This window comes from Lampetra planeri, chromosome 75 (genome assembly GCF_965212315.1).
Source record: "Lampetra planeri chromosome 75, kcLamPlan1.2.h2, whole genome shotgun sequence".
Taxonomy (NCBI): Eukaryota; Metazoa; Chordata; class Hyperoartia; order Petromyzontiformes; family Petromyzontidae; genus Lampetra; species Lampetra planeri.
This window is the reverse complement of record NC_136180.1, coordinates 2,144,720-2,216,808: the sequence shown is the minus strand read 5'-3', so window position 1 is coordinate 2,216,808 and position 72,089 is coordinate 2,144,720. Positions and strand designations below refer to the sequence as shown.

At 48.0% G+C, this 72,089-nt stretch overlaps 1 protein-coding gene and 1 long non-coding RNA gene across 3 annotated transcripts; both read right to left on the bottom strand.

Annotated features, from left to right (window-relative positions):
* Nucleotides 1-15,811: 15,811 nt before the first annotated feature.
* Nucleotides 15,812-41,740, bottom strand: LOC144737887 (uncharacterized). The gene is made up of 3 exons (XR_013589099.1): nucleotides 38,122-41,740; nucleotides 24,982-25,189; nucleotides 15,812-19,449 (listed from the first exon to the last, which is right to left on the bottom strand). It is a non-coding gene; the product is annotated as an uncharacterized LOC144737887 (long non-coding RNA).
* A 757-nt stretch (nucleotides 41,741-42,497) lies between these two features.
* Nucleotides 42,498-68,229, bottom strand: LOC144737883 (E3 ubiquitin-protein ligase TRIM62-like). Of its 2 annotated transcripts, none has more exons than XM_078620770.1 (8): nucleotides 67,844-68,229; nucleotides 64,205-64,530; nucleotides 58,117-58,339; nucleotides 51,275-51,370; nucleotides 49,242-49,475; nucleotides 48,343-48,365; nucleotides 47,109-47,245; nucleotides 42,498-44,990 (listed from the first exon to the last, which is right to left on the bottom strand). In XM_078620770.1, exons 2-8 carry the CDS (start codon nucleotides 64,459-64,461, stop codon nucleotides 44,380-44,382), a joined length of 1,581 nt encoding a protein of 526 aa, XP_078476896.1. In that variant the 5' UTR covers nucleotides 64,462-64,530; nucleotides 67,844-68,229; the 3' UTR covers nucleotides 42,498-44,379. The 2 variants fall into 2 exon arrangements, with proteins under 2 accessions (XP_078476896.1, XP_078476894.1); XM_078620768.1 differs by having other exon boundaries at nucleotides 64,205-64,508.
* Between the last annotated feature and the right edge of the window lie 3,860 nt (nucleotides 68,230-72,089).

The following is a 72,089-nucleotide window of genomic DNA, read 5'->3' as shown; positions in this document are numbered from 1 at the left end:
ATATTCTGGGGCCCTTTCCAGTCACGCCTAGGGGTAATAAGTACCTGTTGGTGGGGGTCGAATATTTTACCCGGTGGCCTATGGCGTGGCCACTCGCCAACCAGTCGGCGGCGGCTGTGACGGACGCCTTTGTCCAGGGCTACGTCCTGGACAAGGGGGCTCCCGAACGCTTGCTGACTGACCAAGGGAAATTTTTTTCAAGTAAATTGCTGCAAGAGGTGTGCGATCTGTTGGGTACTAAGAAGGTGCGTACCCCCCCGTACCACCCGCAGACGGACGGGATGGTGGAGAGACTCCACAAGACTTCCATGCTGTGCCAGCAGGTGTGTGAGGCACATGTTGATTGGGACCTGCAGGTCCCGGGGGTCCTCGCCGCGTATAGAATGGCCCCCCATGCAGCGACGGGATTTTCCCCATTCTATCTGATGTACGGTCGGGAAGTCGACCCGCCCATGGAAACGCAGCTTGGCCTGTCCGCACCACGAACTAATTCAAAATTGGCAGAACATATTAAATTTAATATTCATAAGCTGACAGAGGCAAGGGAGGCCGCACGGCTTAATTCGCGGGCTCGCCAAATTGCTAACGAGCGGTTGCGTGCACGGAAGGTGTCCGTGCACGACTGGAAACCAGGTGACAGGGCCTGGCTGCATTGCCCTCAGGCGCCTTTGGCTACGTCGCCTAAATTGTTGAAGCCATGGCGGGGACCCGTGGAGGTCGTGCGTGTTGCACGCCCCCAGTGCATTCAGATAAAATGGGGAAAGCGACGGTGGTACGTCCACCCCTCCCGACTGAAACCGTTCTCGCCTCCATATGGCCTCCCCTTGTGTCGTGAGGGCCGAGCATGTGACGTGACCGACGACCCAAAGGGGGAAATGTCTCTGTCTGATCCTCACATGTTTCCGCCTGATCTCCTCCCAGGTGTCTCGGAACTGACAGCTGCCGACCACCGGCGGCCGGATCTTCGCGGCGGGGCCGGTCCTTTCAGGCCCGATCCGCGCCGTCTAGAGCAGCCGGAGCCACCGGACGGTCGTCAGCGTCCCGTCCCATATGACGGACCGGCCAGACGGACTCGCGCCAGGTCGCGCTACTTTTTATGACCTACCACGTGAGGAGTCGAGGAAGCTGGAGCGCCTCGTCACTGCGTTTAGTCACAGAGACGCTGGGCGCGTTCATTTTCTGGAAATCGCTTTTATTGTGTTGTTCGTCGGGCTGTACATAGCTTCTTATCGAGGTGTTGTGTGTGTTGTTGTTGACTTTTCTTGTGTTAGTTGTCAATTTGTACATAGGTTGTTGTTGCGTTACGGGGCACACTGGGGGGTGGGGTTTTTGTTGTGTTAACGTTGTGTTGTGTTGTTGGTTAGCAGCCGGGCCGGCTGCGAGCTATGTGGGAGGGGGTGATGTAGTGGTGATACGCGCTGGGGTAGGGATCGGGTGCCAGCGCGTAGTGATTGGCTGTGTGTGTGGTGACGCGCGCTGACGGTGAAGGATCAGGGGTCAGCGCGGGGTCGTGGGTTATGTGGTGCTGATTGGCTGTGTGCCAGTGACGCGCTTGAGAGGGAGTGATCGGGTGGCAGCGCGGCGTGATTGGTTGAGTAGTGGAAACACGCGCTGGGGGAAAACGGATCGTAGAAATAGCGCGTCGTGATTGGTTAACTAAGGAGCGATGCTCACGTCGAGGTCCGCATCCGCTCCGTCTCCCGTGAGCAGGGACTATATAAGGTGATGCACACAGGCGCACGGGGAGGGTGTAACCAGCGAAGACTGAAGACGGAGAGGAAGAGATAGGGCCCTGTGGTACCCAGTCCCGCTGTCCTGTGGGGACCGGGACTCTGTGTAACCCAGAGGCGGAGTGTAGGGTGAGCATGCAGTGTGAGCATGCAGTGTGTGTAGCCAGAGGCATAGGGTCTACACGAGACGAGTGATGCGTGTGTAGCCAGAGGCATAGGGTCTACACGAGACGAGTGATGCGTGTGTAGCCAGAGGCATAGGGTCTACACGAGACGAGTGATGCGTGTGTAGCCAGAGGCATAGGGTCTACACGAGACGAGTGATGCGTGTGTAGCCAGAGGCATAGAGTCTACACGAGCTAAGTGAAGTGTGCAGTCAGAGTAATAGAGGTCACACGTTGTATCGTGACAAGTAGTCAGAAGAATAGAGACCACACGTTGTATCGTGACAAGTAGTCAGAAGAATAGAGACCACACGTTGTATCGTGACAAGTCAAGATTTAATAAAAAGTGTGTTACCCGTCAAGGAGTTTCCTGCCGTCATTTCAATTACTTCACATACACAGAGGCACATATAAATACACAGAGACCCATGGAGATACACATAGACCCATACAGATACACAGATCAATACAGAGACCCATAGGGAGACCGATATAAACTCTCAGAGACCCATATAGATACTCAAAGATTCATAGAGATAAATAGAGATACATTCAGATCCATAGATATACATAAACACTCATAGAGATACATAGAGGCCCATAGAGATATATAGAGACTCTTAGAGATGAATAGAGATCCATAGAGACGCATGGAATTAATAGATATGCATAGAGTTCCTATGCGTCCTGACTTTAGGCCACCGTATATACGAACCACCCTTTATAAGTGCAAACCCACTTTCTATTAGGAAACAATGTTATGAGGGCAGGTTACATTCCTGGGGAAATTTACTATCGAATATTTTTAAAAAAATATTTGTGTACATACATTGAACCACACCCTATATATACACATTAATGAATGCGTGCAGTTGGAGTGCAGCAATGCACAGGCAGAGCTGCACCTTGTATATGAACCTGGAAATGCCACTTTAAGTGAAGCATCGCTAAGTGAAACCCACTTTCCCATAGGAAGAAATGTTAATGAAGGAGGTTACGTTCCTGGGATAATATTTTACCGCACTTAAGTACGTACAAAGACTTTCTTAACATATGCACCACCCTATATATATATATAATAGGTTTTCCCCCTATTTCTGGCAACAAAACAGGTGTTACAATATTAAAACACCAAACTGAAACCTTTTACAAGGAACCATGTCTGTGTAATGTTTTAATTACTGACGAATAAACTTCTTTATGAGGCACACACTGTTCATTGTCTTTCTTCGACACGGTCCCTAACACACATAAGGGGTATACGGTCCCCTTACCCGATACCTAGGGAGGTATGGCCTCCGAACTCGGCGGGACCTACTCACGAGTTACCCGTTAACCTAGCGTCCTCCGGCTGGGACCTAGGGGAGGTTAACTGACCCGACCGCTGGCTCGGTGGGTCCCTGGCCACTGGTCACACTGAGCCTCAGCCCTTAGAAGGGCTGCAAGGCTTGGTTCCAGGGTCCTGTCTATCCAGGACCTATTCTCCCCTGACCACAGGGTACACTGAGCCTCAGCCCTTAGAAGAGCTGCAAGGCTTGGTCCAGGGTCCTATCCTATCTTCAGCCCGGGCTTCGGTCGTCGTGTGGAGAGAACTGCCTCGAGCTCTCAGCGCTCTCCCTTTTATACAGGTTCATGGCTGGCTCCATCCAAGCCACACTCCTTCGTGGAACCTTGTGATTGGTCCTTCTCAAATGGTCGTTCTGATCCGCTTTCACCTTATCTGACCCCGGGAATTTCCCGAGCAGGAATTGGCGTTCTGATCCGCTCTCAACTCTGCTTGACCCCCGGCATTTCCCCAGAGAGGTAACGCTGCTGCACCCCGTTGACACTCAGTGGTACTGCAGGTTACTGAATGGTGAGTGGCGATGACCTCTGCATCTGCATTAACCACAATGCTTGTGGTCAGAATGGAAAAAGAAAACATACTTTGATAATATGCATTGTCCTTGAAACTGATTGGTCCACACCAGAGACAGCTTTCTTTTGAGCCTCGTCTCAAACGGTGTTTGCATTCTGACCACAAGCATTGTGGTTAATGCGACATGATTCTTTGTAAAAGGTTTCAGTTTTGGTCTTTTAACATCTTAACACTTCTTTTTTTGCCAGAAAAAAGGTGAAAAACTTATTATCATATTTTGGTACTGGCCATTGAGGTCCCATGATGTACACCCTATATATGCTTGCTTTTTCTAAACAAATGTATATATATATGAACGGATGCGTGCAGATGGCGCACAGTCATTCACGGGCAGAGCCCCGGGCTACATCTACGCCGCCAGCTACATGGGTGGCTATTTCAGCGTCGTCTGCGCCAGGGCGTCTTCACCCGGCGAGCGCCCGTCCTGGTTGACGACCTCGATAAGTCTCCTGAACATTTTGGCCGACGTCTATGCCGTAGGTTGCTCGCCCGACGAATGTTGGGCCTGCGACGTCTTATACCGTCTGTGGCATAAGCCCAACGTTGACTGCGCCAACACGACGTGGGTGAAGGCGAGCAGTACAAACTGTCCGGCTTTGCCCAAGAAAATAGAGGTGGACTCTGCGGGTGGAATCTACCTCCTCGGAATCCATGGGCTACTCTACCACAGGTTGGAGTTGTGTTGTTAAATCTATGGGTTTCAATGTTGAGTCTATGGGTCTCAGTGCTGAGTCTATGGAGCAGTGCCGAGTCTATGAGTGAGTACTAAGTCTATGATGCAGTGTTGAGTCTATGGGCAGTGCTTTTAATTCTATGGTGCAATGTTTAGTGTATGGGTTTCAGTGCTGAATCTTTGGACAGTGCTGAGTCTATGGGTATTTTTGAGTCTATGGTGCAGTGTTTAATCTATGGGCAGTGTTGAGTCTATAGGAAGCAGTGTTGGGTGGCAGTACTGAGTCTATGGTGCAGTGTTGAGAATATGGGTGGCAGTGTTGAGTCTATGGGTAGCAGTGTTGAGTCTAAAAGGGTGGCAGTGTTGAGTCTATGGGTGGCAGTGTTGAGCATATGGGTGGCAGTGTTGAAACTATGCTTGGCAGTGTTGAGTCTATGGGTGGCAATGTTGAGTGTATGGGTGTCAGTGCTGAGTGTATGGATGACTGTGTTGATTCTATGTGTGGCAGTGCTGACTCTATGGGTGGTAGTGTTGAGTATATGGGTGGCAGTGCTGGCTCTATGGGTGGCAGTGTTGAGTCTATGGGTGGCAGTGTTGATTCTGTCTGTGGCAGTGCTGACTCTATGGGTCGTAGTGTTGTGTATGGGTGGCAGTGCTGACTCTATGGGTGGCAGTGTTAAGTCTATAGGTGGCAGTGCTGAGTTTATATGTGGCAATGCTGAGTCTATGGTGCAATGCTGAGTCTATGGTGTCTCTGTTCTTTTCGCAGGGCTGTGAATGAAACGGCGTGGACTGAGCCAATGCCCAATGATTACTTCCTGTCCATCACTGTACACGAATCTAACCTTATCGTCATAGACGCCACCGGGACCATGAAGATATGCAAACTGTGACACCATTTTCTTCTTCTTTGTTCTTTCAGGTAAAGTCACGTAGAAGGGAAATGATAAAATAATAAAAATAAAACATAATTAAAAAAAATGTGACACCATTATTCGCTCACTCGACACTTAGCAACACAGAGCCTTTGCCTCTGCAAAACTCAAAAATTGGCTGGTTACGGGTGCCCCCAGAGTTTGCCACTGCAAGATTGACTTGTATGATTTCTAACTCATGTGATTAATTACCTAAGATACATTATGGCCCAACGTTCCCATCTTTGCACACTCGGTGCATCCCTGGTTCTGGCTCCACTGGCGCCTGACGGCATAACCCCTATCATACTCCCTCCCTCCGGAGATCATCCCACGATTTGTGTGGGCACAGATGTTCTTAATTGCCCCTAGGTGTGTGTGTGTGTCTCTAGCCATGCTCATTGTGAAACGGCCTTAATCTCTCTTTATGTCGACTCATCCTTAATATGAATTCCTGCTGCAGCATGCAATGACAGCCACTGGAAAGACAAAGGCGGTCGGGTGGGACGTTGGTTGTACCCCTGGAATACATATTATTCTGGTCGTGGAGAATTGACCATTCTTGTCTCTTTGCCCTGTATTTGCCCTCGGTTGGGCAGCGAGTTTATGGTGTTTTGCCATGGGTTCTCCCTTGCGCTCTCAGAAATTCCCTGGGTCACTCCTTGCCCAGGCAAAAGTTGTTCCTTCATGGCCTATCATGAACGCATCCTCCTTTGATACGTGAGTTAGGTTAATTCCTGGGAAGCAAATATACTACGGCTTCAAGGCCCTCCTCAGCTCTGGTTATTCTCTTCATGCCCATCTGATCGACGTCTCTTGTGTTCTGTTTAACCGCTTCTCATTCTAGTGCTGTTTTGGCTTCGTCCTCTGGTTTTCCCGACTTTCGGCATGCAGGGAACGCGTATTTGTCTCCAATGATCCACGACATTAAGTCGACAATATCACACTAAATATACATTTTTGAAAAAGGCATATATACAACATGTCTCTCTTCATACTCTCTGGTTCTTTCGGTAAAGTTTCGTATATAGAAAAAATAACAAAAGAGAACACGACGTTTCGGTCGAAACACAAGCGTCCGTCTTCAGGTGCGAAAATCATCTGCTGTTGTGGCTTTATATAGGCACGGGAGGGGCGAGAAAGGGGGGGAAATGAGTTTTGTCGAGTCGTGGCTGTAAAAGTTCACGGGGGAGAGGGGGGGGTATGGCGTGCAGGGACGGGTGGGGCTGGAGAAATTAGCAAGTAAAGGAGCTCGAATTAGTAATCGGACGACGACAACTGGGTGGGTGAGTGAAAATCACAGCAGTTAAAACTCGGCGCGGTTTATCACATCCTTCCAATGATTACTCAATCTGAATCCATCTGCTCGATTAAAGTTTTGTCTGTGTTTATATATCTGTTTGGCTTCATGAACAAACTACATATTCAACAACCCAGGATATTTACGCCTCACACGCCTTCACGCCATGCACCATCAGTACGGCGATCCGGGCTGTAGCCCATCCTCCCACAAAAGACTGTAATTGTTTAACCTTAGTGGTCGATATGATGAGGATAGAGGCGTTTTGTGATGATTTTCACAGGACTCTGTTACAATTGTAGTGGCATCGGTGGATGCCACTACAATTGCGAGACACGCGCCACTCACGCCGCCAACAGTGGTGCAGCAAGAGCGCAGTGTTCTGCGTGCAGTGCCAGCCTCTGAAGAGTAGGGGGCCCTGGGGCTGAGACGAGACCCCTCTAAGAAGCCCGAGAAGGGAGGCGTGGAAAGAAGCGTACGGAGCTCCATAACCGGACCCCCGAACAGGGGGGGGGGGTCTGCCGACGAGGAGAAGCCAGAAGCCGTGATGCCGAGAGAAGTCGTGCCTATAGACGAGACCCGGACCCAAGCCAGGGTCTGGTCGTGGCTAGCTACTCCTGCTGCTCGGGAGGATTAGCCCAGAGGAGTTACCTCCCGAGGGTAGACTGACAAAGGGGCAGCTATAGCCTTTTGTGTGCATTAGGGAAAGTTGTAATAAACGTGTTGCCTCCACGCCGTCTCCGAGTGTCTCTGAGCTGGACACTACACAATCATTAAGTCGAAATAGCTGTAGAAGCAGTTGTGAGCCAGACCTGATGGTCACTTCCTCTCACCATGAATAATCAGAAGATCGGAACGACACAGAAGTAAGTTATACTTATGACACAAATGCAATACCCCAAAATACATGGAAGGACTAATAATGTTGAGGTTTCATACGGCATCAGTTATGCAACTGCATCCCACAATACTGCACAATTCACAAACACCGGCACATAGATGTTTTCAGAGAATGAATGCGTGTTCATGCACATGGCAGGAAACTGAAGCACCCGGAGCAACACTCTATCCCATACAGATAGGACAGACATGTGGATACGCATTTATTTATTAATTTGTTCACTCGGATTATTGCACTGGACAGAGTGAGCACTTCGTTGTAGTGACTTCATCCAGGTTCAAATGCGCAGACAATTAAAGGCTCTGCACACACACGGGCACACGCTTCTTCTGGTGCTGCCGGTGATGGCGCTAACAGTACTGGCATTGCTGCTGCTACTGCTGCTCATACCGGTTGCAGGCGCCGGCAGTGCCAGCACCAAACTGCACTGTTGAAGGTGCAGTAGATTGGAGTTAATAAGATGTCATGGGTTGAGCAAGGCTTTTACAAGAACTTGAGAAGAAAGGCCAAGGTGGGGAGTTACAAAGATAGGCAGCTCAAGACAAAACAAGGAGAGAGATAAGCATTGGGTTGACTGCCATGGTTCATGAAATATGCTAACTACCGCACCACCTCCCCCTGCTTCCCATTTAAAATTGCTCAAATATGTCCTCCAGGTGTGGGTAGGTTCTCCTGAGATCCCACAGCGCCATACACAACTGCTTGAGCTTTGGACGTCCTTTCACCCCAACCAGCTCCAGCACCTGCTCATTCGCCTCTCGCTGCCGAACCATTGCTCGGTTTCTTTCACTTAATGCACAAACACGAGCACAAAGCTTGTCGCTTAAAACAGACTGATGTCCCAGGCATCGGAAATTATTCCGACCCACTGCTTAGACCCACTGCCAGGCTACATTGTGTGCGTTTTGGTTAAAAGGCAGTGTTATTGCAAAGGTGTGACTTGGGTTGATGCTTGTACATGTGTAGTGCCTGAAATACGCGCCACATGCAGGAGTGGGAGTACGTGCACGCAGAGTACAGTGGGAGCAAACGAGGTCGAGGTTGTTATTGTCGTTAGGTCTGAGGAGGAGGCCAGAGACGGGTAGGGGGCGATTAAGGACACAGGGCGCTGATTGGCTGAGAGGTTGTTATTGTCAAACGGGGTACCACACTGTCTGGAGAAGGTAAAAGGTGGTAGGGGGCGATTAAGGATACAGGCGCTGATTGGCCGGGAGGTTGTTATTGTCGCCAAGTGGCACCGCGTTGTCTGGAACACGTGGCGGGTGCCAGCGGGGGCTGGGGGCGAGGCGCGTCGTGGGGGATGCCACCTGATTAATTAGAGATTAATTGGCTTGAGGATAAAGAGAGGGGGTTTCAAAGCAGACGGGAGTTCGCGCCTGGGAGGAGAAGAAGAATGTTGGAGCTGAAGCAGCGGAGCCATACGCATTGGAGAAGTATAGGGTAGCAGTGGAGAAGTATAGGGTAGCAGTGGAGAAGTATAGGGTAGCAGTGGAGAAGTATAAGGTAGCAGTGGAGAAGTTTAGGGTAGCAGTGGAGAAGTATAGGGTAGCAGTGGAGAAGTATAAGGTAGCAGCGGAGAAGTATAAGGCAGCAGTGGAAAAGCCAGCAGAAAGCGGCTGGAGTGTGACGGCGAAGCCAGCAGAAAGCGGCCAGAGTGTGACGGAGAAGCCGATAGAGACACGGCTGAGTGTGATGGAGAAGCCGATAAAGAGCGACTGAACTGTGATGGAGAGAGTGGAGAGGAGAGTCGGCAGTGAGAGACGCGGAGCGAGCGAGGCCGGCAGAACGCGGCGGAGCGAGCTGAGAGCGCACTGGAGGAATGTTGATTGGTGTTAGCGGAAGGAATGTTGATCGGTATTAGCGGAATAAAGTGAGAGAGAAAAGCAAGAGGCTGTCGTGTCAAGTTCAGCACTACACATGCATAAATATATGTACAGTACTGTATAATATTAATAAAGTTAGGTATTGAACAATCAAACTATATTAAAGCAGCAACACAGTGTGACACATAATATCGAGTGAAATGTAATTCATGCTAAATTAAACAGGTGATATTTTCCAATTAAAGTTTGTTTGAATATATATGAGGTATTGGGAACAGTGTTCTCTGACAAGCTGAAAAGGCCGCAAAAAAAACGTGGAAAGATTAACGTAAAAAATCACACTGAGAGACAGACAAGAACACGTAGAGTAGAGAACACACACAGGGTAGATTCATTTCGTTTATCTCCATCCACCAGTGGATAGATCATGATTATGATTAAATTGAAAGACGTAAACACGTGGATTAGATTGTATTTGCAGGGTAGAGACACCATCCTCACGTTTATCTCCATCCAGGAGTGGATATACCATAATGATGACATGGAGAGATGCATGCGTGGGATCACACCGAGGAACACGTGGATTAGACAACTCACACAGGCAGGGCCGAAATGAAGTTACGAGGGGGCTCAGGCTGATAAGGGGGTTACAGCCTAAGTATGGATTACATACAGGAAAAAACGAAGTAGTCAAATATATGTATTTGCCGATGTTAAAATGAACACATCTATTCGACTCCAGGTAAATTCATCTCCATTTCTTCAAACAAACAAAACAAGTTGACCTCATAGCCGTAGCAAAGTCGTGCATGAGTGATGCCATCGTAACGCGAGGGCCTCACGAGCCTCTGGGCTAACCCGGCCCTGCACGCAGCTTCGACACAACATCACCATCACCACCACACTGACTGCTGAACATGAATAATCAACTTATATTGCCGTACTTTACAATGCACTAATCCACGACCAGTGCGGTGAAGTATGGCCAAACGTTAAGGCGCGGGTGGTGGCACCCGCCACGAAGACGACGCCGCCCACAGAGAGCGCCGTGGCCCCAGCTCGGCGCGGCACTCACGGCCACGACTGCCAGGGGGGGGGCCGAAACGTCGACCCCGTGAGGTGAAGAACCACGACGCGCTGCTGCCTCGCCCTCAGCAGGGCTCCTCACTCGCCAGCCGTGGACTTCACCGTCACCGAAGATGCCCCTCCCGTGCAGCCTCTAACAGACTGTTGGGGCGAGTGATGTTCGTAGCGAGCAGCTATGGAGGCCGGCACGGCATGCGACGGGGTGGGTCGCCAGCGCCACGCCCGGCCGCCTTTGTCTTCCTCGTGGCGATGTTTGTACACTGCTACACGAGGGTCTCATTTGTGGCTTAGTCGACCTAGGGGATGCTCAGATAATCGTCACTGGGTCATGGGGTTCATATCGCAGCGCGCTAACTGTTACACCACCGCTCCCCATTCATCACCAGCAGCAGCAGCCATGCTCAGTCCACTGCTGGAGGAAAGCTTCGCCAATCGTTGCCCAACGTCGATTCAGGCTCCGTCTGAGGGGCCGAGTTCATTTAAAACTTTGAGCTCTAAATCGCTCCCCAAGCAACAGAAATGTTTAATACGACGACAGAAAATCCACACGAAATGTTGTTTTCAATGAAGTCTTCCAGATGTGAAATGATAATTATATATAAACAACTTTCTCCATCTGTATATGATGAATATGATGAACGCTTGTGAGAGAGAACGAGGCCATTCGTTGTTGATTCCCAGAATCGACTTGGCCCCCACCGACACGACAATTTCCCATTCTCCCCGCATCCGCTATCACAATCAACAATTCGCAGTGACAGACGTTCCATTACGTTGGTAAGTGCACAACGTTATTAAACCAATCGAGGGGTTTAATGACAAATCAAGGAGTTATCCATTGCGTTACCGTGACTCAAGCCGCTTGATCGATGTCAACGCGAGGAGAGTCGAGGAGTCGTTTTGACGGTCGGGGCATGAGACCATCTCCCTCTTCACGCCAATCCCCCCGTCAAAACCGATACACAAGCAGACAATTGGCCTCCTTCACTCCCATACACTGCCTATCCATATATGAAAATATATATATAAGTATCTGTGTCTATTCTAGATTTGAAGTTTTCGTGACTGCAAGGATCCATACTCTTTGTTTTTTTTTGGTAAAGTCACGTAGGTAAAAAATTAAATAAATAAAAATAAAAATGAAAACAACTAAATTTAATTAGTGATTTAATTTAGTTGTTTTCATTTTGAATTTATTTTATTTTTTACCTACGTGACTTTATCTGTCTATTGTAGGGGTGTCAGGGGAAGGATTCCCACCAATAGGAGGGGGAGTGGGACGGTGACAGGAGAAGGGGGAGGAGAAAGCGAGGAGATATAAGGGAGAGAACGGGCGGAAAGAGGAAATCTTTCCTGTAACGAGATTGGGACGGCTGGGGGCAGGTGTGGATGTGTAATGCGGGCGTAAACGGCCTCGCGGATATGACGTCACGGGAGGGAGGAGTTAGGTCACGTGTGAGAGAGGGGTGAGGTCTTAAGGGAGAGATACCGGAAGAGACGGGGGAGTGTTGGAGATAGAGATAGAGTGAGGCCACGCAGGGCGGAGGTTGGAGAGTGGCGAGATCGCCACACACACAGAGTAAGACTCGGCACCGTCGGCCAGCGGTGACCGAGCACGGAGGAACGAGGAGCAGCGGTGGAGCTGCAGTGAGAGCAGCCGGAGGACTGCACAGGGGACCTGCAGCAGAGCTGCAGGAGCGAGAAGGCTACGGGAGCTAAGGCAGCTGTGGAGCTGCCAAGCGGGGAGGCTCTGAGCGAGGGCCGTGTGGGACAAGTGTAAAGAACCCAAATAAAGGACAACGGAGACAGACCCAGTGATCGAGTCCTTTATTACAGATGGGAGAAAAGGAATATAAGACGAACCCCCTGCAACCTTGTGTCGGCTCTCCTTTACACTAAGTTAGAATTGTCTGGTTATGTTTGAGGAGTCTTAGCGCGTGCACCCTTCTCACCTAAAGCCTGCGGCGTGCTGACTGCGTAGAGAGTCGCCATGCTTCAGCAGCAGCTGTAGCAGCAGCTGCAGCAGCAGCTTTGTGCCTGAGACGTTTCGCAGAGTGGCTGAGGGACCTCGCTCAGTGTGCCTGCTGGCGTCACGGGCTAAGCTACTGCGACCTCTTCCACTTTCACCCTCCGACCTGCAAAGCGCAGTGTTTAGTTGTTCATAACCGGTTTTAACCGGTTAACTCACATCTTCTATGAGGGGGGGTTTTATTCTGGAGGCCAAATTGTAAAGTTTACGTTCTGAATAAATTACTTCAGCATTTTCTTGCTGTGGTTGTCCCACCTGATGAAGATCGCTTGTGTTGCGATCGAACGTCGTGATTTGTTTTATTTTATTTCTACCTACGTGACTTCACCGAAAGAACCAAAGACTATTAAACCGGGTTCTTCGCTACAGTAAAGATTTCTTTTCTCCACAAAACTCGTGATAATTTCGTGATAATTAACGTTGGTTATTTTATTCGCAAACGTTGCCTCAGTTTAGCCCCAATGGGCAAGTTACGCGGCGAGTGTAAGCAGAGGGCGTCTTTACGGCGTCGTCTCGCAGCCTCCGAGCTCCAAGGAAGCGAGGCGCTGCTGTCTGGAGCGACAGAGCCGCGAGTGGCGGAGACGGAGCGGGGCGAAGGGGCAGCCCCGCAAGCGCTCGCTCGGCCACCGCTGGCAGAAGGAACTCCGCCGGGCCGAGAGAGCCCCTCCAGGTGGCGCTGGGGTCGACTCTGCCATGTCGGCCAGCAGGCGTTGGGAGAGGTGGATGTACCCACACTTTACCCCACCGCACGCGATCTGCCGAGTGCTGCCTCACTGTGGCGAGCCCCATTCGTAGCGCATGGTGGACAGGTTTTGCGTGAGTTGCATTGAAGACGCTCGTCTCGTTGTTTTAACTGCCACGCTGGGAGACAAAACCGTTCAGTTCACTAAACCATTGGGCTACCGATGGTCGAGTCACATTTTATGCCAACCCCCCCCCACCCACCCACTCAATGATATTTGGGACACGGTATATCCACATATATACTATATAGGGTACACACTGTGATAACAAAATAACAAGCGGGAGATTACTCAGTATGGAAATAACCTTTCGGAAGAGTCTTCTGACCAATAACACGAATGGGAGAACGGGTCCGTACCTTCCAAATGTCATTCTTAACGACAAAAGACGTCTTACACTTTTGGAATATCGTTCTGAATTAAAAAAAATAGCCATTAGACCATTCCATGTCTTCCAGAATGTATAATAACCCAAAATACATATTCTTGAATAAGCACCGTCTCCATCACGTCTCTCAGAAAAGGCACGTGGTGGCACACGCATGGATTCCAGCACTAGGGACACAGTAAGGGTTGTTGGGTCGCACAAAATGTTGTCAAACTCTCTCCGTGGCCATTAAGGAGCCATACTCAGACTTACCAGGAGATGGCAGTGCAAAACAAACGTGGACTCCACCTGTTCAGTTTGTATGGGGTAAGTCGTTTCTCCCTCGCATGTGTGATTTTATTCCGAGATGCAAACACTTATTAATTTACCTATAACACGTTAGTATATAGAAGACCACAAATATTGGGTAATTTATGGCACTGGCTCACTGCGTAGCTGCCTTCCATCTTGCCTGTGGTGCCGCCTCACGCATCCCAGTCGTTCTCTCTCTTTGAAAGCGAATGAACTCTGTTCGCATTATAGATTGAAATAATTATTCTGAAAGAAAAACCATATTCCTTCGAAGAGCATAAATCATGGCTGGGACCAAGCTCAGAGCCAAACCAATAAAAAAAAACAGTGATTGCATTGCTTGAGTGCAAAGGTCCAAGCGGAACATCGGCCAGACCATCCCCAAACACCCCTCCAACATTCACCTCCACCCTCCACTATTATCGCTCCCCCACCACCACTCCCACATCCCTCATCACCCTCCTCACTCACCCCTCGCCACCACCCCACAATGTCAAAGACAGGCTGTATTTTTATTTGCAGCTTGGCTCTGGATTAATTTTAACCCATGTCACCCCAAAGCCGGCCTTAAGGTCAGCAGCAGCAGAGCACTAATATTTTTCATATATAGGCCAGAGTGTGACTGCATTACAAGTCTCAAATCATAGATCACATAACCACTTTTTGCGTATCTGTGCGACTCGTTAACCAATCATCAAATCGCCATCACCCTATTCGCAGTTAATAATTACTTTTATGATCCACTCCTTTACATTATCAGTAAACTGCATGCATCATCCTAATTGAAATCACGAAGTGAAAGTAACATACATTTTTTCTTCAAGCTGCAAATAATTCATTATTATTCACCACTGACTTGAAAATGTTTCTTGTTTGGGACCAGAATAAACTGGACATAATCGACAAAAAAAATTACCAAGTCAGTTTCTCTTATATTCTTGCACATGCTGGCAATATTGTTCAGGGGCCTAATGTCAATGTCGAGGTCTGCTGGCCACGACGTGAGGGCTTCAGGAGAGAGTTGATGTATCTTCTTGGTTCTTTCGGTAATGTCACGTAGAAGGGAAGTAATAAAATAATAAAAATAAAACATAATAAAATAAAATAATATAATAAAATAATATAATAAAATAATATAATAATATAATAAGAGTTGATGTAATTATGCTATTCAGCCTCCTCCATTGAAGAAGCACACACTACAGTGGTTTACTATGTGGGCGATAGTTTGGGTTGCATGGCCACAATCGCCCTACTGGGGCTTGTCTTAAAATTTCCAATCAGGAAAGAGGTGTGTGCATTGACCTGCTGTTAATGTTCTAATGCAGTTTATAATTGTGACACCAGAGTCTTCGAGGAATGTTAAAGACTGGAGGTGTGATGTTTGGGTCTCGAATGAGGTGTTTAATCTGGACATCCACATTGTTACACGGTGTGTATTAGCTTTGCTGTGGATCTCCCAGTGCCTGATTCCATGGGCCACAGTAGGACACGCACAACATAGGCTCACAGTGATGACATCACGTTGATCTATTTAAGACACGGGACCGGGTCGACTTTTAAATTACGGCAAATCGCCTGATGAAGCTGTCTGTAACCACCGTTATACTCAATTGTAAATGTTGTGGATTTACTCTCCATCACACCGATGTGCTGAAGTAGTAGCTAATTTGCACGTTTTATTCACGTGACAACCCTTACTGATTGGCTGTGTCGAGTGGTGGTGGGTTCACAATACATTTGTATTTACGCAATTTAACCCAAAAATCATTATTATGAATGGCAAAATACTAAGGTTACAAATACTGTTACTGGACAGAAACTACAAATGGATTGTATGACCTATTGATATTGATTGAAACTGTTTATTTCCATAAAGTTAGAATTTTAAAGTTGTCAAGGAACAGTATTTATTACAGTATTACATGCAAATGTACATTTCTTCTCATTTATGAGTTTAATAATGCTTCCCTTTTATTGAATCGTAACATATTTATAACATTGACCGTATGCACATGTAAATACAGCACCACATTCTTGTGTCCCGACGTATGAACCGTTCGACTTACGCAAGGCTCCTCACGAATGGAACCCATTCGTAAGTTAGGGACTCCCCGTAAACAAGTGATTTAATACATTACAGATATTTGTATGATTACTAATTCATGAATTTCAAACAAGGATACACATCCCCCGAATAGCCTTAGAGACTTTTGGGGCAATTGCTGTTAACGAGCACCTAATGAAAGCACACGCGGTACACAAGGGGGTGGCTAGCACCACGTTCGGCAGCTTGTGTCTCCCGAGGTGGCGTTGTACTCGTTTTGAGGCTGAGTCGACCTAGGGAAGGCCCAGGACCGGTTCAGATTAATCGTTACAGGTATTGGCTGTGATCAGGAATCAAACCCGGGTGGCCAGGTTCATAGCGCAGCGCACTAACCACTACACTACCGCTCCCTACATACACACACAGTCCAGAGGCTATCGCTGATGACATTCGAACACCAGTGGTGGACACCTCCCAGTCTTCCACCAAACCCGGTGTTGAACAGCTTTAAAGTATGGTGCATAACAGGCCGCATGGGGGAGGAGAGCCTCCCCTGGCCAGTCTCTTGACAGACGGTAGACAGCAGATTGTCGTTCTTCTTCCTGCCGTGGTGGTTAGGAGATATTAACAAACTCACGTGGTTTACAGGAGGTCGTGGGTTCGATCTCGACACTGACGCCTGCTGTATATTTGGAGTGTGCATGTTCTCAGCGTGGTCAGATGGATTTTTCTCCGAGTCCTCTGTTCCCCCCCCCCCACATTCATAAACATGCGCTTAGTTTGGCTGCAATATATTTCCACTTAATAAGCCACTTCGTTGAGTTGTCATTTGTGGCCAGGTCGCTTCTGCAAAAGAGCTATCTATATAGTTCAGTGGGGTCTCATCTGGTAAAATAAAAGTTCAGTTTGGTGGTTAAGGCATTGTCCAACTGCTGCTGTTGTTGTTTATTCTCGTGACTCCCTTCAGTCTGGAAGTTCGTTCTCCCCACTGAATGCCGCAATGGTCACGTACACCGTGACGTCTTCTCCGAGAGGTCGGCGAGGCTGCGTGCAAGGCAGTAGATGCTCCATTTGAAGGCTTGCGTATACGATCTGTCCAAAGACAAAGATCCTCGATATCGCCTATATACAGATTGTAAGGGCAAGTACTCTTTGCAAGCAGCACCTGTGAAGGCCGGGAAGGCACACAAAAGGTGGGTAGCCAACACCACGCCCAATCGCCATTGTCTCTACAATGGCCATGTTTTGATGCACCACACCAGGTACTCATTTGAGACTGAGTCTATCTAAGGGTCAAATAATCGTGTTGGCCGTGAGCTGTAATAGACCTCGGGTCGCTGAATTCCTAGTGTAATGGGTACTGCAAGATTCGACCGTGTCTTTCCAGTGCTCGCTGAGCTGCATTGTCTTCCAGTTGCCACATAACTACATTATAAGGTCGCACTCATTACACAAACAAAGTGCTTCACACAAATGAACCACAATAGCTCGGTAATTTCCTTAAGGAGCAGACTCCGGTCATCTATGCAGTGGATTTTGGCTTACTATCGTATACAGACGTAACTGCATCGGACGCTTTCAGATATGCTTCTGCGGCCGTCTGGAATGCTCTTCCTTCCAATATTAGGCAGCCACACAACACGGAGTAATTCGGCCGAAGATGGAATCTTGCTGCTGCTTCACCGTATCTCGAGTGGTGGAGCAGCAGCAGCAGGAGCTGCCAGTTGCTACCTCACTGCTACACCCAGTATAATTCAGATGGGAGTAGCAGTCGGGGTGACCAATTATGCAGCACTCAGTGATTTACTCAAGTCACTCGCTCACTCACTCAGCCAGTCATTCGTACAGCCAGGCACTTAACAATTTCCCCATTAACTAATTCACTTTTGTACTTAATCACGCTGCATTTATTCATTCACCCAGTCACTTATTAGCTCATTCACCCACTTATTCACCCATACAATTCAGAGTAAAGCAGTAGTCTGGTTGATTCATGATCCAGCATTAGCTGATTTACTTCAATCACTCCCTCACTCAACTAGCTAGCCAGTCATTCGCACTGCCAGTCACTGAGTCAGCCATTTACTCATTCGCTCAACCACTCACACACTGACTCACCCATTCATTCACCCAGTCACTCACTCACCCACACTTATTCACCCAGTCAGCCGTTCATTTACCCGCCTCACTCATTAACAATTTAGAGTAAAGCAGCTTCTAGGTTTATTGATCATCCAGCGCTCACTGATGTATTCCAATCACTCGCTCACTCATCTCCTTATCACTTTTCCCAGCTACGAACATGGTCATAGTTGCCTCTAAGACTCACTTTGTTGATCCCCCCCCACCTATAGTCTACCAGAAACTGACTGTCTCACCCAATGTTCACCACACTGTAGGTCACTACAACTCACTCACTTACCCTCCCACTCACTCACCCAACCACTTACACACTCACTCATCTATTCATCCACCCACTCACTCACCCACTCACTGACCCACTCATTCACATAGGGCAGCAGAGGGCAGCACAGCAAACTACACGGTTCCAATGTGATGCAGGATGCTGCCGCGGTGCAGAGTTGACTCCATGGGCAGTGTTGAGTGTATGGGAATCGTTGAGTCTATGGGCAGTGTTACGTCTATGTGCAGTATTGAGTTTATGCATTTATGGGTGTTGAACGTCTTTCACACAGTGCATAGCCAACCGTGCTTATCGGAGGTGCTAGGGAAGGACAACAAACTAAATACAAAAAGCAGTTCTCAAGAAATTAGTTTTCGCGACCAATATTATCCATAATAAAACATTTGTGGGTTAGATCGATTAAATATAAATGTCATTAAAACCGCCACGACCTGACAGCCAAATATTAAGGATTGTCATGTCAACAAAACGTGCCAATTAGTTACTACCTCAGCACACCGATGTGTTGGAAAGTCAAGCCACAACATTTACAATTCAAATACCGTGATGTTTCGCTGGTGATAGCATCAACAACCAGCTTCATCAGGTGATAGCCAGAATTTGGCAGAAGAAGAAAAATTGAGTCTTCAAAAGAATGAGATCGATAGATTTCACGCACCTCACTCATCTCCATTGCATCCAAGGGACGAGTCTCTCCACCAGGGTGCTGCATCTCTCCCGAGTCTCCCTTCCTTCTACCACCACCACCACCACCACCACTATCATCAATACCATCACCACCACGGCTGAAATTACTTCTCATTTTCCTCCAACAACACCAATTCCTGCTGTGGTAGCGGTGGTGGCACCGGTAGAGAAGCACCATCAGCACCAGAAGGAAGATCAGAGCCCATGTCGTTATGGCGATAGACGCTGTGACGCGCGAAGGCGAACCCGTTGATGGCACCGTCGATGGCACCGTCGATGGCACCGGCGATGGCACCGGCGATGTCGTTGCACGCGTCGTAGCAGCGGTACCTGTTGCAGAGAAAGGGACACCGTGATTGGTGGTGGCTAGGAGATGTTAAATATACCGCCTGGTATAAAGGGGGTCGTGGGTTCGATCTCGACTGACGCCTGCTGTATATTTGGAGTTTGTGTGTCTCTCTCCCTGTGGTCGCGTGGATTTTTTTCTGGGTCCTTCGGATTTTTCCCTCTACATTTAGAATCAACATAAACGCATTTAGAGTATTTGGCGGCTATACATTTCTACGTGATGAGCCACTTTGTTGAGCTATCATTTGTAGCCAAATCGCTTCTGAAAAAAGAGCTGTATAGCTTAGTGGGCCTTCACGTCTTCACCTTGTGCCATCAGGTCGAAATCGACCTCTGGTGACATCCACGACCAGACTCCCCCATCAAAACCTGTCTGTCACTGCCTCTCGTAGCTTGGTTAGTGTAAGGCCAGTGGTGTTCTTGATGTCGTCCATCCAACTCTGAGGTCGACCTCTGACCCTGCTACCTTCTCCATTCCCAAGCAAGACTGATTCCTCTAGTCCAGAGGTCCTCATAACGTGTCCAAAGTAAATCAATTTATGCTTCATGAAAAAGGCCTCGAGTGGAAGAGCGGGACCGATCTCTCTCAGGATGGATATATGTGTGATATTTTGGCAGTCTTTAGTTTATGTAGCATTCTTCTCCAGCACCACATCTCAAATGCGCTGATCCTCTTTCGCTCGCTTAAACTCACATCCATATATGGCAACAGGAAATATCAGAGCTTTGACAAGCCTCTTCTTGGTGCTTATGGTAATGCCCTTGTCTCTCCATATCTTATTGAGCTGTGACATGGCTATTCTACTGAGAACTGACCGCCTACTGATCTCGTGGCTAAATTCTCAGTCTTTAGCAGTCAAGGAGCACAGGAATACAAAGTTCTTTGCCACTTTTATTGATGCATTTTCCAGACTAAATGAGTTTACTTGTTCTATTGCCATAATCTTTGTCTTTTGGAGATTGAGGCACAGCTCAGCCTCCTAACTAGCTTCTTTAATATTTACCAAGGGTCATAATTTTAGCTTTGCTATATGATGGTAGAGTGGTATCATCAGCATATCTTTAGTTGTTTATTCTTGTCTCTAATCGTCACACCTGCTTCAATAGAATCCAGGCCTGTCTCTCACATAATACGCTCATTGTACAAATTGAATAGGTAGGGGGACAGTATACAGCCCTGTCTTACTCCTTTCCCAATGTCAAATTCTTGCGTCTCCCCATACTCTAATCTAACTGTTGCTCTTTGGTTGGCATATATATTACGTAACACAGTGGGCCTTTTTTTTATTTAGTTTAGATTAAAATTTCTCCAACTGACGTTGAAGGGAGTAATGCATAAGCCCTTTCTGCCTGTCTGTAACACGACGACCCTTGTAAACATTATCCTACATGAACGAAGCTTCAGCAAAATTATATGTTGCTATTAGGGGCTTACCGAAATGTGCAAAAAAATGTATAAAAGTGGTGTGTTAACGTTTCAGATACACGCCAGAGCAAAAAAGTGTTAATTGCAAAATCGCAAGTAGTGTTTTGTCCTGGAAGGTACCAGTACAGGATCCGTACTGCTGATTAAACACTTTCAAGGACAAATGTGCATCGGTAAGCTTTAAACAATCTACCCATTTGCGTGTGCACGATATTACTTTGATTCAACACGTCGTAGGCTTCCGCGACCAATATTATATTATTAAGCTGTTGTGGGCTAGATCGCGCAGACGTTTCATAAACAAAGGTGGGAGGGAGGAGAGGGAGGAGAGGGAGGGCGTTCCAGAGAGGCCCCACAAAAGGAGCAGCAGCAGCATCTGAAAGCGCCGTGCGATGCGGTTTGACCTCCTCCCGCACCTCCGATTAGCACGGTTGGAAATGTACGGTACAAAAGAAGTTCCACATACATGCATGCATACGACTGTCTTCGTTCGATGGTGAGGTCATCATCCCCGGCTCTCTACAAGGGCAAATGGGGAACAGACGCGAGGGCAAAGAACCGCCATGTGCATCGCCCACTTTACCCCTCCTGCCCCCCCAGCAAGCTATTCACCTCACTGACCCAGGTGGCCACTTCGCATTCGTAAGTGTGGTAGGAACGCATTGCGGTAGGCTCCGGCCACAGATGCCCAAAGTGAGTTAAAGAGAATGGCTCGCTTTGTTACCCATCGGAGAGTCACCGCTCCCGTATCGCTGCAGATTTCTCATCTTGCCCACCTTGGCGGCCGTCCCAGATCTGAGTCTTGCTTTGCCCTCGGGTTCTCGTGAAGTTTTTCGTGGATACTTGTAGTCGTCTTTTGTGTTTTGCTTTATTACTTTTCTCAATTAAGCACAGTGCATCGTCACTTAATTCCTTCCTAATAATTGCGAGGAGTTTCAGAGCGGCGAGTCTTTGCACCGTTGTTTTACAGAGTCAAAAAGAAACTGGATCCTAGTTTACACTATGAGATCTCTTTTACCAGTGGCAAAATATAATAGTAGGTTTTTACCCTTTTAACTGGTACAAAACTGACACCTTTATTCAAGGCATCATGTTTGCAATGACCACAACACAAGTAGTCAAAAAAGCAAACAAAAAGAAGCAACTCTGATAAGGATGATAATATGCACTGTCCTTGAAGTTGATTGGCCCACACCCGAGACGGCTTTCTTTAGAGCCTAGTCCCCATTGGTGTAGGGCCAGATGACACCAGAAGGCGTACAACTCAAACACAGTGCAATATCAGAGTATTGAGAGCTCGGGGTAAGCATTTACACTATGAGATCTCTTTTACCAGTGGCAAAATATAATAGTAGGTTTTTACCCTTTTAACTGGTACAAAACTGACACCTTTATTCAAGGCATCATGTTTGCAATGACCACAACACAAGTAGTCAAAAAAGCAAACAAAAAGAAGCAACTCTGATAAGGATGATAATATGCACTGTCCTTGAAGTTTTGTACCAGTTAAAAGGGTAAAAACCTACTATTATATTTTGCCACTGGTAAAAGAGATCTCATAGTGTAAATGCTTACCCCGAGCTCTCAATACTCTGATATTGCACTGTGTTTGAGTTGTACGCCTTCTGGTGTCATCTGGCCCTACACCAATGGGGACTAGGCTCTAAAGAAAGCCGTCTCGGGTGTGGGCCAATCAACTTCAAGGACAGTGCATATTATCATCCTTATCAGAGTTGCTTCTTTTTGTTTGCTTTTTTGACTACTTGTGTTGTGGTCATTGCAAACATGATGCCTTGAATAAAGGTGTCAGTTTTGTACCAGTTAAAAGGGTAAAAACCTACTATTATATTTTGCCACTGGTAAAAGAGATCTCATAGTGTAAATGCTTACCCCGAGCTCTCAATACTCTGATATTGCACTGTGTTTGAGTTGTACGCCTTCTGGTGTCATCTGGCCCTACACCAATGGGGACTAGGCTCTAAAGAAAGCCGTCTCGGGTGTGGGCCAATCAACTTCAAGGACAGTGCATATTATCATCCTTATCAGAGTTGCTTCTTTTTGTTTGCTTTTTTGACTACTTGTGTTGTGGTCATTGCAAACATGATGCCTTGAATAAAGGTGTCAGTTTTGTACCAGTTAAAAGGGTAAAAACCTACTATTATGGATCCTAGTTTGTTAGTTGCTCATTTTTATTAAAGAGTTGCGAATCAGTTGATGTTGAAGATTTGTCTTTTTATATATTTATATAATATCATGGGCGCTGTTGAGGATCTCTTGTTGGACAATCGTTTAAGCTAGTTGCGATAACTTAGCAGTGATCTGTATCAAACTCCAGGCTACAGTATGCTCTCAGATTTGGCAGAGTTTTCTATCAAGAGTAAATAAGGACGTAGTCAATGGTGTTTCTGTATTTGGCCATGATTTGATCTCCAGGCACGTGAATATAGTGGCGCTGGAACCACGTGCCACCTGTTCTGAGCCCATATCATGCACAGAAATGAACGAACCTTCCTGAGTTGTCGGGGATACTAAAACTAAACTATTTTTTTTTAAATCCTTTATTAAATCCTTTATATAAAGTTCGCTTGCTTGCGTGCTTGCGTGCTTGCTTGCTTGCTTACGACCGTGCAAATCTTTCGGTCGTTTTTTAACCCACTTCCCGTGATCCAATCGAGCTGACATTTTCCACACAGACTCGTTGTGACAGACAATTAATGTTCGTGAAAAAAAATTCCCAAAATTTTACACTTTTTAGGCAAAAAAAATTAATTTTACATATATTCAAATAGAACTCATTCATGCCTTTGGCTGAACGTCACAGTATAAGAGCCCAGAGCGTAACCCCTCCACAGGCCGTGGCGGAGTAGCGCAGTTGGTAGCGCCCTCGCTTCCCATGCCAAAGGTCGCGGGATCGATCCCCGCGTCCTCCACAGGCGAATATATTTTTAAATCCTTTTTATTAAGTTCGCTTGCTTGCTTAGGACCGTGCAAATCTTTCGCTCGTTTTTTAACCCACTTCCCGTGATCCAATCGAGCTGGCATTTTCCACATAGACTCGTTGTGTGTGACAATTAATTTTCGTGAAATTTTTTTTCCAAAATTTTACACTGTTTAGGGAAAACAAATTAAATATGTTATTACCAATTGCTTAATACTGGCAGACAATCATCTGACCCATAGATTGCAGCCATCTCAAGCCAGAGGACGAGAGGACTCTAGCCGCCACGCATATAAAGGATTTAGAGTGAAAAACTTTGTTTTTACGGGTTTACTTGTTATCAGGTCAGGCCCCACTTAGCTATGCAGCTATTTTTTCAGAAGTTAATTGGCAACAAATGATAGCTTAACAAAGGGGCCCATCACGTGGAAACGTATAGCAGCTAAATTCTTTAAACGCGTGATGTTGATTAATATGTGGAGGATTAGGACAACTATGTACGGAGAGTGAGAGAGAAGCAAACTCGAAATATACAGCAGCAGGTGTCAGGGTCAGGATTGAACCTCCGACTTTCTGTATACCAGGCGACGAAGATAACATCTCGCCACCGTGAAAAACATAGCATATAAGTTAAAAGTGCTACTCATTTAGCCAACCCTTTAAAGAATGATGGCTGAGTTAATCCACCCAGCCAATGATTTCAACTTGGGACCTTCTGATTGTGAGCTGCTCACTCTGGATGCCAAGCCGCCCGAGCGAATTTTTGATTTTGCAGTGCAATTGAGTTAACGTTGGGAGAGAGAAAAATTAAATTGTTATGCTCAAGAGTAATAGTGTGTTGTGATTCAAAGGTTCGTAATTTTCATTTAGGAATCAATTTTCCTTACATTGTAGTGAATATAGCGGTCTCTAGTATCTCCAGGGAAAAGTGAGCTGAATACATAGAGCACACGCATGCAGGTAAACAATGGATTCTTACACACAAATAATATTAATGTTTTGTGATGCTAAGATATATTAATCGATGCATCATTAAAATTGTTGGAAACTAAAACCACAACGTGTGTAGTTTTATTACAGTGAGTGAATGGTAAATTTGAATACATATATATGTAGGCGTTTCATTACAGCTCAAGCTTTGTGGCATTACCTTTAGAGGTTACCGTCAAGTTGTAAACCATGCGATGATGATGATCAGCTCTGCTTGTTTCCAGAAAACAGCGGTACATTCCACTCGCGTTCGCTGGGACTGAAATCAGAGTGATGGAGCCATTTCCATTGCTCAGGTTCCCAGAGAAAACCACGTAGCAGAAAAGTGGGTTGCAGGGTCTGACAAATTGAATGCCACGAAATAATATCTGTGGAACAAGATATATTGCACGTTTAGCAATGTTTTTAATTGATGCACGTTAGTGTTTGTTTATTCGTACCAGTAGGCTGGCATCACACTCTCCCAAAAACTACGCAGAAGAGCTCTATTGGAAATCTGCTGTTAAATTCAGATTGAACCATTCAAAACGATTGTTGGAAAGTAATGTTGAATTATGTACATTAAAAAACGTATTTCATCCCAAAAATGTATTAAGGATTGGGGTTAAAATCTTAATATTTTAAGATTTTTCCAAGTGCAACATTGACGCAACTATATCAGTTGCCGCACTTATTATTTGTAACGCTTCTAAAACATCGGTAGAATTTTAATATATATTATTTTACATTGCACACCTCGCAGCAATAAAAAAATCCACTTGCGTTAACAGACGTATTTTGACTGACACGCAAAACCGGGGACTTGGTAGCCAATTGCAGAACTCTGAGCACTGGGGAATGTTTGATCTCAATTCACCTTGTCCACCAAGAACCCCTAGCAGCCCGCATTTTGCACAAGCTGGAGACAATGAAGAAGCTATTCGGGCAGTCCAGCAAACAGCGATTTGCAATCGTGATTCCGAGATGTTAGAGTAGCACGTGACGCACAATCTCGACATCGCTCTGATTTCAAAGGGGCATATTGGGCTACATTTCTGAAATGGTAGAAAGCTGAGCTAACTACAAATGAGAATCACTCCTCTAAACTAGCATTGATATTAATGGCGATGCCAAAGCTTCGCGCAAATTATGAATGTAACCAGCAACATTAAGAGAATTAAAACATGTATTTAGACAGAATAAATCCGATGAGCCATGGAGATCTTTTTCACACATGTCCATTCGTCTTCTTGGTTCTTTCGGTAAAGTCACGTAGAAGGGAAGTAATAAAATAATAAAAATAAAACATAATAAAATAATTCTCACGACGTTTCGGCCACAACACAAGCAGCCGTCCTCAGGTGAAGAATGAAACACCACCAAGCTTAAATATACGCTCCAAGCTTGGTGGTGTTTCATTCTTCACCTGAGGACGGCTGCTTGCGTTGTGGCCGAAACGTCGTGAGAATTATTTTATTATGTTTTATTTTTATTATTTTATTACTTCCCTTCTACGTGACTTTACCGAAAGAACCAAGAAGATGAATCCCTGCAGTCACGAAAGCTTTAAATCAAAATGTCCATTCGTTATAACAACAAATACAGCTGCGGCTGATTTGACAACTCATTCATTTTTTTGTGTTTTAGTTTTTGTCTTTTTTCCGCACTTACAATTAGCGTGGTTGGCATTGAACAGTGCCAACGAAGTCCAACACACATATATACATACTACACTATACTATACACTACAATACAGATAACTGCCCCCATCACCCGCCCTCCCCCACCATCCCTGGGCCAGGGAGCGCTGGCAAGCAGGGGGCAGTTGATATTTAGTGCTGCGAGAAGTAACTCTGTCTCACTATCATTGAGCCCAACGGAAGTTGGAGGTCAACCCATCTTGATGTCCGTACCACAAGCTGCTGCCAAAGAGCCACAGAGTTCGTGTTAAGATTGCTAACGGACCCCCATTTCTGAATGGGGTCTCTGGACAGCTAAGACACGTGGTTCTTAACCTGGGGTGCATGCACCCCATAGGGGTGCGAGATGCCCTTTCTAGGGGTGTGAGATATGGCCAGAAAAATATGGCACGGGCACGTAATTACAACTACGTTGTTTCATTAAACCTATGTATTTATGAACATGAAACAAGTTTAACGATTGAGAAGCAGAGGGGCAGTAAAGGTTAAGAAGCACGGGCTTAGACTAACGAGAGAGACCTCGTAATGTATTTCTTAACATTATTTTAAATACGGCACATTCTGCACGAGTGATATTCACACTGTGTGTAGCAATACAGACGGATATTGCATTGAGCTGATAATCCCTAAAGTGCGCTAAATTGGTAACACCACGTGTAATGAGGAATATTTCAATACTCACCGTTGTGTTAGACTGTCCATATCTCCATCGCACGCGGTCTATTGCGGACGATGTCGAACAGTTAAGAATCACATCTTCGCCTTCAACAGCCGCCATGTGCTGAATGGGGCTATGTGCTACATAAAGAATAAGTATAACCCGTAAAAACAAAGTTTTTCACTATAAATCCTTTATATGCGTGGCAGCGAACTTAATATAAAGGATTTAAAAATATATTCGCCTGTGGAGGACGCGGGGATCGATCCCGCGACCTTTGGCATGGGAAGCGAGGGCGCTACCAACTGCGCTACTCCGCCACGGCCTGTGGAGGGGTTACGCTCTGGGCTCTTATACTGTGACGTTCAGCCAAAGGCATGAATGAGTTCTATTTGAATATATGTAAAATTAATTTTTTTTGCCTAAAAAGTGTAAAATTTTGGGAATTTTTTTTCACGAACATTAATTGTCTCGCACAACGAGTCTGTGTGCAAAATGTCAGCTCGATTGGATCACGGGAAGTGGGTTAAAAACGACCGAAAGATTTACACGGTCGTAAGCAAGCAAGCAAGCACACGCAAGCAAGCAAGCGAACTTAATATAAAGGATTTAAAAATGTGCAAAACGAATGCATTGAACTTTAATGGCTGGATATAAGCAGCCTGGAAGCATCAACAAACCATGCCATCTCCACACATATGTAGTGGTGTTAACTACTCGCTGTTCGCAAACTGAGAGAGCGGATCGTAAACAAGGTTTTCCTGCTCAATCAAACGGGCAGGGTCAAATGGGGTGATGTAGGATCCAAATGCCAGATTGGGAAGGACCAATCGCAGGGTTCCACAAGGTGGCCGGGGATTGGACAACCCGGCCACGAGAAGGTATAAAAGCCAGAGCGCTGAGAGCTCTTGGTGAGTTCTGCCACACGACGACCCAAGTCGGCTGAAGACAGCTAGGACCCTGGACCAAGTCTTCCAGCCCTTGTCAGGGCTGGGGCTCAGTGTAACCAGTGGTTAGGGGATATAGGTCCTGGATAGGACCCTGGCTCCCAGCCTTCCCGCCCTTGTGAGGGCGAAGGTCCTGAGCAACCAGAGGTCGGGGACCCGCCGGGCCAGCGGCGGGTCAGTGTGCCTCCCCTAGGTCCCAGCCGGAGGACGCTGGGCTAGCGGTAAGATTAGATAGACAGCAAGTCCGAAGGCTGTACCTTCGTAGAATAGGAGACACCTTTTCCAAATCCCATCTCTGGGAAATGAATCCAGTATAACCCTCCATATACGCAAGCTTATGGACATTTTTTGTTTCGCATATTCGTGAGTTAATAAATGCATACTAATTCCCTATTCGCGAACCTGCCAAACTTCAGTATTCGAGAGTTTTATGAAAGTTCAGACCGTAGAGTTTTACTACTTTTGAAACGGTCCGCTATGAAGATGAGGCATGCCCTCTCTGAGCCGCCCGCTTTGTCCTGAACTTGCTATTGTGCATTTTTTACTTTATACGTATTTACACTTGACTCGGTTATACATTTTATGAATCATTGTCAAATCATAATAATCATCGTCAAAGGTAATACAAAATATATGTTCTGTGCAGTTTATTATTTATTTTAGCCATTCTTTTGATTAAAAGCTTTCGTGACTGCAGGGATTCATATTCTTGGTTCATTCGGTAGTCACGTAGAAGGGAAACAATAAAATAATACAAATATAAAGCAATAAAATTCTCACGACGTTTCGACTGCAACATAGGCAATCATCATCAGGTGTGAAAAAACACAGCAAGAAAATTTTAGAAAAATTGTCATGCTGTGTTTTTTTATGATTTAAAAGTGCATAGCTCCAGTGCATAGCTCCAGTAGCTTCCTATCGGAAGGAAGAGCGTTCCAAACGGCTGCAGAAGCGCACCTGAAAGTGCGCGATGCGATGACCGTCTTTTTTTATTTACACGCTTTTTATTAACTCACTTTTAGTTGTTGTTGTATCTTCAAATTTTGTGACTCAATTTTTACCCACTTCCCAATGAGGTATCGACTGCAAACTTGGTATACTTGTCATACTGATGACAATAATATATTCAATCATAAAAAATAAAAAAAAACATATATTTTTAAACATTGTTTTTATGTTATGTTTCGGCTTGCTTCTCATTGTCCACGCTCAACTGGCGTTGCGTGTAAATCACCACGGTCCCTTACGTTATGGCAAGCTTCGGGGCCACTTCTTGGAGTCGTGGAGTTCTGCCATTGCTAGTGTAGTAGGTTCAAGGAGACTTGGACGACGTAGTCGGAGGCACACTTATTTATTAACCACAGTTGTATATTACAGGCCGAGATATACAACACTCGAAGGGGTATCGGCCCCTTCACCCGTCTAACAGGGAGATCCCTCAATCTCTATCCTGGCTAGCCTACTCCCAGGTCCTCCACTACAGGGCTAGGGGAGGCTAGCTGACCCAGCTCTGGTTAAGCTGGGATCACGGCACCCTGAGTCACCAGACCGGCTCTTAGAAGAACATCGGCTCTGGGCTCACGGGGCCTCCGGCTCACCGCCTTATATAGCAACTCCCCCACTGAGGGGTGGGGCCGTGGGGGATCCCAGCGCCGTGTTAGCTCCCCAGGCTAAACGGTGCAGACGTGGATGTAAGCATCTCCTCGCGTACGGGCGTAACCACGCCCAGTGTGTTTGTTTGCCCTCCGTAACACCTCTACATCACCCCCCCCCCCTGTACAGCCCGCAGCCGTCCCGGCTGCAACAAAATCACAATAAAGATGCATCCCTCCAAATCCGTGTGTGCCTCGCGTAATTAACAACAACAACAACAACAAGAGAGAAAAATAACCCGACGCACCCCCCCCCCCCCCGAATAAATACCCCATCCCGTAAAAAACCAACATATATACAATTACCCAGGACCCCCCCCACTCCGCGCCCCCCGCAAGCGCCGCACAAGCGGCCGATCTCACAAAAGTCTGCGTGTTTTGGCGCGCGTTCTTGCCGGGGCTGCCCCATCACAAGGGGCAGCCCCGGTTGGCCCAGTGGCGGGTGTCAACAGTCCGGGTGCGAGAGTGTCTGGCTTCGCCGATGAGCGACCCCTGACCACCCCGGGAGGGGTAGGCGGTCGTGAGCATGTCAATCCTGGTGCACCTGGAGGTGGACCCCTCCCATGTTTGGCCATGCGTGTGTGAGGTAGGAACATGGGGCGCAACGAACGGTTTCAACCTGGAGGGGTGCACGAATCACTGACGCTTCCCCCATCGGACACGTACACATTGTGGCCGCAAGACCTGCACCACTTCCACGGGCCCCCGCCACGGCCGCACCAGCTTAGACGAGGTCGCCAGTGGTACTTGGGGACAGTGCAACCACGCCTTGTCACCCGGTTCCAACTGGAGCACATGCGCCCGACCCAGCCTGAGCCTCTCATTCGCCCTCTGGCGGAGTTCTGAATTCTGGATGGCCGCCTCCCACGCCTCTGTCAATTTAGCGATGTTGAATTTGACATGATCGGTCAATTTTGAATTACCATGCGGCGTGGAGATCTGCAGCTGAGTCGGAACAGGTGGGTTAGCCTCGCGGCCGTACATTAGGAAGAAGGGCGAAAATCCAGTCGCCGCATGAGGAGCCATTCTGTAGGCCGCCAAAACCCCCGGAATATGAAGGTCCCAATCGGTCTGGGATTCAGAGACCTGTTGGGACAGCATGGACATGATAGTCCGATTCAGACGCTCCACCATCCCGTCAGTTTGCGGATGATATGGGGAGGTACAAATTTATTTCGTACCCAGGAGCTCGCACACTTTGTGGAGAAGTTTTCCCGAAAATGTTTTACCCTGGTCGGTCAGCAGCCGCTCCGGAGCACCTTTGTCGAGGACGTAGCCCTGGACAAAGGCCTCCGCGATGGCTGCTGCCGACTGGTTGGTGAGGGGCCAGGCCATAGGCCATCTCGTAAAATATTCTACCCCGGTCAACAGGTATTTATTTCCCCTAGGTGTAGCGGGGAATGGGCCCAGAATATCCAGTGCGACGAGCTCGTTAACCCGGGAAACTTTGATAGACTTGCAACGGTGGGTTGGACCCCCTCGCTGGTGGCTTCCGTTGCGCGCACTGAGTACACGACCCCAAAAAATTATCCACGTCCCTTGCCATGCCCGGCCAAGAAAAATCCAGCTGGAGCATGGCAAGGGTTTTGTGAGTCCCCAGGTGAAGGAGTCGTTCGTGCGCAGTCCACACCACTCTACCCCTCAATGTGGAAGGCACCACCAGCCGGTGGCGACGGGATCTCCCGTCCCAATGCATCAAAAGACCCTGGAATAACCCCCCGACCAACTCCCCCGATGCGACGGCGCAAAGCGAGGAGGGAGGTGTCCTCCATTTGGAGGTGCCCCCACTCCGCAACAGACAACCCCAGCAAAGAATCCCTTCCTTGTTGCTCAATAGGACCCGCAATTGAAGGCGCATCAGCGGCGGCCGCAAGGACCGAATCAGAGATCACATTCTTAGGTCTGCAACGCCCCGAACCCAGGAGGCAATTGTCCCGATGGCTGTTGAACCCGCAAGGCGTACTGCAGCGCCGCATGATCTGTGCGGACGGTGAAATGACGACCGTACAGATATGGGCGATATTGCTGAATGAAGTAAACGATCGCCAATAGTTCCCGATGGATAACACAGTACCTTTGTTCCGCCGAAGACAACACCCGACTGCCGTATGCTACCACATGCTCTACGCCCCCAATAACCTGCGAAAGCACGCCCCCAATGCCCGTGTTGCTTGCGTCCGTATCGAGCAAGAAGGGTTTTGTTAAGTCAGGATAACTCAATGTCGGAGCCCCCACTAGAGCATCCCGGAGGGAGCGAAAAGCAGCCTTCTCCTCCTGTCCCCACTGAAACTTGACCCCCTTTGATGTTAAGACATGTAAGGGCTTCGCAATTGTTGCGAAATCAGCGACAAACCGTCGGTAATATGACGCGAATCCAACAAAACTACTGACCTCCCCCACCGAGGTGAGAGTCGGCCAGGAGCTGACACATTGCGTTTTGGCGGGATCTGTGGCAATACCTGAGCGTCCGACAATGTGACCCAAATACCGCCCCGATTCGCGGAGCAAATGACACTTCTGGGGTTTGAATTTCAAATTAGCAGCCCGCATTTTGAGGAAAACTGCACGCAACCTCTGGAGGTGTTCATCGAATGTTTTACTAAAGACGATGACATCGTCTAAGTAAATCAAACATGAATCCCATTGCAACCCAGCCAAGACCAATTCCATTAATCGCTGAAAAGTTTCCGGCGCTGAGTGGAGCCCCATCGGCAAGCGGTTAAATTGGAAAAGGCCGTGCGGTGTACGGAAAGCAGTTTTAGGTTTAGATTCATCATCCAGAGGGAGCTGCCAGAACCCTGACAGTAAATCCAATGTGGAGAAGAACCGCGCTCCCGCCAGGGCATCAAGCGATTCATCCATCCGAGGAAGCGGGTATGCGTCGGCTACAGAAATCTTGTTCAGCCAACGAAAATCGACACAAAACCGCAATGAGCCGTCGTGTTTTTTTTAACTCAGACGATCGGTGCACCCCAAGGGCTGGTAGAAGGGGATATAATATCCACAGCTAGCATGTCGTCTACGGCCGATTTGACATGATTTGGGTCACATTGTCGGACCGAAAAGGATTTTGGCGGATTGGCGCGCTGTCACCCGTGTCAATATGGTGTCGCAGCAGTTTAGTACAACCAATATCGTATTTGTGTTGACTAAAAATGTCGGAAAATTCGTGCAGGAGGATTCGAAGCCTCTCACGCTGTGAGTCGGACAGGTCCGATGATCCCGCACAAAGCGCATCCAGCCACCCCTCATCACGGTCCGAATGCGGTTGCGACGGAGGAGCAGTGCTCACCTGACCAATGACCGGTTCCTCACAGGGTACCGGCGTCGCGTGCGCAAGCACGGTCCCTTGAGGAACCACAGCCGTTCGCGATCCCACATTGAGGACCGCGATGAAGGGGTCCCCGTCCCCTTTCACAATGGTCTGGGCCGCTATCAAATCAGGTCCGTTGACCCCGGCCCTAGATGGTCCCAACAGAATCCCCCGATCCCCAATCCCCTTAGCAAATGGTCGACGCAGCCTAAGAGGCATGAGCATCTGAGCTCCTGGCGGTACGCATACCGTCCTCGCAACCAGCGCCTGTACCGTCGCAAATGCCGTACGGACCGTAGCGGGGGAGGACAAGAACATTATACGTCGGCCCGATGGGAGTTCGATGCAACCCTGGTCGACCAAGATACGAATTGGCATTTTGGCCAAGAAATCCGTCCCCAACAGGCACAGAACCGCCAGCGAGGAGGAGACCAATATCGGGCCGGATAATTTGATGTCCCCAATACAAATTTGTGCGCGGATCTGTCCGATAATGCCCAGCGAGCCCCCGTTAGCAGCATAACATGGGACATCAACGGGGAGCAAAGGACGGCTTTGAATGGGGAGAATGTTATAAATTAAATCGGACACAATAGTTGCCGATGCTCCCGTATCAACTAAGACCCGCACCTCAACCCCATCAATATGCCCCACAACGACCGACGACCCCGCCGACGCGGCAACAACGCGATGGGCCAACTCAGACCACTGGCCTGGTTGGAACGCCCTTCCCATCGTGGAACATTTCGACGCAACGACAGGCGATTTTTGACCCCCGTTCATTGCAGTGAGCGAGTGTGTCACAGGTGTGTGCGTAGGCCAAACATATGGGGTGCCACGACTCGCCGGAGTTTGCTGGTGAGGCTTGGGTAGAGGCGCGACGTCCGGCCGAGGCGTCGCACCGCGCTGTCGAGGAGCCCGGCATCCTGAAGCCACATGGCCCCGGAGGCCACAGTTGTAGCAGCGCGTGAGCGCCCCAGACGGCTTGGGCTGATCCTGGTGGCTCTGTCCGTCCCGAGCTGGTCGTCCCCCGGATCTCCACTCCATCGGGCGATCCACAGCGCAGATCTCTTCCGATGGGAGGGTGGTTGCAGCCACGGTATGCCTGGCCGCCGCCTTGCTGGCCTTGTGACGCTGGGACAGCAAGTTTGCGTGGATGTGCCGCGCGGCCCACAGGGAACACATCTCCGTGTCGTCTTGCACCAAGACGACAATGTCCAAATCGTCCGCCAACAGCAATATCTTCTCTGCCACCATAGCGTCCACCCCTTCCTCGTCCATCCGCGGGAAAGCCGCTTTCGCCAGGGCCAGGAGAGCTGTGCGGTAAGCCAGGGGCGATTCCTTGGCACCCCGCTGGCGATCGTAGAACAGCTGTCTGCAGTCAGAAGGTGGTCCGTAGACTGCAGACAGGAGTTGAAGCACCATTTGCAGCATGGCACGCTTCGCTCTTGGCGCCGAGGTGAGGGTAGCGAGGGCGTCACTGTCGAGCATCACCGGTAGCGCGCGTAGTGCTTCGTCATCCGTCCATTGTGTCATTTCTTGGTGAGCGAGGAACCGTCTTCGGAAGGCTCCCAAGTCACCGCCTTCCCCCACGAACTCTTTGAGGGGTGGTAATCGCTGCTGTAACGTGGCGTCCGCAGCCGTAGATCGCGCCCCGTCGTTCCCGCCCCTCCGCACAGTATCGGCGGGAAGGGCGTGTGCCATCGGCGGTCACTCTGCCTGTGACGCGCTGGCCGCTATTGACGACGTGACGGCTTCTGGTTGGCGAACGTCAGTCACCTGACGTAGCCCGGCCCCGCCCTCAGCACCCACTGTACCGATGGCGGCAAATTCGACTTCCAGCCCCATTGAAATGGTGGGAACCAGCGTCGCGTGTCGGCCGTCGTCGCCCCGTGCAGCTCCTCCAGCCCCCAGGCGAGTGATTTCCTCCAACGTGGCGGCTGCAGCGTAGAGTAGCTCCGCCAGGCGGGAGTGAGCCAGCCGCAGTCCGTCAGCCGACGGTCCCCACCCGTCCTGCCGTTGCGGTGTGGGTGGACTCAGCCCCGGTTGCTCGAGGTTTCCTCCGCCCCCAGTTCCCTGGTACGAGCCGTCCGTCTCATATCCATCCTTAGAAGACCACTTCTGACGCCAGATGTAGTAGGTTCAAGGAGACTTGGACGACGTAGTCGGAGGCACACTTATTTATTAACCACAGTTGTATATTACAGGCCGAGATATACAACACTCGAAGGGGTATCGGCCCCTTCACCCGTCTAACAGGGAGATCCCTCAATCTCTATCCTGGCTAGCCTACTCCCAGGTCCTCCACTACAGGGCTAGGGGAGGCTAGCTGACCCAGCTCTGGTTAAGCTGGGATCACGGCACCCTGAGTCACCAGACCGGCTCTTAGAAGAACATCGGCTCTGGGCTCACGGGGCCACGCCACTGGCTTGCCCTGGTCGGTCCTGAGAAGGACAGCGATCCAGGGGAGTCCCAGGGCCTATCTAGCCGGTCTTCTTGCTTCGCTGGTTTAAGCTGAACACTCAACCCCGAGCCCTCTGGCTCACCGCCTTATATAGCAACTCCCCCACTGAGGGGTGGGGCCGTGTGGGATCCCAGCGCCGTGTTAGCCCCCCAGGCTAAACGGTGCGGACGTGGATGTAAGCATCTCCTCGCGTACGGGCGTAATCACGCCCAGTGTGTTTGTTTGCCCTCCGTAACACCTCTACACTAGTACGGTACATTTCATTAAAGTGTGTTTAAAAAAGTTTTTTTTAATATTACTTATTATTACACGCTTTTATTTACCTCACTCTGTCTGTTATTGTTGTATCCTCAAATCTTGTAACTTAACTTTTACCCACATTCCAAAGTGGTATCGACTGCAAACATGGTATAATTATGTCATACTGATGACAATACTATATTCTATCATAAAAAATAAAGAAATATATCTTTAAACATTCGTTTTTATATGTTACGAGGGGGTGGGTGGTCAGCACCACTCCCGACCGCCTTTGTCTTCCCAGTGGTGATGTTGACACACCACACCAGTTACTCGTTTGAGGCTGAGTCGACCTAGGGGATGCCCAGGACTGGTTCAAATAATCGTCACTGGTGGTGGCCGTGAGCGGGAATCGAACTCAGGTCGCCGGGTTCGTAGCACAGCACGCTAACAATAGGTACACACACACGCGCTTGCTGCAGACACACACAACTTTCAGGGTGCGTACGGCAGTAAGCGACTGAAATAATAAAGCAATGCTGCGCGAAGAACGCCTGAGACCTGCAACACATTTGTATTTAACTTTACCCGCGATCAGCAGGCACACTCCGTTTCTCTTCCGCACAGGGGTCATATGACAGATGTGACGTCACAGCTTTCTTGCTGTGCAAAACATAAATGCATTATTGTGCCCCCCCCCCCCCCCCCAAAATAATACAAAAGTCTATTTTTATAATTTTTGCATGGTGCACACATGGCAAATTTCAAGTTTGTTGCATGTCGGGAAGCACAATAGACATTTTGAACAGACACACATAATCACAAATTTCCCTTTAATATATAGAGATGTCACAGTAATCCAGTAGAGGCAGTATGGTAGCTTTTATCAATTCCAAACAGAACATAGGGGGGAAGCAGTGCTTGTGTCGATACAGAAAACCAATTAAAATGTTTGTCTTTTTACCAATATAATGTGATCTTGAAAATGCACCTCCGATTAGCACGGTTGACTATGTATGGTGCGAAAGAGGTTCAACATACATACACACGTACATGCAACCACTGCATCACCACTCTTAACTCGGCTTATTTTAATCACAAACGTATTGATATAAATAAAGCTGTATCATTAATCTACAGTGGACACGAATGATGCTATGACTGAACGGAACTTATTACATGTGTGTAGATTATTTCTCGCTCACAACCCATGCCCCACATCAAAATGCGCGTTGTTGCTATGAGTGACACGGCCGACACAACTCCTGCCTGTCACACAAAGTGATGGAGCCGCTATGCAAGCCTCGTGGTCTCACTGCGGACTACAGGGCCTGAGATGTGTTTTTAGATATGATTTTACCAGGTAAGGCCCACCACGGAGAGAGAGATACATGCAAATTTCAAATATACAGCAGGCGTCAGGGTCTGCATCGAACCGACGACCACCTGCATACCAGGCGAGGTAGTTAACATATCCTAGTCACCGTGATGATGATCAGAGAGAGAAACGCTGACTCCACATATACAGCAGGCTTCAGGGTCGGGATCGAACCCACGACCTCCTGCATACCAGAGAGGTAGTTAACATCTCTTTGGAGTTTAGGGGTGGGGGCGCTGATTGCATGGTTCGCCTCGGGCGCCAGTTGCTGGCAGCTAGCCTAGGGCCGGCCCTGAGAGAGAGACATGCAAACTCCAATTATATAGCAGCCATCAGGGTCGGGATCGAACCCACGACAACCCTGTATACTAGGCGAGGTAGTTAACATATCCTAGCTATCGTGATGATTAACAGAGACACACGCAAACTCTAAATATACAGCATGCATCAGGGTCGGAATAGAACCCATGAACTCCTGTATACCAGGCGAGGCAGTTAACATCTCCGAGCCACCGTGGTATGGGTGCGACCAGTGCCGGATTAACCTCGTGCGGGGCCTGTAGCATATGTTATAAAGGGGCCCTAAATAAAAGAAAACACATCCATATTAAAACACAATTTTTTTACTTGCATAGTAAAGAAATTGTATTTGCTATACAGCCAGATAATATAACAAATCGCTAACCTTAAACACCCAGTTGTTCATAAAAGTTGAGGGCAGTATAGTACTATAGTAATAGAGCAAGTGCAGAATCACTGAACCGAAATTGAAAGCTTGAAAGCATTTAGCGCGGGGCCTTTGAAAGTGCGGGTCCTATCGCTACATCTGTAGCTACTTTTGCTACTAGGATAATCCGGCACTGGGCGCGACCGTTACTATCGCAAATTTAAACAACCGAAGGAGCGTGCATTTCAGAGCACGCGCGCTGAATTATGTTGTTCACCAACGTTCCACTCCATCTTTCTTACCTGAGTTAGTCACGTGCACCGCCACCGCCACTACCGTTACGAAGAAGGCGGACTCGCGGTGGTTCATGGTTGGGAGCTCCTAGGGCGGGTTACAAGAGACAGGGATTAGGAAAGGGCAAGGTAGGAGCCAGCACAACACATAGGGTCCCGTTGTGACCAGTTAAATGCACTTTACACTACAATACACTACACTACTATACTCTACAATACACTACTATACACTACACGGCTATACACTACACTTTACACTAGATACACTGCACTACTTTACACAACACACTACACTATTATACACTACGCGATTATACACTCCACTACAGAACTGTATTACATTGAAAATATTTTTTTCTCGTTATTTACGTATTACCTTCTTTTGTTAAGTAGTGGGGTTTATTTTCGTCTTTTTGTACGAACTGGATAATAGATGCGCAGCGTTGTGGGATGCCATTGCATGAATGACGCTATTTGAAATGAAATAATAATTATTATTCCGGTCAGAAATTAGTTCAACATACATACACGTAAGCATAGCATGAAACAGTCGGTGCTCGCGTTGCATTGTGTTCTTGTCTCCAGGAACTGGTGCAGGAGAATGACGTCGCTCTGCACGACCGCTGCCCGCGTGTCTGCTCGGAATGTTCCTCTAGCGCAGTGGTTCCTCAGAGGTGCGATCCCCTGACCCAGGAGTGGCTGTGATGTGTAGCCCGGTGTGAGCTCACCTGGCCATCACAAATGATAGCAGTTCAACCTAAGTGGCTTGTCATGTTGACATTTATAGAAGCCAAATAATCTACATGGCATGTTGATTCTAAATTTGGAAGGAAAAACCGGAGGACCCCGGAGACAGGAAGAGAGAGATGAAAACTCTAAATATATGTAGTGACATATAATGGGCCACTACGGCGCCGAGCGCCAGTTACTGATAGAGAGGGGAACTGGGAGTGAAGTAGCCTTCTCTGCCAGCAGGATATGCAATGTCATGGAAAGGGTCCCTAGGGGACATAGTTCTGGTGACTGGCAGAGAGAGGGCATCTGAGGACGTAGCAGCCCCGTTGGCTGGCAAGGGCACGTGATAGGCCAGGGTAAGGGAAGTGGGCCAAAGGTTACAGAAGGGACACGTGGTGTATCGCCCAGAACCTTCTGGGGTGTGGCCGAGGGCGGAGCCAGGCCACACTGGGGGGTATAAAAGGGAGGTCCCGAGGCTGCATCGGGGTTGTTTGCTGGAATGGGACCCGCCGTGCTACGTCTTCCCCTGGGTCTTCGGTCTTCGTGCTCGGCATCGTGGGTCAGGCAGTGTGCCGACTGACCTGACCCGTTTATATAGTTATCCCGTGATGATTACCGGTTATGTAGTTATCCCGTGGTGGTTACTGGTTATGTAGTTACCCTGTTGTGTTTGTAGAATAAACGTGTTGCCTACTGAGTTAGTGTGTCTATCAGTGAACCCACTACATATACAACGGGAATCGTTAGTCAGGATCCAACCCACGACCTCCTGCATACCAGGCAAGGGGGATAAAAACTCGTCACTGCGGCGCCCCACGTTCACTGCACGTCAGAAAAAAGCCTCGCTTTGAAAAACACTTTCAATGGAAGTGTAGCTGGGTATAAGCTCACCTGTGATTAATCACACGTATAAGTGTGCACTCTGATCATAGCTACGGGTAGGCAGGTGTTTTTTTATTATTATGTAAGTGAATGCCAACGGTGATCAGTGATTGGACCACGAGCCCCCCACGTCCAAAGCAGAGTACGAGCTACGTCCCCAATTTAGATTTGCGTGGACTTGGTGCTGGTGAACTGCACATGTGACATTAGCTCAGGCCTGGATGAATGTTCTTGTAGGCCCTAGGAACTTCTGTTTCATAGGCTTTCAGTGATAACTTTCTACACTTGGTACTGCCCATGTTAATACCGCCACTGTCACGTCACTCCATTTGCTTCACGCGTACTTTACCCAGCCGCAGCTGGACAAGATGTGGTTACTGCTGACAGATTAATTATTTAGTCTGTGCCCTCATTCGATGTGTCTGATCCACTATTGCAGATAGGCAATATCCCTTCTGAAGACGGCTTTTGAAAAAAGTTTTGCCGTTTCACAAACAACCACCACCACTGGTGGCTCAGCTGTTGTGGAGTTGCCTCCACAACGCAGAGTACATCGAATCATCGTCTCAGAACTATATTCGTTGTATTGTTGTTGTTGTTATTGTTGTTATTGTTTCTGCTGTCTATTTAGCCTACCTGTCCTCCCTAGCAAGGATTACGAACACGGGACGAGAGGGGACAGCAGGGCAGACCGGCTACAGATACAAACACAGGTTCAGAATCAGAATCTTAATTTACACTGCAGGAGGAAATCCGATGAGCCTCAAAGCTCTTTTTGTCACAGATGTCCATAATGAGCATGTTTAGACACTTTTGTTTCAGACGTGAATAATAATTTAACACTATATTTAGTAATAATAAAAAAAACGAAGTGCGGTAAATTACCCTGATAAAACTACCTGAACCCAAATATCTAAATGCCCCCCCCTAAGAAATATATCATTATAGTTGTGAAAAAACACAGCTATAAGGATGTTCCGGTAATATGAATCCTGTTATATTGCTCGTATTTAGAGAGAGAAGTGAATGTGTTTTGTCACGAGGGGTGGGGAAGCTGAGTGGTCAGCAGACATTTTTGGCGCCACGGTGGTGAGATGTTAACTACCTCGCCTGGTATGCAGTAGATTGTGGGCTTAATCCCGACCCTAACGCCTGCCATATATTTGTAGTGTGCGCTCGTAGCGAGTAACGCCTATGAAGGAGATGGGTGGACAACACCGCACTCATTACACACACAAAGTGCTTGCCACAAATTAACCAAAATACCTCGCTGATCTCGTCAAAAAGCATAAAACATCAAACGAACTCAATTCAACTTCGCAGTAGCGGACTTTGGATAGCAATCGAACAAAGATGATCACCGCATCGCACGCTTTCAGATGCTATTTAAACTACACGACACTATATACTACACCAATATACACGACATACACTACACTATAGACTACACTTTTGGCTAGCCATCGAATAGAGAAAGGTCACCGCATCGCGCGACTGCAGCCGTCTGGAACGCTCTTCCTTCCGATATTAGTAAGGCACTGGAGCTATGCACTTTAAATAAAATAGATTGACAACTCATTGCTTTAGAACTGCTTTCGTCTTTAGTTTGTTGTCCTTCCCCTGCACAACCGATGAGCACGGTTGGCTACGTACGGTGCCAAAGAAGTTCAACACACGTACATAAAACATACATACAGCATACACACAACATACACACAATATACATACGGACGCGCAGCGCTCGTTTTGTCTGCGCTGGCGTCTTGTTCCAAACTGCAGCTCCTTCCCAATAGCCGCTGTTAGAAACGGCGTGCGGTCGAGCCAGATGCGTCACTCAGTCGGTGAGAAATTCCATTTTCTCTCGGGGAAAAATCGCCGTGTTGTTATTTACCACAGCCAAGAGCAGGGCGATGTGTGAGCGAGTGTGCGTGTGTTTCGGGGTGAGCGATAGTGTAGTAGTTAGCGTGCTCTGCTCCAAACCCGACGACCACAGTTCGATTTCCGCTCACGGCCACCACCAAGTGATGATTTTTGAACCGGTCCTGGGCCTCTCCTAAATCTATTAAGCCTTAAATGAAATTCTGGTGTGGTGTAAACATCGCCACGAGGGAAACAAAGGCGGCCTTCATTAGGTAGCCACGGAAACCTCCCGCGACGCGGCGAGGAGCGACGGCGTTGCGGCCTCCACGGGCCACGCTGAAGTTGCGGCGGTGTAAGACGGCCCCACAGCGGCCCCAGCGGCCCACCCCACCGGCGCGGCGAGGTGCGGGGCAACGGCCGCAGCCACGGCACACTCCCGCGATGCCGTGAAGGGCGGCGGCGTTGCGGCCTCCACGGGCCACGCCGAAGTCGCGGCGGTATAATAGGGCCCTGTGGCGGCCCCCGCAGCCAACCCCGCCGGCGAGGTGCGGAGCCGCAGCAGCGGCGACCTCCAGCGACGCAGCGAGGGGCGGGGCCGCGGCGGCACCTGCGGCCAAGGTCGCATGCCCGGCGAGGTGCGGAGCCGTGGCATCGTCGGCGGCTGGGTCCGCGAACGTGTCTCCGCCTTGGCCAACCTGTCGGTGAGCCGCTCCATCGCCTGCAGGGACAGTCACCGGGGCCCTGGGCTCCGGGGTCGTTGCTGGAGCCTCCTCTCCACCGTCAGCACCCTCAAATCGTCCCCTCGGTGGGTTCTTACGCCGCGCGCCCGCTCTTGACATTGTGGTGACGGTGTAACACTTCTAACACCAGTTGTAGAGAACTTGGCGACGACTCACTCGGAGACGGAGGTGAGTTAAGGGCTTCCGCCGTAAGTTTATTAAGGGATTGGGATTACAGGGGGGTGAATCACTTCCCAGGGGTTAGGGGTCCCGGGCTAGCTCCCACTGGGTCCTGACACAGCCGGCTGCCCTGTGCTGTCTCCTCTGCGCCGGCCGTGGGATCAGCCAACACGGCCGACCGAGGAGCACAGCCACGTCCAGCCCTGACGCTGTGCTAACCCCTATTCCTACCCTCTCGCCCTTCGATCCCCGTTCCACCCCTACTCCGAGATATCAAAATAGGCAATGCTTTCTATAAATGCACTGTATATATTTATGAGAATAGGGCTCTGCTATATATAAAGGGCTGGGTGCTGTATTACGAACCATGGAACTAAACCCCAGTTTTCCCATTTCTTTTGAGTTTGCGGATCGCGAATTCGCCAATTGCGGCCATTTTCAAGAGCGTAACGTAAGTAACATAACAGCATAACAGTGGCCAGTGATTTTACAGTGCGTACAGAAATCTCGCGGTCAACCGTCAATGGTCAAGCTGCCACAGGGGGCGCGATCGGCCGACCTCTGTACCTTGATAAACTTGGCACGAAACCGCGAGAGTACTCGGCACTAAATTCACAATGGGAACAAACAACTCCAGCCATTTTAGATTAAATCAATTGATCGTGTATTATAGCAAGGAAACACCAACAACCTCTTCAATCAAACTGTATCACTCATCCCTCAATGATAATCCCCAAAACAATTATTTAATTAACCCTATTAATAACCAATTAACATCTACATCATTAGACCTCCTTTGCCAGTACCAAAATATAATAATAGGGGTTTTCCCCTTATTTCTGGCAACAAAACTGAACCTTTTTATTGTTTTCTATATGAGTATATGGGTATATATGCGAGTCTATGGGTATCTATATGAATATATCGGTATCTATGTGAGTCTATTGATTTCTACATGAATCTGTGGTTATTTATGTGAGCATATGGGTCTATATTTGAGTCTATTAATTTATATGTGACTCTGTGGGTATCTATGTGAGTATATGGGTTTATGTAAATCTCTGGTTATCTATATTAGTCTGTAGATTTGTACGTGAATCTGTGGGTACGTATACAAGTCTATAAGTATATATGTGTAATGCGAGCAAGGATTGAGGGGGGGGCGGAGCCTAGGTCACGTGAGGGGAGGGAGGAGTTAGAGTCACGTGGGGGAGAGGATTTAGGGAGAGAACCGGAAGGGGATCGGGGAGTTGAGACGGAGTGAAATAGGAGGAGGCCACGCTGGGCAGCACGGAGAGAGTGGCGAGGTTGCCACGTGGTGGGAGACGTCGACACCGTCAGCCATCAGTGTCAGACGAAGAGAGAGCAGGCGGGCTGTGGAAGGCCAGCCGTATACGGGCCAGCAGGGAAGCTGGAGAGACGAAGCAGCGGTGTGGCTGCAAGGCGGAGCAGCAGGGAGACTGCATATCGGAGCAGCAGAGTGGCTGTGGAGTGATCGCCGGGAGAGACGAAACAGCAGAGTGGCTGTGGAGTGACCGTCGGGAGAGAGGCGGGCCTGAGCGAGGACGCCGTGGTATCAAGATTCTACGAACCCAATAAAGGACAACGGAGATCATCACATGAGAGAGGGTCCTTTATTACATATGCGAGTCTATGGGTATCTCTGTGCATCTGTGAGTATCGATAGGTCGATATTTGAGTCTATTTATGTTTAACTGAGTCTGTGGATAGTTATGTGAGTCTATAGAAATCTATGTCCACGGTGAAGTGAACAGTGCACATCTATGACAGTAATCAACCAGGAGAGCAACAGTGCCTTGAACGATTAACCTACACAGCAAGGCTTACAGAGCGCTCTCATGCTGGGTCCACGTCACCTCTCCTGAGAAGCCTAGCAGAGGCCGGCACAGGAGCGTGGACACGTGGCTATTGTGACGCTGCCGTCTAGCACTTTGAACGCAGGGAAGAGTGCAACACCGTACTGCATGCAATAGTAGGTGTGCAAGTGGACCCGTGCCTGTGAAACATCATAGAATGACAGTCGGTCCATGTCACAGTCCAGCAGAATGCCCACCCTGTCGATATGGCAGCCGCTACGGCCACCATCGCAGCTGATTTCAATGTCGGTTTGCTCTGCATCATGAAAGGCACTCAGGTTGCCATCGTCGTCGTCGTCGTCATCATCGTCTCTGTATTTTATGCACCACGACTCGGCATTTTCACCCAGCTCCGCATCGCTGGTATTGCCACTCCGCTCCATAGACCCGCAGCAGACACCCACACACCACTCGTCGCACTCGCTCACATCCACCTCCCAGTAGTGCAACCCAGAGGTGTAGCCCTCCTCACACAGCGCCTGCCTCCAGTAGGAGAACGCCTCACAGCCCTCCGTCACGTCCCGCCGCCTCCTGAGGGGCCGAGACAAGCTCAGGGCCTTGCCACTGTCATCGGTGTCCAGTTGGTAATGGAGCGTATCTTCATCAAGGGTTGGGCTCCTGAAATCTTCTCGAACGTAGAACGCACAGGGAAAGGACAGTGGTTAGTCATCGGCTGCCCTAGCTGGTGGACTGCTCCTGCTGTTATTGACACAATGACAAACAACGGTGCTGGAGGCTCCCAAACAGCTGCACTTCCACCGTTCAGATCTTGGGTTTAAGTAGAGGTTTCAGCTGCCGGTGGTTAAACTAGGTACTCAGGGGTTCACGACTATGGTCAAAGTGCGATAGCCAAAAAAACATAACCGTTGGGTTGGGTTGTCTCTTAACTATATACACAAGGACAGCGTGTACATCATCAAAGCGTGTTTGTTTGCTTGTTTTACCACAAACAGGATGTGTCATGCAGACTCGATGATTCCTTGAAAAAGGTGTGTCTATTTGGTGTTTGAACATCTTAACACCTCCTGTATTATTATTATTTTTACAGAAAGGGTAATAATGCATGTACTTTTTTTCATCACACAAACTGATAACTTATCACTCCATCTCCAAGGGAGAGTGTCCATTTAGGTGCATTTCCACCTTGGGCTGCCATTCTGTCTCTTAGTCTGCAACATCACCCATCGGTCCTGCTAGTAGACGAAACTGCCCAAAGCCTAAACCCACTTAAAGCTCCCCTGACAAGCCAAGATGAAACCACTAACCTTTGCATTTATTCTCTGTAATGCGTACGGCACTCTTTCTGTTTCTCAGTGCAATTCTAGGCATGCGACCTCCCCACGCTCATTTGCGCCCCATTTGAGTGTCCATTCGGGTTGTCAACCAGCATCCCCACCCACCCCCCTCTAGTGATTCGGTGTGTGCCACAGCAGATCGTGTGCGTGCTGACGGAACACCCCTCTCCCTGCTGTAGCTCCCCTGGACCGCTGCCGCCCGTTCTCTTGCGCCTCTTCACTTCATCGCAGTCATTCGTTCCCAAACTCTGAATTCGTAGGCGGCAGCGGCTTTCCTTTGTTTTGGATGGCGTGGCCACACAGACGTAGTCACATTCATAAATGTGAGATTCCTTTTTTACGCATCTGGTAACTCCCTTCATTTATATATTTCCATTTGCGGAATAGCTGATTGCACTGTTCAGTCAGCACGCGATATGGGCATCCCACTTCCCCCGCATGGCAGTGAGCCTCCGAATAGCAGGAGGGTGGTTAAAGCCTCAACACCTCTTCTTCAATGCCCATTCTCGTCCTCTTCCCACCTCCTCACCCCTCCACTCCTTCCTGTGCCTCCCCTGTAGCCCCTTTCGTAATCCCCTGAGTAGACCCTCTGTAGTTGCTGTCACTCTTTCCTCAATACCTGGTAGCCCGCTACTACACCATTCCATTTTGTGTCACCGTGTTGTAAGCCATGTTCATCAAGCGCCTGAAGTGAAGGTGCTATATAAATATATGTGTGCAATTAGATTTGATCATCAGATGTACCACTTATCAGCGTTTTCATCGTTATCAAAATATATAACAGGGACGGTGGGTGAGTGATTCGGTGAGTGGGTGAGTGAGTTATTTAGTGGGTGAGTGAATGAGTGGGTGAGTGAGTGGGTGGGTAGGTGAACGAGTGGGTGGGTGAGTGAGTGAGTGAGTGGGTGGGTGAGTGAGTGAATGAGTGGGTGAGTGAGTGAGGTGGGTGAGTGAATGGGTAAATTGGCCTTTACCATCTGCCTAGTTATGGCCTTTTGCCCTCTGCAGGTTCTGTTTATTTCCTGGCTTTCCATACACAGCGGTGCATTGGTGGGATCTACGGATTAAATGCAGAACTTTACAATTGTAAATTATTATTAATTATATTATTATTAAGTGTGTTCTCTATTCCACAACTTTGACGCCAAATAAAAATATCCCCTGTATAGCCTGTAGCAGTCTGTTGTTATTGCGCAGCACTGAGGGGGTGGTTGGCTATCACCAGACCCGGGCACATTTGTCTCCCCAGCGGTGATGTTTACTACACACCACACCAGGTACTCATTTGAGGCTGAGTTGAGCTGGGGTGGGGGCTGGGGGCCCAGGACCGGTTCATATAATCATCACTGGTGTTGGTGGCCATGAGCGGGAATTGAACTTGGGTCGCCTGGTTCGCAACACAGCCACTCGTTAACCACTGCGCCACCGCACGCATCACACATTCTTACTTCTGAGCATCGCGTTTTCTGTCTTCCAATTGGAGATTCTGGAGGAGAGACTCTCCAGCAGGCCACGCAAGGACGAAAAGAGGTCTCTAGTCACGATGTTGTCATTTGGTGGGTTCTTCATCATCGCGGCCATTATCCTGAATGTGGGAAAAACAAATAAGGAATGAGAATATCGTGGATCTATAGGACAACCTTTGTTGGCCAGTATCAAGATGATTACAAAGAATAGGATTGCAATACCCTTCCCGGTAAGAATAAGAATAATGATACAGGTGTTGTGTTAAAATGTTCAAACACTAAATAAACACATCCATTATTGCAAGGCATCATCACGTCTGCGTGAACCACACATCACACGTGTTGTAAAACATGAAAACAAACGTTCACTGATAATAATAATAACAATGTATGCATTGTCTTCAAAATTGATTGGCCTGCACCAGAGCAACAGCCTCCTGGAGGAATCCAATGAGGTATAAATCTCTTTTTCACAGATGTCCAGTAGGCACGGATACAAACGTTATAACAAACAATACAATACAAAATGATCATAGTGAAAAGTACAAGAAAGGTAAAAAAATTACCCAAACATACAAATAACACAAAACCAACTCGCTTTTACCAGACAAATCTCACTGAGGAAATAACTTATTTTTTTAAAGCTACCTGGACACACATGATAACTCAACAAAGTGGCTTACAAATTTGACGGTTATAGCAGCAAAATAATCTAAATAGCCTAGATGCATGTTTCTAAATGTGGAGGAAAAACCCGGAGGAGCCGGAGAAAAAAATCGACGCAACCACCAGGACACAGAGAGAAATGCAGACTCCTAATATACAGCGGCAGGCGTCAGGGTCGGTACTATCACGATGATGATAAAATATGGCAATAATACAGTCTCCTTCATGACAAGGCCATAAAGGGGACTGTAGCTCTGGTGTAGGCCAATCAATTCCAAGAACAATGCGTAGATTATTCTTATCGAAGTCTGTTTGCATGTTTCACTACAATCATGATTTGAGGGTGAACACAAACTTGATGATGGACTTACGATCGTAGGTGTCTCGACATCTTAACACAACTCCGGTGTTATCATTGCGGGGAAGGGTAAAGCGAGCATATTATTTATTCACCATCGTAGTACCAGTAAAACATGGATATTGAATGTTCAATTAAACTGGGATTGGGAAGTTGAGTGGCCGTGGAGTGACGTGAAGGTGCGCGACCTACCTTCTCTCCAACTCACCGCTCACCTGCGACAGAGGGACAGGGGGCGCACGCGCGAGACATCTATTGGTAAGCTGGTCACCATCTCAGGGTAACCTCATCTCATGTTGATATACGGGGTGTCCCAAAATGAATGCTACACCAAAAAAAACTAATATCTGTATTGTCATTCGAGATGCTGATATGAATTTAATATGAATGCTGCAAGTAATAGACGTTTACGTTTTAGTTTATTTAATTTGTTATGGTATTGATTAGATATGCTCGAATTATTAATAAACTTGTGTATGTCGCCCATCGTTCAGAAAAAAACATTTTAAAACACAGCTGTAGGCATGCATGATGACTCAGCATTCACAAAATCATGTTTAAGTTCTTCCAGGTCAGTTGGTTTGCGAGTCTAAGACTTTACTTAAAAAACTGAAATACAAATCTAATGGTTTTAAGTCGAAAATAGGATTTCTCCTTAAACAAACAGAAAGCCTACGTGTTAAACTAAAGAAATGAGTTTGTCAATCTAGATGATGTAAAGGTGCATCGTAGCTCTTAGTGGCTTCCTAATATCAGAAGGAAAAGTATTCCAGATGGCCGCAGAAGCAGCGTGTTTGAAAATGCCACGCAATGAAGTGGTGACCGTTTTTGTTCGACGGCTGAGCCAATAGCCGCCGCTGCCACTGCTGCTGCAAGGATGACAGGAGCTCGCGTGATGGTAGTATACAGCTCCGTGACGAGATCACCAAAAGTATTGTGTGGTTCATTCGTGGCAGGCACTTTGTGTGTGTGTCATGAGCGCGACCTTATTACACTGTATTCGTTCAGCAACCGGAAGCCAATGCAGCAGCAGTAGCAGAAGGTGCTATTGACCATTTCCACACTACTGGTGTCCTCTGTTCTCCACGTACCTGGATAGCCCGCACGTGATTCGTTTCCTGCAAAGCCGCCTGCACCTCTTTGGTGACAACCACCGTCTCAGCGACCATCATCTCTCGGGGCGCCATCTGGCCACGGATTAGGCCCAATAGTTTACTCTGTTCTGCATGCGCCAACTGCTTGAGCGTGGCCCTTTCTTCCTCGAGGGACTTGATTGCAGCGTTAAAAGCGTCGTCTATGGATTTGTCAAAAGCTGCCGACGTTCCCTGAAAGGGGACGAGTATATAATTTTAGCGTGAAAAGATTACAGTTGTAGTTACAAGTACCACCGCTGCATGGATAAGCATGAACCACGTGAGTTGCGAGCTGTCATTCGTCCAAAGTTCGCCACGTGGATGAGAGTGTGGGTTGGCGGAGGCGAAGGGGCATTGGACACACTGTGGCGTGCGAGAAAGAACAATTGACGGAGCTGCCGCTCAATTCGCTGGTAGGAGCATCAGCAACGCGCCACACCAGCATGACGGCAGCTTGCAATAACCCAACCAATAGTAGATGTCTATTGCAATTTATATTAATATATTAACCCCCCTCTTCTCTTCTGATTGGTTCACAATTGGCATCACATTTATTTCTCCTACATTTAAGACCGAAACAGGAAGATTTCTCCACAATTCTGGCTGTCACCTGATATGGCTGGTTGTTTATAATTACCGGCGAAACGTCAGTATATGAATTGCAAATGTTGTGACGGGTTTTACTCTCCAATAAGTAACGAATTGGCACGTTTTATTGGCGTGACAAACCACAATACTAATTGGCAATGTCGGATGGTGGCCGGTTTGATATCGGCATTAAGTGGAATCGGTATTAATGTTCTGAACCAAAGGGCAGCACGAAAATGAGCATGTGAGGTATTGATCTAAACAAAGGAATTCGGGGAGGAAGGAAAAAATTATGTAAGAATAGGCTTTACTGTTTCTGACAAGAATACGAGAGGTATTAAGATGTTCAAACATATTTTTTGATAGCTAAACCAAATTGATTATGATCATCAGGTGGAAATTTATAGCAGCAGTCAAATAATCTAAATGCGTGACATTGATTCAAAATGTGTACGGAAAAAACGGAGGACCTGGAGACAAATCCGCACAACAACCACGGGGGGACAGAGAGAGAGAACCAAACTCAAAAGATACAGCAGCAGGCATCGTCAGGGTCGGGATCAAACCTACAACCTCCTTCATACGAGGCGTGGGAGATAACATCTCCTAGCCACGAGGGCACCCAAAAACCGAAATGGACACGAACTATCACTACAAGGCCTCATCAAGTCTGCATTAACCACACACCATGCTTGTGGTAAAATATGCAAACAAAACTGCTTTGATTATAATGTAGGCATTCTCCTTGGAACTAATTGGCCTGCAACCAGTATCAAGATGTTTCAAGATAACCATCAGATGTATCAAGGTGATCATCCTGATAGTGGTGTATGACAATCAGTGATATTGGTAAAAAAGGAGTCCCGGTATTATACCAGAGTATAACGCCAAAAGGCGAACAGCACGATGACAATGCAAATATCAAAGTATCAATAGCCCGGGTTGAGCAGTTACATCTATGGTACCCTTTTTGGCCAATATAACTGACTTTTTTCTGTTTCAAAGCTAGTGCATATGTTACTATCAAAGCACGTTTGTTTTTACGTTTTACCACAAGTGTGATGTTGTGGTTGGTGCAGACTTGATCATGCCTTGTCGTGATAATTCACGATGTAACACGATTTTTGTTCCTGGGTAGTAAGTGTTATTTTCTAATTGCTTATGCCTCAAAAGTATAGAAAATGGCTATTATTCCCCACAAACTTTGCTTACTTATTACCCAGGAACACATTTTCTTTTTTACACAGTGAATTATATAATCGGTGTCTATTTGCTGTTTGAACATTGTAAACACCTACTCTAGTATTATTATTGCCTGGAAGGTTAATAAAGTCGAGTATTTGTATCATCATCAGTCATCTTCATTTCATGGGAATTCGTGTTATTGTGTTATTGGGTCTCACCTCTACATTGGCTTCCGTGTTCTTCAGTATATTCAATCTTGCTGAAACTTTCCCATTATGTGTCATAAGTTTTTGGAGTGAACACGAAAGGGATTCCTGTTTTAAAAAAAGAAAACAAACCAAACAAAAAAGCCTATAGCAAAACGATTTAAATCATACACGATATTTACCAATTAAATGAAAAGGGTTGTTGTTGTTCGGAAACAATGTAAGGAACCAGAAAGAGAGGAAGACCAAACACAGAAAACGATGGCTTGAAGAAGGCGTCATAAGGGGATTGGTGCCAGAAAGATGTAGCCACTAACTTGAGCCATATTAGCACTTCAAGAGAGAGGAGAAAGTGGAAACAACAAGTGAAGAAAAGTGCAGTGGGCCCCTACTCCGGGCTATCTTGCCTCATGGATCGTAATGATGATACACTACACCACTATTCATGACACGACTATAAGCTACACTATACACTACGCTATACACTACACCAGTGGTTTTAAACCTGGGGTGCACGCACCCCCTGGGGGTGCGAGATTCCCTTTCTGGGGGTGTGAGACATGCCAGATGTTTTTAGAAGCAAAATCGTTGAAGACAAATTAAGCACATGCATGCAAGTAACCACTACTTTATTTAATACTTTATTTAATCAAACCTCTGTATTTATTAACATTATTATAAAAAAATGTTGTGTCTGTCTTTGTCTCTATAGCCGTGTTCCCGCTGCCTTGTGGATAAGTCTGGGAAGACAAAAGCTAGGGGAGCACACCCTGAGAATAAAGCAACGTGCTGGTGGTGCGCGAAAGGTGGTCCTCCGATAGACTGGAGCTCCGGCAGCCTCCTGCAACTGTGGAAAAGTTCCAGTCGTCCTGGGTTCTCCCTTTGCACTGGATTCCACCCTATTGCAGTGAAGAAGTGCTGTTGGGACTTGCGCACCCCCAACCATACTCTAAATATACACTTTGCACAGGTAACCACTTCTGCCTCTGTGAATCGCGCATCTGGAAAAACTGGACAAATGTCTGGAGGCGTTGAGTGGTGTGGTGACGGGAGCAGGTACGAACATATCCAAAAGCTCCTAGTCAGAGCCCCGCACGCCAGCGGCACAGGGCATTTGGTCAGTAGCAGCTGGGACTGAGTTGCAGCTGCTCTCGGCAGACCCCTGTGTGACTGAGTAGTCCTATTTAGGATCCACACTGATCACCCCCAATGGAAAGGGGCCTTGAAAAGGTGGCCTAAACATTGCAAACTCAAACTTACATGGATAGGTAACCACACCTATAGGGTTGTTCCAGTCTGCGGTCGAAAAAACAATAAGAAAATAAATCTTAAATTCAAGCTTTCTTGACTACAGGAATTCATATTCTTGGGTCAATCGGTAAAGTCATGTAGATAGGTTATTTTCTTTGAACCTATCGACGTGACATTACCGAAAGACCTAAGAATATAATAGAAAATAATCTCCCTTAAACTGGCAACATAGAGTGTAAAAACCCTATTGGACGCTGACCGGGACACTGAGAGACCCCATCGAAGAACTGCCGTAGTTGCAGCGGAAATAAAGCGATAAAACATTGACATTGTTAGCCAAACCAGACTCCTGGATGAAGGCTCCCTGAAGGAGGAAGGCCAGGGTTAAACCTTCTTCTGGAAGGGATACCTCCAAGGAGGACAACATCTACATGGTTTGGGATTTACAATAAAAAAACAGCCTCCTACCCAATCTCACAGAGACACCGATTGACATAAATTAGAGACTCATTACTATATGCATCTCGCTAGCAAAGCACCATGCCACACTTATAAGTGGCTATGCACCGACTTTACCATCAGAGAGCGAGGTTAGGAATCGCTTCTACCAAGCACTAGATGAGGCCCACCGTCGCATCCACAGCAATGATAATATATTTTTGCTGGGTGACATCAATGCTGGAGTGGGAAAGGACAATGAGGTGTGGAGTGGAGTTATTGATAAGCATGGCATTGGGCAAGCTAATGCAAAATGGCATGAGGTTATTGACCCTTTGCGCTGAACATAGCTTGTCCATCACGAACACCATATTTCAACTAAAAGACAACCCAAAAGAGCTCTATTATGGATAAAAGACAAATATAAGACATCCTGGATGCACCCACGTTCCAAACATTGGCACTTAATAGATGACATCATTGTGAGACGTTCCGATATAAAAGACGTCTTACTCACCCGTGCAATGAGAGGTGCTGAGTGCTGGATACATCACAGACTTATCACGACCAAACTACAGGTGAGAGTACGCCCTCCTGTCTGTCTCCAGAAGTCAGGAAAGAAGCGACTAGACTGTGCCCGGCTTGGAAATGCTGTGGTCCGGAACGACCTTTGACACTCTCTGGCTGACAAATTGAAAGACGTTGAGCCTCTCGCCCCATCGATCGTGATGATGATTTACCCATGGGAAGCCCTCCGCTGATTTCCTAAGGCTTTCTCCCGAAGGTCTTGCGTTATGAGCGATCGAGAAAGCCCTCATTGAGTGGTTCATTGAGGAGCGGGAGGAGACCAGGATTCACACAGCCTACTCACGGTGGCTAAGAGATCTAATCTCCCTCGCCTGGTATACAGGAGGTGGGGGGTCTGATCCCAACCCTAATGTCTGTTGTATATGTGGAGTTTGCGTGTCTCTCCCTCTTTCTCTTCCCACAGTCGTGTGGATTTGTATCTGGGTCCTCCAATTTTCCCTCCACATTTAGAATAAACATCACGTGTTTAGAGTGTTTCACTGCTACTATAAATATTGAAATGATATGCAACTTGCTTCAGCTACGATTTGTGATGGCCAGGTAGCTTCTGAAAATAGCTGTATAAGCTAAGTGGGCCTTTCCTGGTAAAACAAAAAGCTTGTAATTTTTTGTTAGATTATAGTTTACAAAATGCACCACAGTCCTGAAACGTTACAAGGCGTGTTCAATGCAACGCTGTTGATTTTGGCAAGTTTATCTATTTTCAATGTGGATTTTTTAGTTTTAGTTGTGCGTGTGCCAGTGGGCACCACGAGTCGAGTTTAAAGCAAAGTTCAAGTGCAAAACTCCAACGTTTTTTTGCTTCGTGATTGCACTGTTCTCACGAAGTCGCATCAATCGAGGAGGGCAGTCACAACCATGCTTGGCCCAAACCCAGATTCGAATCTGACCTCTGAGCCACACCACAGCCATCACCACTATCACCACCATCATCATCACCACCACCACCACCAACAACCGCCATTTCCCACTAAGTGACAGTGACCTCACAATGGCGCTTGTGCCAGGCTATGTGCATGGCATGTTAAGGCCACGTGAGGGCGACTGCCTCCAACTGCCCAGTAGCGTCCTTCACGAGCCTCCACCACAGAGGCCGATCTTGACACCGTTTGTACCAGTCATCGGCAAGTCCAATCGGCTCTACATCCTCTTGTACCACATCACTCCATCTCTTCTCTAGCCTGTGCCGCGCCCGTTTAACTGGCATAACCAAAAGCTGTTTAGGCATGTGGTGGCTGGGCATGTGGGCTACATGACCCAGCCAACACAGCCTTGCCTGCCGGAGCTCACCATTGGGACATTGCCCAGATTTTTCAAGGATTTGTGAGCTCCTGGCACAATCCAGCCTGGTTAAACCCAGGAAAGATCGTTGGCAGGCCAGCCTAAATGTTTCTAACTGGCAAAGATGATTCATTAGGGGGGTCCACGTTTTGCAAGCATAGAGAAGGGAGGGCATGACAGTGGCCGAGAAGACCCGAAGCTTCGTGTGGAGCGACAGACCGGGTAGCTTCCATACAGCGTTACGCAGCCGATGAAAAGTTAATGCCGCTTGATCAATTCGGAGTGAGACCTCTGCGTCAAACTGGAGCCGGTCATGAGCACACTGCCCATGTATGGGAAACTCTCCACTCTCTCCACAACTGCCCCATCACCGATTGGGAGTTGTTGGGGTTGAGTGTCTGATGGTACAAAATACCCAGGCAGGTGCTTAGTTTTGGTGGGGCTGATGGTAAGGCCCCACCTCTTAGTGGCACGCTCCAGTTTCAGGAGCAGTGCCTCCAACTCATCCTCTGAGTGAGCAACAATCACTGGATCATCGGCATACATAACGTGGTTGACCAATATAGAGCCATCCCTTGACGGCACCTGGACATCGATCAGCCTCCCATTATATCTGTACCAGATGAAAATTCTCCGGTAAAGCCATCAAAGGCTTAATGAACTACGTGGTCGAAATAGTCGTTAAATAATGTGGGAACCAGAGGACACCCCTGTCACAACCCAAGGTGAACAGGGAATGGCTCCGACTCCTGGCCACGTAGTTTAACCCTGGCCTCGCTCACCATCATTAAGGTCCTTAATAATACTCTTTGGTTCTTTTGGTAAAGTCACGTAGGTATAAAATAAAATAAATCACGACGTTTCGGACGTAACACAAGCGTCCATCATCAGGTGGGAAAGCGATGCCTTTTAATGTATCATAGGCCTTGACCAGGTCAATAAAGCAGAGACATCGGTCGTGTTGGAACTCCCTGCATCTCTGCTGTAGCAGACGGACGGAAAATATAGAATCTGTGCAGGACCGCCTTCCCTGAAACCACATTGGGGCTCTGCAAGCCTCTCCTCAGCGTGCCTGGCAAGGCGATGTTGAATAATCTTAGAGGAGTGAGATGCCCTTTAGTTGTTACAGTCTGAACAGTCTCCCTTCTTAAAGAGGGGAACCACCAGGGCATCCTTCCAATTCTGTGGAACCCGTCCAGTGGTCCAGACTGTTATTATAATGTCATGTAGGGCAGTCTGTGCACAAACACCACCCTCCCTCAGCATTTTGCTTGGGAGATCATCGCTGCCTGGTGCGTTTCCCGGTCTAAAACTCTGGATCGCCTTCAGTTCTTCCTTAACAACTGGCACCTCAGCCAGCCACTCAAGGGGGTGACTACTTCTTCCAATATTTAAGACACTGCATCCTCAGCAGGGTCATCCTCACTTTGCCCCATTATGTTTTCCAAGCTGAGTGATTTCCCCTCCCCCAAGACCTCACAGAAATGCTCAGAAAATCTGAAAACCTGTTCCTGGGGGTCGGAGATTGGATCACTGTTCTTTCCCCTGATGGTGATAGGTGTAAGACTGCAAGTGACGTTTTTGATGGAGTTAGAGTGATTTGTGGTTGCGAGCTACTGAGGCAGACTCCATCTCTTCAGCAATCCGCGACCACCACCCATCCTTGCAGCGCCTCACGGCTCTCCGAACCTCCGAGTGAAGGCTGCGGTAAGCCTCCTCATTCTCTGATGTGGGATGCTATAGACGGTGAGTGGGCCTGGTGCTTTTTATCAGACAGCCTGAACACCTCCCCTGTCAGCCAGGGTCTCTGGGGAGGTCTGGACAATGCACCTAAAGCAGCCATTGCAGCTGCATGAGCCACAGTCCTTAACCTCACCCATTTCCCCTCGGCATCATGAGGAGTGGGGGACGAGGTCAACCTCAGCTGAAAGCAATGATGAAAATCTCGCTGGCAAGTTTCATCAGCTATCTGAGATCAGGCCATTGTGTGTTTGAATGGGGTCCTGGGTATACACCCAAAAGCGGAGTGGAAAAATGCAGGTGCATCTTACAGATGACAAGTCTATACTCAGTGGGCATATCAGCTTCAAAGTAGGTCCTGGTGCCAAGGACATGGGTCTGCATCCACTGTTCCATCACTATCTAGTCCAGCAGATGTTCTTGCTTTGACCTGGCGTGCATCCATTATGTTGTGTGGATGCGCTCATGCCGGAGCAGTGTGTTGGTAATTACAAGCTCATGGGCTGCACAAAAGTCAAGCAGCCTCCTACCGATGTTATTGAGCTGACCCGGCCCATGCATTCAAATCAATCTAAACCAGGTGCCAGCATCATGACCAACTCGGGCATTAAAGTCACCCAACAGGATGACTCTATCTCGAGGGGCCACTTTAGCTCGCACCTGTGACAGGAGGTCATAAAACGCATTTGACTCATCGGCCTTGCCTGCATCCCTCCACAGATGTTCATCTTCAGTGGGGGCATAAGTAACCACGTCCTCCACTCCTCGCCTCTGGTTGATAGGAAGGCGAGCCCAAAGTAGTCTGGGGTGTACAGCTTCCCACACCTCATCGCCAAACTCCCATGCCCCCTTCATTATTTTGTTCAGAAGAAGAGCCACTCCCTGTTGTTTGGCAGTCTCCTGCCCCGAGTCAAGGACTGTCTACCCCTCATGGTGGCAGGAGCCAGAGCCGGTCCATCGGACCTCCTAAATACCACAGAGATCCAGGCGGTACCGGTCGAGCTCCCGACAGAAGAGTGACAGCCTCTCCTCCGCAGTGAGCGTTTGAACATTCCACGTGGCCACCCGCAGTGGCTTTTTGCTGTTTCTATAGGGACCCCCGAGGGTAAGGATTCAATCTCCTGGCTCCGCCAAATGTAAGTTTGGCCAGGACACATCATAGATGACTGTCCCCCCTGGGCCTCCGGCACAAGCTTTGCTGTATATATTTTTTTGTGGATTAGTGGTAATTGAATGTGGAGGGGTTACCAGCCCCTCGCACCTGTCCAGAGCCCACTTTGGATGTTGTGGTGGCTACAAACACCATGAGGGGAATGGCAAATTTAAATTCGCCCTCCGCACATGGCACTGCTCACCATAGCATTACCGTCCAGCACCAACATCACCACCACTACCACCACCACTGTCGGTACCACCACCATCACCACAAACACCACTACAATCACGACCACCACCATCACCATCGTCACCATCACCACCATCATCAACACCACCACTATCACCACCACAACCACCACCATCATCACCACACGGTTGCCGCGCTCAGAGCACCTCACCTTTGCCTGCCGATCAGCCTCCTCTGTTGACGTCAGCCTGTGGCCCCGATGTGCACCGCTCGTGACACAGTCGGCGCACACAGACGCCCCGTGCTCCTGGCAGAACATGGCAAGTGCCTTGCCATGCTGAGCACAGAGGTCCAGATTCGGGGGCCTCGCTAGTGCCAAGCTCGGGTTGAGCTCCTTCCGCGGCCGTTCCCCCTCCAGGCTGAGACTTGAGAACCTATTGGTACAAACTGTCTTCACTGAGCGACCGTGAATAGCGGCCAGATCTCCCGTAGCTCACTTGTCCACATTGGGGCACCACGGTGGCAAGATGTTAACTATCTCAGCTGGTGCACAGGAGGTCCTGGGTTCGATCCCGACCCCGAAGTCTGCTATACATTTAGAGTGTGGGTGTTCATTCCCCCTGTGGTCTTATGGATTTTTCCTTGGTTGTCCAGTTTTCCCCTCTGCATTTATAACAACAAACACTGGGGTACCGCGGTGCGGAGATGTTAACTACCCTGCCTGGTATGCAGGAGGTCGTGTGTTCGATCCCATACCCTGACAATGGTTACTTCTGTATATTTGGAGTCTGCCTCTTTCTCCCATGGTGATTGCATGGATTTTTTTCCAGGTCCTCCATTTTTCCCCCTCCACGCTTAGAATCAACAATCATGAGCTTAGAGTATTTGACTTCTCCTATGAATTTCCACGTGATGATAATCCAGTTGGTTGAGCATTCATTTGTTATAGACAGGTCACTTCTGAAAAAGAGCTATATAGCTCAGTGGGCCTTATCTGGTAAAATGTAAAAGAGTTTTGTTTAGTATTGTACTGTCACGAAACATGAGTAGGGAGTCGCGAGACAAAAGACAGTTTCAGGTTACAAATATATTTTGTTTAACCAGATGACAACTCCAGAGACCGGGAGTTTTTCTGAGTTTAGTTTGTTGTCCTTCCCCCGTCACCTCCAATTAGCACGGTTGGTTATGTACGGTGTGAAAGAGGTTATACATACATTTTGTAAATGTTGTGGGATTTACTGTCCAAAACACCAGTGTGCTGAACTAGTAACGAATTGGCACGTTTTGTTTACGTGACACACCTTACTAATTGGCTGTGTTGGGTGGTGGCAGGTTTAACGACACATTTATATTTACGCGCTCTAACTCTAAAAAACCTTAGTTATGGTATACAGCATGTTGTGGGTTGTGTACTCGCTCTGTTTCTGCACAGCAGCGTCTTAAGATGTGGGAGCAGCATGCCTGCTCTGTAAATCCACAACGTGTTATAAATCACGAACAATGTCACAAGACTACCTCTGTAGCTTGATGCCTTTTGTAATTATTTATCATCATCATGATCCATGGGCTGATAGCCCCCATAGTAGGTGTCCACTGAAACATTGTCATTAGTTTCCACTTTCTTTGTCTTGTAGTGACAATATGACTCACGTAGTGCCATATATTTCTAGCACCAATCTCTTATAAAGTCGTCATCAAGCCATTCTCTGTTTTGGTCTTTCACTCTTTCCGGTTCCTTTAATTTTTCCTCAAACAACAACACCACACTTTAAAATGTTCTGTTGTTGTCCATCCTAAAACTGGCACTATTGTGTCCAAATAGTGCCAGTTTCCTTCCCATCAATGCCTGCATCATTTGGTTGTCTCTCTTCTTTGTTGCAACCGTTTTCTTACTTTTACATTGGTCACTCTTCATTATTACTATGAACGTGTATATAAGGCGCAGCAGACCCAAAATAGGGCTTCAGAGCACCATATAGAAAGAGAGAGAAATTAACCATTTCAAATTAACATATCCTTGGAAATAATGTTGTTTAATTTTAACTCTGATTCTGAAATGCTGTCAGTTTTAATGTAAGATGAGTAATACTTAGTATGTGCTGCTCTTCAGTTTTCTGGGTGAAAAGTGGGATGGGTTTTGCCACATCCTGGCCAGCTGGCTCAGCAAACTTAATAAAATAACAGACTCATAGAGATACATAGAGATTCAGAGCCACAGAGATACATAGATACTCATACAAATACGTAGAGATACGTATAGCCTCATAGAGATCAAGATATTTAGATACTCGTAGAGATACACAGAAACTCACAGGGATACATAGAGATGTTTAGAGATACATAGAGACTCATAGAGTAAATACATAATATGTTGTTAAACCCGTCACCACCCGACACAGCCAATTAGTATGTTTTGTCAAGTAAAAAGAATATGCCAATTTGTTACTAACACAGCACACTGGTGTGTTGGAGAGCAAAACCACAACATTTACAAACTGAGTACTCAGCTTGTAAATGTTGTGTGCTGGACTAGTAACAAATTGGCATGTTCTGTCTACGTGACAAACCTTACTAAATTGGCTGTGTCAGATGGTGGCGGGTTTAACGACACATTTATAGATTTACGTGATCTAACCCTAAAAACCTGTATTATGGAGGATATTGGTCGCGAAAGCCTACGTGTTAAACAGACTCATAGAGATGAGATACATATATTTTGAGACACATAGAGACTCATTAGGGATACATAGGAAATTAATAGAGATACAGAGACTAAACGAGATACATAGGTGGAGAAGATGGCAATCTACCCATGGTCTGCACTGTAACGTGCTTGTCACAAACTGATGTTATCATCCCGGCAATTGAATGTCAAAATGGCCCTCCTGATCAGTATTACAACACCAAAAATCCTTTTCATGGCCAAACTTACCGCAGAATAGGGCCGTCACTATGTTTCTGCTATCTAAATGCAGAAGTATCTATCAAGGCCGAAGTGCGACTTGCTGGGACGTTTCCTCACAGCCCAGATGGCTCGACGCGCTCCTGCTCCAGGAAACTCATGTACAGCTGACAAGAGCCTCAAAAATAAAAAATCCTAGATTTCTGTTAGCTGCCAGCTACCACCATCCCAAGCAGGGACTACCAACGTCACGTGAAATTCCATTTCAAGGACCTCACCACAACGAACGCAGAAAACAACATACCGACAGCCATCATCATCGTCAAAATCAATTATGTATCTGTGATAAATGTATATAAACCTCCAATAACCACATGGAGCCCAAACATGCTGCCTGCTGCGACCCATCCCGCGGTTTTCGCAGGTGACTTCAACAGCCATCACATGGCCTGGTGTATTCAACCAATGAAACCTGTGGAGAATGGGTCATCAACTGGGCAGCAACTAGTTATCTGTTCATTCTGTTTGACGCTAAAGATCAAGGCACCTTCCATTCCGCACGATGGAAGATGGATTCAAACCCTTACCCGTGCTTTGTGTCGTGTTCCTGTTCGGGTGAACCGCTGTGTGCTTCCAGAATGGTTCTAGACAATTCCCGAACAGTTAGCACAGGCCAGGCTTGGTGCATATCGGGGTCAAAATTCTGATGATCACGTCCACCCCTGTGCCACAATGCAACTTAAGAAAGGGCAACTGGGAACCTTTTATTGAAGATATCGTGTGCACTGTCTCCCAGAATCCACCAAAATCAGAAAACTATGAACGTTTCACCAAGATTGTGCTCAATCAGCCCACTCACAAATTCCATGGGGTTACTGGGCAGAATACACTCCATGCTGGAAATGACAAAGCGAGTCCCTGCTCGAGAAATACAGAGTCAGGAAACCCAGAGTGTGGAAAAGCTCTCCTGGACTCCCTAAATGAATGCAGGAGCCAAAGGTGGACAGAAGCGATGGAGTCATTAGATTTAACACACTCAAGCCATAAAGCTTGGTGCCTCCTGAGACACCAAGGAGCAGCACCACCACCGAGACACAAGACCGCCAATGTGCCCATCAATGCCATCGCCACACAGATGATATTGAATGGAAAGATCTCTACAGATCGGCAAAGACAGCGAGTGAAATGAAAACTCCACCAATTAATAGCAGAATGTGCACCGACAACAGCCTTGTTATACCCCTTCAATGAAGAAGAGGTCATTGATGCCATAAAAGCCACCAGATTAGGAAAGGCCACAAGATTGAATGGGATTTATCCCAAGTTCCTTAAACACCTTGGCCAAAAAGGATGTCACTGGCTGGCCAGATTGTTTTCAGACAATTTCCTTAGGCAAATTCCCAAAAATGGCGACAAACGAAGGTCATTGCCATTCCGGAAATCAACCACAAACCCAAATAAGTTCTGCCCCATATCCCTGCTTTTTACAGTGTACAGACTCCTATAGAGGATGCTACTGACCTGTATGTCACCGATCTTCGAGGAAACTATACCAACTGAACAGGCTGGCTTCCACCCTGGCCACAGCATTTGTTATCAAGTGTTGGCACTCACCACACACATTGAAGCTGGCTACCAGTACAAAAACATCACAGGAGCCGCTTTCATAGACCTATCACTGGCCTATGACACAGTATGGTGGGAAGGCCTCGTGCTAAAGCTGTCTAAGGACATCCGATGCCAGCAGACCCTCAGACTTCTATCATCGCTACTGTCCAACCAGCCATACTATGTCCACCTAGAAAACACTGTCAGCAGAGCCTGCTTCCTCAGTAACGGGCTCCCACAAGGATCAGTGCTTGCTGTGGCACTTTTAACATACATAGATATAAGTGACTTCCCTGTCACCGTCGGCCGGAAATTTGGCTACGCCGATGACCTAGCACTTGCCGTCCAAAGAATGACTCAAAATTTAGGTCAAAAGTGACTTGTGCGAAGACCTCAAGAAACTCGAAACGTACTTCAAGTACTGGAGGCTCCGCCCAAACCCAAGAAACACTGTTGTAACATTATTCCATCTGAACAATGCAAGCGCCGACCAGAAACTGGCCGTCACTTTCTGTGGCGAAGAGGTCCAGCACGACAAGTACATCAAATACCTCGGTGTAACTCTTGCCAGCAGCTTCACCTTCCACAAAACCTGTGAAATGCTGCTATAACAACAAAATCGCGAGTTAATCTCGTGCATAAACTGGCCGGAACAACATTGGGAGCAAAGGCAACATCGCTCCGGACGGCCACCACAGCACTAGTCTTCTCTGCGGCAGGATATTGTGCCCCAGCCTGGAACAAAAACATGCACACAAAGCTGGTGGACACAAAGGTAAATGCATCCATGAGGATCATCTCAGGGATGCTAAAGAGCACACCGTTGCCGTGGCTTTCGGTCCTCGCAAATATCGATCCTCAGCAGATCTGTCGCAATGCTGCATCTGTGAGGGAGTATTGCAAGGCCATCATAAATCCAAACCTCCCAATAAACAAAGACATCTCCATGCCCCACCACACAGGCTCAAATCAAGAAAATCTTTCTTGTAATATGCAAAGAACATACATGATGATGACAAGACCACCAAAGCACGATGAGAGGAAACATGGGCAAAACACCAAAATCTTGCATAAATCCATCATCAGCGACCCTGCAATCCTCCAAACAGGATCTTATCTACCGAAGAAGATCTGGTTTCTCCTTGAATCAGATCCGGACACTCCATAGAAAATGTGGACACTTTCTTCACAAATGGAAAATTTACGAGAGTCCAGTTTGTGACTATGGTGCAAGATCTCAGACCGTGCAACATATCAGATCATTCAACGGCGATCTAAAACAAATCAATGCGGCTACTCCTGAAGAAGTCGAATCAATATAAAATCTCGAAATCAATTTGTAATCTGTTGCTGTCCCCAAAAATGCCATACAAAAGAAGAAGAAATGGATACATAGACTCATAGAGATGTATTGCGACTCATAGAGATACATATAGACACATGGGAGACTCATAGAGGTACATAGAGACACATAGGATAGACAGAGACTGGGTGAAAAGTGGGTTAAATTTTTCCCAATCTGAGCCAGCTGGCTCAACAAATGTAATTCACTAAACCAGGGGTCGGCAACCTACGGCTCCGGAGCCGCATGCGGCTCTTTACGGGCTGCTTCTTGACGATATGTACGTATGTACAGTATGTACTCAGATGCATTGCGGCTCTTGAAATACTGAATTTTGTACCGAATTGGAAAGAAATGGCTCTTCTTGTTATTTTGGTTGCCGACCCCTGCACTAAACCAATGGACTAACCCACCAACAAACTAACTATCTTTTCTCGGGACCAGCACCTGTCCACGATGCTGGCCAGCTTGAAGTTTTTCACGAGCTGCTGCCGCATCTGCTCCTTGGAGCCAAAGGGCAAGACCCTGCGGCACTCGGGGCAGGCGCAGGCACCGTCGCGCCACGCGCTCACGATGCACTCTCTGCAGAAGGTGTGTGGGCAGCCCAGCAGCACGGGGTCGACGTAGAGTTGCAGGCAGATGGAGCAAGTCAGCTCCTCCTCAAGGCCCCGGTCCCGGCCACCTGCTGCTGCCGCCTCTGCCATGCTAAGTGGAGCCGATCCGCTCTGCTGTTCCTCTGCTCCCGCAAATCCTAACGAGGTGCGACAGGTGGGCTAAATAGACAATAAAAACAAAATAATAAAGTTCGGAGACATTTTTGAGTAGATGTAACTCCGTGTTGTGTTCTGTCCTCCGGAGAAATGGGGCTACTCGACAACAGCTGAGCACCAGGGTGTTTGCGGAATGGCTGAACTTTAGTTCAAATTTGTTCTTCCAAAAGGCAATTGCGTATCTGCAATAGCGACACCCAAAACTTGTCGAGCGTCGCGCTCAATTCCCGTGCTCTGTACAAGACGCACCTGGTCAGACTCGTCTACCCCGTATCTGCTTCTATATTTATTATTTATTTAATTTCCCGTTTAAAAAAATTTCATCTAAACTATTTTTTTTGTTATTTCACCAGGTAAGGCTCACCGAGCTATGTAGTTCTTTTTTAGAAGCAACCTGGCCACAAATTATAGCTTATCACCACGTCAAAATTTACAGTGATCAAAATGCCTAGAGATTCATAGAGACGCACAGATATGCAATGAGAACCATACAGGTGTATATGTATGTTTATTAAACTTATTTCACACCGTAAATAGCCAACCATGCTACACGGAGGTGCGGGGAAATCTGCAATGATGCCTGCTTAATAGAGGGCGAGATTAGCAAATAAAACAAATACTGATTAATTTATCGATGTCACCGTGGAACAGGGCCAGGTTATGAAAATGCTGGGGCCCTAAGCTACGTCGAACTTAAGAGGCCCCATCATATCGGAATGAATACAGCACACAGATACCCAGAGAGACACCACAGAGATGCATAGAAATGCAGATATACATAGAGACTTAACTATGTTAATTTTACCAGGTAAGGTCCACTGAGCTGTGTAGATCTTTTTCAGAAGCGACCTGGCCACCACAAATTATAGCTCAACGAAGTGGCTAATTATCATCATCATCATCATTATGTGGAGATTTAAAGCTGCAGCCAAACACTCTAAACGCATCACGTTGATTCTAAAGGGGAGGGAAAAACCGGAGAACTCGGAGAAAAATCCACGCAGTGACCACCACGGGGAGAGAGACGAAAATTACAAATAAACAGCAGCAGGCATCGTCAGGGTCGGGATGGAACCCACGACCTCCTGTACCCCAAGCGAGGAAGTTAACATCTACCTAGCCCCAAGCATGGGCGGTTCATGACAATGCTGGGGCCATAAGATATCTCTATTTTTCAACGGGCTATGTAAAAAAAGTAGAACGTGTACAATAGTAAGTTTTGTTCATACTTAAGAGGGCCCCGTTGTTAATGGATGCTCGGCTGACTTAGCTGGGGCTCGCTTAGCCGAGGCCTAAATCTGACCCTGCCACAGAACAAGAAGCCGTCAAACCACCACGCCTCAAGGCCACGTAATTGTTGGCCGGGTTACGATTAGTTCGGGTTACTGGTTAACGCGACCAACTGGTTTGGCTCCGCTGTTATAGACAATATGAGGATCTGTATTTATGAACTGAAGGAGTAATACGGATAGAGATATGAAGCTCTTTGTTACAGATGTCCAGTAAAGAGTTGTGGGTCAGAGAATAATATCGACACACAATACAAAACAACAAAACACACAGAATATATACTGTTAGTATACCACACTCAGTCAGTACACACGGTCAGTACACATACAGAGAGTATACCACGCAGGATACACAGAGTACACACACAGTCAACACACACACAGTACACCACACAGTATACACAGAGTACACACACAGTCAATACACACACACAGTACACCACACATTGTACACAGTGTACAGTCAGTACACAAACACAGTACACAGTACACGCACAGTATACACAGTGTACACACAATACACAGAGTACACCACACAGTATACACACGGCACACACACAGTATAATTACTCAGTATACACAGAAGTACACACGGTATACACAGTAAGTACACACAAAGTACACCACACAATATACACAGTACACACAGGCAGGACAGTCAACATACACACAGTACACCACACAATATACTGTACACAAAGTACAATCAGCACACACACGGAGTACACCACACACTATACAGTGTGCACACAGTACACACACAGAGTACACCATCCAGTATAGTTTACACAAAGTACACAACAAAGTATACACAAAGTACACAGTCAGTACACACAAACATTACACTGAACAGTATATACGGTCAGTACACACACGGAGTACACAACACACTATACAGTGTACACACAATCAGTTCACATACACAATATGCATAGTGTATACGTAATCATTGCACACACACAGTACACAGTGTACACACAGTAAACACACACACGCAGAGTACACCACAAAGTATACACAGTCAGTACACACCCAGTCAGTACACACAGAATACAGCACGCAGTATGCAGTGTGCACACATCAGTTCACACACACACAATACACCACACAGTATACACAGTGTACACAGAGTACTCACACGCGGTACACCACACAGTATACACAAAGTACACTCAGCCAGCACATGCACAGAGTACACCACGAAGTATACACAGTGTACACATTGTCAGTACACACACAGTATATACAGTGTAAACACAGCATATATACAGTGTAAACACAGCATATATACAGTGTAAACACAGCATATATACAGTGTAAACACAGCATATATACAGTGTAAACACAGCATATATACACTCACACAGTACACCATGTAACATAAATAGTGTACAGTCAGTACACACAGATTACACCACCCAGTATACACAGTGTACACACACAGTACACCACACAGTATAAACAGAGTACACACAGTTGGTACACACACATCGTACAAAACACAGTGTACACACAATACACAGAGTACACCACACAGTACACAGTGTACACACAGTCAGTTCACAGTACACACAGAGTACACCACAGAATACACAGTGTACGGTATACACACAGTAGACTACACAGTATAGAGTGTACAGTCAGTACACACAGAGTACAGTACACAGAGCGTACAGTACACACAGAGTACAGTACACACACAGAGTACAGTACACACAGAGTACAGTACACACAGAGTACAGTACACAAAGAGTACAGTACACACAGAGTACAGTACACACACAGAGTACAGTACACACACAGAGTACAGTACACACACAGAGTACACCATTCAGATGGTGTACTCTGTGTGGACAGAGCTGAAACGTTCAACTATTTCGGCTGTCAACTAAAATACAACCGTGGGCCCGTGATTTCAGCCGGAACCAAAAGAACGCCACGTTACATGTACGTGTCTGAGCATCTCTACTGTTGTTACTGTTATCATAGAATCGTCTCATTTCCATGTGTAAAAGAACGCCACTCACCTGAGTCCCTCACCCTGCTCGCTACGCGCAGTCTCTCAGGCGACGATCCCTGCCCCGAGGCTCGCTGCTGAATGCAGAACTCTGCTCTGGGGAGTCAAAGTCCTTTGAGGTGGCGGATTTATTTAACACGAGCTGTACTACCCGGCTTCGACCGGGACTTGGATTCACGACGCCCGGCCGCCTTTGTCTCCCCAGTGGCGATGTTCACACACAACACACCAGTTACTTGTTTGAGGCTGAGTCGACCTAGGGGAGGCCCAGGACCGGTTAAAATAATCGTCACCGGTGGTGGCCGTGAGCGGGAATCGAACTCGGGTCGCCGGGTTCGTAGCGCAGCTTAGCGCGCTGACCACTCCACTACAATGCGTGACGCTTCCACACGCGCGGGTCACGTGACAGATTTGACGTCACAACTCACTTGCCGTGCAAATAATATTGAGCTCCCCGCCCCCCCCAAAAACAACCCAAAAGTGTTTTTTTTTATAATTTTTATAATTTGTGCATGGTGTACAGTCTGGAAAGTACCCACATGGCAAATTTCCAGTTTGTTGCATGTCGGGAAGTACGCTAAACATTTTGAACATACACATTCACAACTTTGCCTTTTATACATATGGAGATCAACACCTCCACTCCCACCTTTACACCCTACCCCACCACCTAAGAAACCTTTAGCAGACGTCTAAACACTTGCACGTTAGTTTGTTAAGTTTCGTTGAACCGGCTGGGTGAGAATTGGTAAAAACCCAGCCCACTTTTCAAGCAGTCTCTAAGTATCTCTATGACAATCTCTATGTATCTCTGAATCTCTATACATCGCTATGTATCTCTATTATTCTATCTATGTATCTCTATGAGTCTTTATCTGTATCTCTGAATCTCTATACATCGCTAAGTATTTCTATGAGTCTATCTATGTATCTCTAAATCTATACATCGCTATGTATCTCTATGAGTCTCTCTATGTATCTCTATGAGTCTCTGTATCTCTGAATCTCTATACATCGCTATGTATCTCTATGTTAGTTAGTTAATGTATTAAGTTTGTTGATCCAACTGGGCAAGGATTGGGAAAATACTAGCCCACTTTTCACACATCCTCTATGAATATGTAGTGGTGGTATTGACGTGCGCCGACTGTGACAGTGATGGATCACGGGGCGGCGCGGGGTGCGGGGTTGGGCACGCGTTGTGGGCGTGGTGTGGACGCGCGCGCCGGGAGTGACAGATGACGAGGCGGCGCGGAGTGAGTGGTGAGGCACGATGAGATGTGGGAAAAGAGGATCGTAGCCAGCGCCCGGCGATTGGTCGAATAAGTGGGTGCTCGCAGCGACGTCCGCAGGTGGGGTATAAAGGGGGACGCGCGAGAGCACTCGGGGAGAGTTACCGAGTTGAAGACCCGAAGACGGAGCTGAAGACCTAGTGAAGCCGAGTAGCTCAGTGGCGTTAGTCGCCGAGTAGCTAAGTGGATGTTGGTCATCCGAGTAGCTCAGTGGCGTTAGTCGCCGAGTAGCTAAGTGGATGTTGGTCATCCGAGTAGCTCAGTGGGCGTTAGTCGCCAAGTAGCTAAGTGGGTGTTTGTCACCCGAGTACTAAGTGGATGTTGGTCATCCGAGTAGCTCAGTGGCGTTAGTCGCCAAGTAGCTAAGAGGATGTTGGTCATCCGAGTAGCTCAGTGGGCGTTAGTCGCCGAGTAGCTAAGTGGGTGTTTGTCACCCGAGTACTAAGTGGATGTTGGTCATCCGAGTAACTCAGTGGGCGTTAGTCGCCAAGTAGCTAAGTGGGTGTTTGTCACCCGAGTACTAAGTGGATGTTGGTCATCCGAGTAGCTCAGTGGGCGTTAGTCGTCAAGTAGCTAAGTGGGTGTTTGTCACCCGAGATAATAAGTAGGTGTTAGTCACCTGTAACCAAGTTTGATAAAATAAAGAGTGTGTTACCCGTGAAGTCGTCTCCCGTGGAGTTACTACATTACAACTGGCGTCAGAAGTAAACCTGTCTTCAAGAAGTATGGACACAAGGAAGACTACCCGTACCCACGAGCGAGGTCGGGATGACGACGGCGTACCGGGGACACCGACCTCGGGAGTAGAGGACGAGGAGTTGCCGCCGATGCAGCACTTCGCGGTGATGGCCGACGCTCCGCTTGCCTCCGACACCGGCCTCCAGGACGCGCACGCCCGCTTGGCGGAGTTGCTACTCGCCGCCGCCGCTGTCTTGGCCGACATCTCCGTTCCGGCGAGCGGAAAAACGGCTGCGGGGGTCGTGGAGGAAGCGACGGTGGAGGATTCCCGCCAAAGGGCGCTTCGCGCCAAAAGCCTGGAAGTTGCCGCCGTTTTTGGGGGGCCGCCACCGATTGGCGGGAAAGACGGACTCCACGTGGCCGGACACCTCCGCGCAGCGCAGCCCACGTCATCAGCGCGCGCCGGAGCCCTCCATTTTGCGCCTGACAACCGAGCCGACATTTTACACAACTCCAGCGGAGCGCGGGAAAATCTCTCCGACGTCGACGATGATCGGGTCCTCCAGCAAAGATTGCCCGCGCTGTCGGCGTTCAAGGCGGATGGGGGCGACTGGGGAGCCTTCCAACGAAGGTTCCTCGCTCATCAGGAGATGTCGGGGTGGTCCGACACCACTGCCCTGCGTGCGTTGCCAGCGATGCTTGACGACGACGCGCTTGCAGCCTTCACATCTGCTGCAAGGTCGTCCCACTCTACGCTCCAGGCCGCACTACACCTGATGGCGAAGGTGTTCGGGCCGCCCTCCACGTGTCGCCACCAGTTCTACGATCGGCGGAAGGTGGCTGGGGAAACGACGCTAGCCTACCGCACGGCACTACTCGCCTTGGCGGACGCAGCTTTTCCCCGCATGGATAATGAGGGGAAGGACGCCATGGTGACGGAGCAGCTGCTGGTGTTGGCCCACGAGTTGGGGGTCCCCATCAACGTGGCAGACGAGATGGAGATCTGCTCCCTGGCGATCGCCACGAGCATTCACGCGTACGAGGTCCTCAAACGCAAGCCGGGGGTCGTCTGCAAATGGCCGGGGAACGCGGCACTGGCCGCCACGATCGCCGAACCTCAGCCAGCTGCGGTGCAGGAGCAGGCCTTCGCTGCATCGCGTCCGGGGGAGTGGAGAACGGGAGGTCGTTCGCCCACACGTTCGCCCCGCAAGCTGGAGCAACCGAAACCTACGACGTCCGTCGTCTGCTAGAACTGTGGCCTTCGGGGTCACGTCGCAGCCGGGTGCCGGGCCCCGCGTCAGCGCGCCGCAGGACCACGTCGGGACGACGACCAGGGCCACAAGTCATCCCAACAAAACCCGGCAAGTCGCGGCACCTCACACGTTCGGTCCACAAACACGGCACATTCGGGTCGCCGCTTCGCGGTGGGGGGTTCGCGGCTGGGTGCCGGGGGTTCAATTCAGCGAGGGGGGTCCGTACGCGGCCCGCAAGCAGTCGAGTGGTCCGAATTGGCCCACAGGATCGTGGCTGCGTCAGCCGGGTCGTCCGTGGTAACGGGGTTCATTGACGGGGTTGAGGTCCGGGTGCTTGTTGACACGGGTGCGTCGGCCACCATCATCTCGGACCTTATTTATAACATTCTTCCCGTCCAAAGTAGACCCCTTCTGCCGGTAGACGTGCCATTTTATGCGGCGAATGGGGGATCCCTGGGGATCATCGGCCAGATTCGGGCGACTATTTGCATTGGTGACATTAAATTAGCGGGCCCTATTTTTGTATCATCATCGCTGGCCGTTCCCTGTTTGCTAGGTACGGACTTTTTGTCAAAAATGCCCATCAAAATTCTTATAGATCAGGCCTGCATAGAGCTTCCGTCAGGTCGGCGGGTTGCCTTCTTGTCGGGCCCTACCAAAGTGCGCACGGTTTGTGCGACGGTGCAGGCGCTGGCGACGCACACTGTACGGGTGCCCCCGGGATCGCAAATGTTAGTACCCCTTCGGTTCAGGAAGCCACTCGAGGTGGGTGCGGAGGCACAGGGGGTGCTGTTGGGGCCGTCAAACAGAGCCAGTAAGGGCCTCGACTTAGCGGTTGCTCAAACCATGGTGAGAGGGGACAGTGAGCCGTTCGTAATGGTCCTGAATACGGGGTCGCGGCCGGCCGTAATTGCGCAGGGAACGGTGCTGGCTCACGCCGCGCCGCTACCCGTTGAGGAACGGCTCGTGGCTCAAGCAGATTTCACTGTCAAGTCGCATCCTCAAAGTGATGAGGGGACTGAGTGGTTGGACT

Coding starts and splice junctions, on each gene's coding strand:
- LOC144737883 (XM_078620770.1), bottom strand. CDS start 64,461: ATGGCAGAGGCGGCAGCAGCAGGTGGCCGGGACCGGGGCCTTGAGGAG. Junction 47,246..48,342: donor AGCGGTGAGTTGGAGAGAAG/GTAGGTCGCGCA, acceptor TCCCACATTCAG/GATAATGGCCGCGATGATGA. Junction 44,991..47,108: donor AGAAAACGCGATGCTCAGAA/GTAAGAATGTGT, acceptor ACGTTCGAGAAG/ATTTCAGGAGCCCAACCCTT.